At 36.7% G+C, this 72,089-nt stretch overlaps 4 protein-coding genes and 3 pseudogenes across 5 annotated transcripts; 4 read left to right on the top strand and 3 right to left on the bottom strand.

Annotated features, from left to right (window-relative positions):
• Nucleotides 1–7,412, bottom strand: part of LOC126727310 (RNA-dependent RNA polymerase 2-like) — a 7,480-nt pseudogene extending 68 nt beyond the window's left edge.
• Nucleotides 7,413–18,446: 11,034 nt separating this feature from the next.
• LOC126727312 (G-type lectin S-receptor-like serine/threonine-protein kinase RKS1) lies at nt 18,447–25,874 on the top strand (annotated as a pseudogene).
• Nucleotides 25,875–35,456: 9,582 nt separating this feature from the next.
• On the bottom strand, nt 35,457–36,290 carry LOC126728797 (RING-H2 finger protein ATL47-like; annotated as a pseudogene).
• An 8,815-nt stretch (nt 36,291–45,105) lies between these two features.
• LOC126728796 (G-type lectin S-receptor-like serine/threonine-protein kinase At1g11410) lies at nt 45,106–46,476 on the top strand. Its single transcript, XM_050434573.1, has one exon. It carries the CDS (start codon nt 45,106–45,108, stop codon nt 46,474–46,476), a length of 1,371 nt encoding a protein of 456 aa, XP_050290530.1.
• A 1,377-nt stretch (nt 46,477–47,853) lies between these two features.
• LOC126728795 (G-type lectin S-receptor-like serine/threonine-protein kinase RKS1) lies at nt 47,854–49,963 on the top strand. Its single transcript, XM_050434572.1, has 4 exons — nt 47,854–47,941; nt 48,922–49,124; nt 49,351–49,561; nt 49,710–49,963. Exons 1-4 carry the CDS (start codon nt 47,854–47,856, stop codon nt 49,949–49,951), a joined length of 744 nt encoding a protein of 247 aa, XP_050290529.1. The 3' UTR covers nt 49,952–49,963.
• Nucleotides 49,964–50,365: 402 nt separating this feature from the next.
• LOC126728794 (receptor-like serine/threonine-protein kinase SD1-7) lies at nt 50,366–50,893 on the top strand. The gene is made up of 2 exons (XM_050434570.1): nt 50,366–50,509; nt 50,591–50,893. The coding sequence occupies exons 1-2, from the start codon at nt 50,366–50,368 to the stop codon at nt 50,891–50,893; spliced, it is 447 nt and encodes a 148-aa protein (XP_050290527.1).
• A 648-nt stretch (nt 50,894–51,541) lies between these two features.
• On the bottom strand, nt 51,542–55,618 carry LOC126727313 (RNA-dependent RNA polymerase 2-like). 2 transcript variants are annotated; one of them, XM_050432899.1, is made up of 4 exons: nt 55,170–55,607; nt 53,581–54,069; nt 52,492–52,642; nt 51,542–52,385 (listed from the first exon to the last, which is right to left on the bottom strand). In XM_050432899.1, the coding sequence occupies exons 2-4, from the start codon at nt 54,060–54,062 to the stop codon at nt 52,362–52,364; spliced, it is 657 nt and encodes a 218-aa protein (XP_050288856.1). In that variant the 5' UTR covers nt 54,063–54,069; nt 55,170–55,607; the 3' UTR covers nt 51,542–52,361. The 2 variants fall into 2 exon arrangements, with proteins under 2 accessions (XP_050288856.1, XP_050288855.1); XM_050432898.1 differs by lacking the exon at nt 52,492–52,642 and having other exon boundaries at nt 55,170–55,618.
• Between the last annotated feature and the right edge of the window lie 16,471 nt (nt 55,619–72,089).

Genomic DNA, 72,089 nt, shown 5'->3' with positions numbered 1-72,089 from the left:
CTTGCTTTTATGCGAACTTTTCCGGTATTCAATTTTTTAATGTTAACAAATAGTCACCTTCAATCCATGGAAAGCTCAAGCAATTAAAGTCTTCCCGGTAATAAGTAGGGTGATAAGTAACATGATACCATGCTGAGGCCATCTGCTGACGTTCATGCGGTTTGCAACTCATTTCAAACCATTCTTTGGTTTCATTTTGCAGCCTCTTCATTGAGAGCAAAATCTGATCCCTAAATTCACCATATCTCCTGTTATCACGAAGCAAATATGCAGCACGTTTCCGCAGATTACCTGTTAGCATTTCATCCTCAGTCTCAGCTTCATCAAGCTAGTCATTTTCTCTATATATTGGTCTTTGTGTTTTTCTGCAATTTCAAGGAAGGCCTCAAAACCATCCACTTCAAGATCATTATCGTAAGTTTTTTTAGAAAACTTCTCCAACAGGACCAAGTTTGGCCTTTCTTGCACGGTTGATTCAACAGTGGCACGGTAGAGCTTGCCCAATACATTGTTGGAGGTATACATGGGTTTGTCTACCCTCTCCATGAAATCTGGAAACTCCTTTGGTTTCCAAACCCTGGGCATTTCAGCTGGTGCACCAGTCTTTGCAAAGTCGACGGCCATTGAGTGAAGGTTTGCCAACTCTAGACATTTTTTACTTAGGGCATTATCTGGCTCACGGTCAGCATGAACCAAATGTGCAGTTGAGATGGCACCCAAAGTATCATTGATCATGTAATCAACAAAAAAACTTTTGGATTTCCTGCAAGTTCACCCAGACTATTGAGAAGAGCAAATAATAAATAACAAAAATATACTGGAACTTCTATTTCAACTCTATAGGGTAAAACTAAGTTTAGAAAATATACCTCTAATGTCACATCATGATCCATTATACGAGGTCTTCTCCCTGTGTAGTCCACTGGGGCCTCAGTTTGATGGGGGATGAGATCTTTATCCCAGCTAATGAAGTACAGGTCTCCATCAAGATCACCACCAGAGCATTCATTTGGATGTGGTCTGTGGACACAAATTCTTGATAAAATTATTATCTGTTTAAGAACTAACCATTCCTTCATGCCCTGTTATGTGTTGTTATAATAATACATGGCTCAAGACATTGTTGAAGGAAATGACTGCCCAGTGCAGGTAAATGACTAAAAAGAATGAGAGGTTAAATGCAGGCAGGTGTTTAGACAGAATGAAATGAAAATTTTCTTTTCCTGGTAATGGAAAGTGGGTTTCATAAGTAGTTGCAAATCAAGATGCTAAGTAAAACTGCTCCTGTGAGAGGCAAGAGATTATCACAATCACTAATGAAATGAAAATTTCCTTTTCCTGGCAAGGGAAAGTGGGTTTCAAGAGTAGTTGCTAACCAGGATACTAGGTAAAATTGCCCCTGTGAGAAAGGCATTAGATTGTCGCAATCACTAATGACATCAAATGTAAATGCATTGCCTAGGAAAACATGAAGGATGTAGTAAAAATGGTAGTAAACTCCGCTCAACCCAGCAAAGCCTTCCAACAAATAACTTTCTTTAATAAAAATAATAAACAAAGAAGAACTCCACGAGGAAAGGAATACAGAGTTCCCAATAAAACCAAGTGAATATTAACATATCCATAATATGAAATTAACTAACTTCACTACACAGGGACATGCCCAAGTTTAAACTCTACAGTTCATATGCCAGAACTATATGTCACCCTGATCCTTGTGATATATAACAATCTGAGGACCTAAATACTTTAGGAAGGTAAACTGAAATGGTCAAAGTAGGAAGATGAGTTTTTCATGATCTTGTCAAATCGTTGTGGTAAAATAAAGGTTGAGCAACGCAATGGTTCTAATAATTGCACTTCACTAACATACCATATCTGGTGCAGCCATGATAATTGCCGACTCTAATCCAAAAATGTAAATTAAAAAACAATTAATCTAGAGATGTGATGTATACCGTTGTCCATTCTGAGGGAAGATAAGGCAATCCACCAGACCCTTTTCCTCTAATTCCACTACATAGATAGCCTCAAGAACTCTGATGTCTCCTGGGTGAAGACAAGGGTTTTTGGTCACAACAACCTTCCCTACTATTATACATGTTGTCTCATCCACCTTCCGGAAGAAACTCTGATCCCCAGATTGCAGTTCTGCTTTTGACATGGTAATGCGGACATACACTTGGCCATAATTTAAAATACCGGTTTCGTCCAAGCAACCAACCAGGATCCGACCCTTTGGGACAAATATTCGACATCTACTTTTCAAATCAGACAAGAGGTTATCATAATGTGCTTGAAGCATCATTGAGAGATAAGGTTCCTGATTTGGCTCATAACCTTGAAGCAGCATTTTTACCAGAATGTTTCTAGAATCTGATCCATTCAATATCTCTAAGACCTTTAAAGATGCATCTCTATTGGTCAACATTTTTCCCAGCAGACACAGTTGTTCCTTTTGCATTGCCTCAAATACTTCGTCCTTTACTCCCAAGGTAGATAACAGGGTGATAATCTCTCGATTCAAATAGCAAGGCATGGAATCACTCCATTTAGTGACATTAAGCATCCTGTTTTGTGATTCAAATTTTTCCATACTTTTACGCAGAGATAGCTTCCGGTAGGAATTACGGTCAACAGCGACAACACCTTTATATCCACCATATCGAATTTGAAACGCTGAAGGGGTTCGATTTAATCCACACTTCTGAGCAACTACCCAACCAAAAGACTCAGAAATTTTTCCAATGCCATCTGAGAAGCAGTAGTCAATATCGTCAGAGATCACTTTGATATCAGGAATAATCTCTACATCTTGCCCATGGACCTCAAGAGTTTGCTTAGAGGAACTGAACAACTGACCCATCCTTGCTGCACATTTAGATACACTGCGAATCTTGTTGAAACACCCCATCCATTCTCTGATATCTTCTGCTTTTACTTTGTCATTAGAAGCAAACATCCAAACAGAATTTGATCACAGTTGACTAGCTGAAAAAGCTAAAAACTGAAATCTTTTAGCTCCAATCACAATCCCATCTCGAAGAACAGACAATATGCGACGATATATTCCAGTTCTAAAAGGTTTGGCAAAAACACCTCGCTGGATACTTGTGGAAATGGCATTTGCAGGAAGCTTACTCCAATCCTCCTCAACAAAAGTAACTCTCATAAAGTCTGAAGTATATGATGCAAAATGCTTCACCACATAATTAGAAGTTTCAAGCTCAGGACCCAAGCAATAAATCTTTGACGGGGTGATTAGGGCCCTATGACAATTCATTACATTTTGATCTTTTAACCTATTGAAGGAAGAGGGGGGAACACTCTTACGGTTCCTTTCTAGGACATGTAATTGAGTCTTTACAAATGAGTCAGGCTCATAACAAGTGGAACTTAGCTTGTGCATCTTCTGAAGAACCATAAGAGCAGTTTCAACATCTTTCTTGCCAAGTATCTCAATCAGATCAGTACCTGCACCAAGGCTAATTTTCTGGGTATGGACAAGGGAATTGATTTGGAAAAGGATCTCATATGCTAAGTTAGAGGCAGGATTGCATTTCACAAGTGGAACTGTCTCAGATGTTGAAGAGAATTCCTCTCCATCCTCTAAGATTAGATCATTCACATCTTCTCTATAACGGGGGAAACTTGTAAAAATATCTGAAGCCAGTAATCCTTCAATTTGCCAACAAAATGAAGTTGACTGTCCAATTGACTTGATAGTAGAAAAGTCTATTGTTCGAACCCAACGAAATTCAAAATCTTCCTTGCAGAAATTGTACCGATCAGCACTAAATTTTGAATCTATATCAGGTCCAGAAATTTTCTGATAGATCTTTGGTCCATACTTGAGCTGAGAGAGAAGATTAGTACACTTTGAGTCAAAGTATTCTAAAGCCAGAAACCAATCAACAAGAGAAAGTAATGTCAGAAAAGAGATAAAGTTATTGAAAAATGATAATTTCATCCAAGAGTTGTATGCTACAAACGCCCAATCTCACACTTATTCCCTCTTTAACAACCCCAAGCAAATGATATTACAAAGTTGAGTACAACATACTTCATTATACAGCTGCCATTGTTCATGCATCATATCAGATACTTTACCAACTTAAAGGCCTAAGAGGGAATTTAATCATTATTAAGAGCATTATGACTTTACTAATTCATACGTGATGCTATCTGCAATAGAGTCAAAACATATTCTATTTATAAAAAGCTCTAAATATTCATTAATAAAAACCTATCCTTGAATCCTAATCAACAAGATAAATTTAGTTAAACTCACTATCGTCTCCACCTCTATGGAACTATAAAGTTAACCTAATAAAGAATCTTGACAATAGGTTGTCAGTTACAGCATTCAGGTAATTTACTGATGCATTCATTATTTAGTAGAATAATAAAGGGGGAAAAAAAAATCCAGAAGTTCCTATCACAAAGGAAAGAAATAACTTCAATTATAACTTCACTTTCAAATAAATATAAATTACAATTTATTAATAAAATTAATTAAAGTCATCTCAAATAAATAAATCTAATTCAAATCTTTGAGGTTGGCTAAACACGTCATTTATTGCCATTCCCCTTTAGATGGGGCTGCATCATTAGCTAGTTAATATGCAATCATGTCTTCTCTTGCAACCTTGTTTCATAAATATTTTGAAACAAAGGTGGCAGGGAATTACCAGAAGGAATAGGCTGCATTATTATGCAAAAGTCTACATTTTGCTTAGCACTAAAATGTGACACAAGATTTTGGCAGCAACTGCAATCATCTATATTGGGTTCACATTCAACCGAATCAACCCAATAATCCTTTATTCCATAACATAAATCAACTCTCAATCTCTATTGATCATACATTCTCAATCTAACAAGGTTAGACAATACATCTTTCAGAAAACTCAATAAAAGGATAATAATGGAAATTGAAATGAAGGTGTACTTATAGCACCTCTTTCTGATTCACCTACAATGTCCCAAATTAAAAACTTTCTTCTCGCCTACATTGCACACCAAGATAGCAGCAAACACAATCAGACAAAGTCAGAACATCAACAAAACCCAAAACAAAAGAAATATCTCAGCATACATATCAGAGACTACCACTCAACAGATTTGAGACAAACCACTTTTATTGAATGAAAGGAGAACATTGACAGATAAATTGGCCCAATTTTTTTTTTTTTTTTTTTTTTTTTTTCCTGATAAGTAAATGAAAAGGAAAAATGGAAATGTTCCCCATGTAAACAGGAAGTGTAGTAGGGAGGCTATAAACATCATTGAAAGTTACATACAACTAGAAAAAGAGCGACCACTTAAAGCATCCATCCAATCATACAAAGAATGTACATACAATGATTTTATCTCCAACAACGAACTTTCAACCCTTTTGAATATACGTTGACTGTGTTTTCTCCAGACAGTCCACATAATGAATAATGAAACTGCCACCCCCCCCCCCCCCCCCCCCCCCTCTCTCCTCTCCAATTCAGCACTATGATGCCTACCAGAAACCATAACCCATTTCAGCATAACTCAATGTAGTCCAAACAAACAAAAACACCAAAGACCATAGATTATAAGCAAAATCACAATGAAGGAGCAGTTGATCTAAGGACTCCCCACTTCTCTTACAAATGCAACACTACTCTACAACGCAAATATATCTATTTGATATGTACACTGCAGATATTTCTCTTCTGAAGATTATTATCCATACTGAGAATCTTCCCTCTAAATTCTAATAGTTGTCCATGTGAAAGAAAGCTATTCTTATGGGGCCCTTCTCCTCCAAATGCTTTTCCATGTAAAGAAGTGGGGAAATCTGTTATAAAGGACCTTAAAATAGTATTTTACCTCAAAAACACCGCTCATAGTAGGAAATCAACAGTCATTCTTCTCCATCCCTTTTAACTTTGGAGGAATAAAGAAGGCCCAGGAACAAGCATAACATCTCCAGCCCTCAATCCGGGACAAATCTAGTAAAACAGGACATCCCAACACATTATGCAATTATTCAATCTAATATAGTTCACCATTGATGCTTCTTTGTCACAAGCAAAAATAGTTCAGAAAAGCTTCCCTTATTGATCTAATGAACTCCTGGTAGCATTTATCAACCAAAAAAAAAAAAAAAAATCCAAGTATCATTCCAGTGTTATTAGCTCCTATAGACGTTTCAGGAGCCGCAATGCTCCATCTCTGCCCAAGAAAATAGAATGAAGATGGAATCTTCCTCTTTTGTAAATTGTCAGGTTGAAAACAGGCCCCCATCCTCCATCAAAATCTCAAATCCTTTCAATTCAACTTTAAACAGGCTTTTAACCACCCGTGTTTGAGAAAAATTAGCAACTCTGTGAGATTACCGCCTCTCCACCCAATTTTGCCATTTGACAACGAGGGTGATCCGGTAGAGGTGCTAGTAACAATAACATAATTCTATCAAAAATATATATGCTATATATCAGAAACCATAAACCACATATCTAGTATCTAGCTCAGTAACTAATCAAGAGAATGATAAAAGGCATACATTGTTCCCTACTCCCTCATTCTTATTCCTATAAACAATCCAAGAGAGATCAAACAAAGGAACAATCAAAACTTGTTTCTTCTCCTATTAAAGCTGCAACACATTCATCATAAAATAACAAAGCCATAAAAAATAAAAATAAAAAGCTAAGAAAAAAAAAAATACAAAGTAAAAATCAAACCTTTAAGACCAAGGCATCGGCATCCCCATCAGCAAGACTACACCGAACAGTCTCCAAAACATCATGAAACATAATCTCGAGTCTATAACACTCCGAACCTTGCCACACCCAGAACTCGACCCTTTGTCTCTCGGGCATAACCCAGACCCTAACACCCTCCCAAGACTCCAACACACTCATGCAACACTCTCGAACGAAAAAACCCGCGTGCAAAACACAGTTATCGAGTCGGTGCTTGGGTTCCACGGGGCGTACGACGATGTCGTCGTAGGTTGTCTCGGAGAGTCGGAGAGTGTGGGATTCGAAACTAAGAGGCACGGCCATGGCCTTGAGCTTGGCTTCGAGTGTGGTGAACTGGATTCGACCGAAGCTTCGGGGCTTCCATTGCTTGCGCTCGGTGGAGATTTCGAGGGCGAAGATTGAGTCATTGCCGAGTTGGGATTCGAGGAAGTGACGGAGGTCGAGGACTGTGATTGTTTGTGGAAGGTTTGACACCGCGACTGTGGATTTCTCCGATGCCACACTCATTGCTTAGTAGTTACTTTGGGAATGAGAGAGAATCGAAGCACTGTGAGGTCAAAGAGAGAGTGATATGCATCAAGAGCAACTGAAGAGGCATAGGCAAAATCATGGGATCGTGCTGGATTGTTTCTCCGAGAGTTAAGGAAGTCAGTTCAGTTTGGAGTGTTGGGACTTGGGAGTCTTTTTCCACTTCTGTTTTTAAGTACTAGTGGGTCAGTTATTACTTATTAGTTTTTTTCTTTTCCTGTTTTTAAGTACTAGTGGGTCAGTTATTACTTATTAGTTTTTTTCATTTTTTTTTATGTATGCTATTATTTAAGTAACTTCCCCTATTTAAATTCCTCATTTTTTATGCCTAAAATACCTTCATCATACCCACTTACAAGTTTTAACTACCAAGGATAAACATATAAATTAAAACTCTTATACTTTAAGACCCACAAACTCACATACGCTTTGCAATTTTTATCTCACTTTCTATTTCTCATTCTTCTTCGGATTGAAGAAATTTAGTTTAGCTTTACATCCTTCTTTTTTTTTCTTTAGATTAAAGACATTTACTGTCAAAGGCTCCAATAAATTTTTAGGTTCTATTTTTTCAAGTTCTTCTTTGTTTTCTTTTCTTTTGTTTATAATTGACTTTCTTTGAGTTCCACTCTTTCTTTTTTCTTTTTAATGGGTATCACATTAACTCTCTCTTTTTTTTTCCCCCTTTTTTTTAAATGTAATTTTGAAATAAATGGTTCCTTCACATACTCTACCACTGTACTTTTTAATGAATTGTAATTTCATTTTGTAAGTATTATAATCCAAAGACAAGACTGCTTTATGCTACAAAAGAAACATTCAAAAGTACCCAACTTTGAAAACAAGGAAAAAGAAAATAAAAAGCAACCATATATTCTGGTACGTTCTGGATTACTTTCATTTTTTGGCTCATGGTTTTTGGGTTTCTTGCTACAACTGAACAATGTCAATTTTCGTTTTCTTTAATTTCCTTCATCACTTATTTCTTCTTTTTTTTCCCCCTTCCTTCTTCGTATTTTTTTTCTTTTTAAGAAAGTTTTTTTTTTTTTTTTTTACCATCATTGTATATGTTTTTGGCGTTAAATTTTTTTATTTTTTTTTTACCATCATTGTATATGTTTTTGGCATTAAATTTTTTTATTTAGGTATGTAGCAACCTTGAGTTCTACTTTTTTTTTTTTTTTTTTTTTTTTTTTTTTTTATGTATCACATTAACTCCCTTTTTTTTCCTTTTTCTTTTTTTTTAGATCTCCATTAGTTATTTATTTAAATAGTTGATGATGTGGTGATAAGATTTTAAAGAGTCTATGATAGAGTTAAATTCTAAAGAATCTTTATCGTTATTCTAAACAATTTTAATAGGATTTTCAAGAAAAATAATCTCATCAAAATTTAAATCAAACACAAACTCTAACAAACTTATGCTATTATCTTTGATAACATGTAAGAGGATTGTGTTTTTTATTTTCAATTTCATTTAGGAGGAGAAGAGAGAGTAAGTATGGATGATATAGAAATTAGTGATTTCTTTGGGAAAGGATAAAGCAATAGAAACCGGTTAAACACTTAAAACTGTTTGAGGTGGTTACTACTTAGTGGTTAGACATGGAGAGCATTTTGGAGATGTCCAGATGAGTGCTAAAAATTTGTAGCCTAATTTTAAGGAGTTGATAGAACGTGAGGATCTAAGAGATGCGTGATTTTTTTAAAAATTATCTATTTAAAAATTATGAATTTTTTTAAAAAGGTTTAAAATTTAAACATGGATAGAAGAAACAGTTTTTTCAAATTTATCTCAATTTAGGAGTTCTAAATTATTAATTTTACATGTTTAACCATGTTTACACTTCCTAAACAATTGAATTTGAGGGTACTTTGTACAAATTTAGCAGTTTTAAATTAGTAATTTTACATGTATAACCCTATTAGCACTTAATACCTAAACTGCTCTTAATCTCTATTTAGTCATGTGTGTGTGTGTTTTTTTTTCTCAATGTGAGTTTTTTTTTTTTTAGAATAAAATATTAGAAACATGTGTTAGAATAAGTGGGTTAGTGAGACGGTTCCTATTTTGTAGGCAATATTTTTTCAAACTTATCTAAAATTTAGGACTTTTTAAATTAGTACGTTTACATGTCTAACCCTCTTATTTAAGCTTTACAATTGTCCTTTTTTTTTTAATGTGAAAAGTTTGTGTCTTAGCATAATGATAAAGAATAACTAGCCTCTGAGCATGCGCGTGAGGCTCTTCAATTTTTTGGTATAAATTAATAATTTGCATTCATTATAATTTAGAGCATTTATTATAATTAGGGATTACTACATTTTCCAATCACAAAAAAAACCTAGGGTTGTGATGAAAAAATTATTTCACCACACATAATACTCATCACACCCTTAGGTTTTTTTTTTTTTTTTTTTTTTGTGATTGAAAAATGTAGTAATCCCTAATTATAATAAATGCTCTAAATTATAATGAATGCAAATTATTAACTTATACCAAAAAATTGAAGAGCCTCTGAGCACGCACGTGAGCGCGTGCTCAGAGGCTAGTCTATATGAGTCTAAATCTTCTGTTCCACTTTTCCTACTCCACCCTATACTCCACCAATAAAAACATGCCATGTGTTCACCTAATTAATTAAATACTATCATTATTGAATTATTAATACTACCGTTATTAATTAATAGTAGTATTTAATTAATTAGGTGAACATGTGGCATATTTTTATTGGTGGAGTATAAAGTGGAGCAGGAAAAGTGGGACAGAAGATTTGAATTCAGTCTATATTACTATTTAAGGAGTTTTATTTATCTATACTACTATTTGAGAGGTTTCCCTGTTTGGGATCCTCATTTTTTAGTTCAAAAATACTTCTACACCCTTATATTTAAATAAAGATAATAGAAATAAAACTAAAGGACAATTTGGTAAAAATACAAATCTAACTTCCACTAAAACATGGGCTAAAAAATAAGACAACTTTTTTTGAAAGCAAAAAAAAAAAAAAAAAAAAAAAGACAACTTTTTTGTTAATTTTCAAATTGTTTTCTCCACTTATAAATAACATTCTCAAAATAAAAATTATATGTATAAAAAAAATACTTTTTTTTGCTAATAAAGAAAGCCTCATTGTACGCGCGAAGCACGTGTGATGAATCTAGTTATTATTACTATTATTATTATTCTATATCTTCTGCTACTATTTAAGAGATTTTTCCTGTTTGGACCGGATTTTTTTTGGTTCCAAAATACCCCTACACCCCTAGGTTTAAGTAAAAACAAAACTAAAGGATAGTCCTGTAAAAATACATATCTAATTTGCATTAAAATATTGCCTACAAAATATCCCTACAGCCTATGTTTAAGTAGGGGCAAAACTCAGTAAAAATGCTTCTTTAACTTCCACACAAAACACTATCTACAAAATAAGACCACACTCCCAGTACACTCACGTTGGTTTTCAAACTCAAATTGCTTCTTCTTCAGTTCTCCAATTCTCTCAATTCTATGTTTTCAAACTCCTTTCACCCACCTCTTTGCTTCAGATTTCACTGCAAACAACAACAACATCAGATAGATTTGAGGTAAGCTCTTTCTTAGATCAAATCCCAGCCCTCTCTCTCTAATCTCACTTTTTTATTTCTACATTTCTCACTTCAATTTCTCTCTCTATTTGGCCATGTTTTTCTTATTGTTACATATATGATTTGTTGAGATGTTACGTAATAATTGATGCAAAATATGAATGATATTTGTGGTGGTCAAGTTAAAAAATATTGCAATAATTATAATAATTTATCAGTTCCATAACTTAAGATACGAAAAAAAAAAATGGTTTCTTTAGCATTACAGGGGAAAAAAATGATATTACACGTGAAAAAAGTTACTTCATTACTTGACTTGGCGAAGACGTTGAAGATGAATTGTACTTCTTGATCACTAGGTATGGACTATACACTTCTTTTTTTTTTTTTTTAATAGAGGTAGACAGTAGACACTATTGTAACGCGGACCGGTACATTGCCATGCTTATTGGATAAATCAAATTCAAAACCAAATAAATATTTTTGTCTCTTAGTTCTTATTCAGATAGAGTTCGTCATAATTTAAGTTGAATTTCAAATCCAAATCTACTATGGAAATGTTAATTTCATCCTTAGGAAAAATTCTAATGTCATAGTCTCTTAAGAGTTAAGATACAGATAATTTTTGCTATTCTAGACTCTTCCAGAATATCCTATTGGTGAAGTGTCCTTAGGGCTGGTATCATAAGAATCTATTAGCCTCTGAGCATGCACCTGAGATCAGAGAGAGAGAGGGCTGAGATTTGATCTAAGAAAGAGCTTACCTCAAATCTATTTGATGTTGTTGTTGTTTGTATTGAAATCTGAAGCAAAGAAGTGGGTGAAAGGAGTTTGAAAACACAAAATTGAGAGAATTGGAGGTGCATGCTCAAAGACTATTCTATTTTTTAAATAAGGGTTAATTTAGAACATCCATTATAATTTCGGATTGCTATATTTTTCAATAACAAAAAAAAAAACTAGGGGTGTGATGAGTATCACACTGTTGGAGGCGTGATGTTATCATATCTAGTTTCCATAGGGAGGATGCTAAAACTATTTGCAAAATTCATTTGAGCCATAGACAATTATCTAATTCTGTGGTGTGGCTGAACAATAGGAAGGGAGTGTATTCAGTCAGGTCCGGATATTATATAGCAAGGAGGGTGATGCGAAAAAAGGATTGGGCAGAGAGTTCAAGGGGTCCTGGTGGTTTGCAGATTTGGAAGAAGTTATGGAAGCTACGGGTACCTAATAAAATTAAGGTTTTTGGATGGAAGGCCTACCATGAAATTCTACCAACTCTTGTCAACCTTGCTTGAAGAAAAATCATATCAGATTCGGTGTGTCATTGCTACAAATCTCTTCTGGAATCTACTCTTCACACTATATGGGAGTGTGGTGCTGCTCAAGATGTGTGGGCAGGAAGTTCAATCAATCTGCAAGTGTTCAACTAACCAATGTGATATTATTCAACTATTTGAATTTCTTTTTGATAGGTTATTTGATGCAAATTTTGAGTTGTTTCTTGTTCAATCATGGCTTATATGGAATCAAAGAAACAAGATGGTGCATGGAGGAAAGATGATGGATCCAAGGTGGTTGAATAAAAGAGCACTAGACTACCTTGATGAGTACAAAAAATCACAGGTTCAGCTTGTTGCTATACCAATCACGGCACCTACTAGAATTTCTTGGCAACCACCACCTTCATCAGTCTATAAGCTGAACTTCGATGTAGCAATCTTTTCTAATCTGTACTACTCTAGATTTGGGGCAATTATCCGCAATGAAGAGGGCGAGGTGATGGCTTGGATGTCGGTTAAAGGTACTTTGGTTCATAGTAGTGCAGAAGCTGAAGTTTTGGCGTGTAGGAGAGCTATTGAGTTCTCCATTGAAGCTCAAGATTGGTCATTGAAGGGGATAATACATTGGTGATGAATGCAATCTTTATATATTAAATGGATTCAGAAAATTATTTATTACATTTTTCACTTTTAAAAATTGGCAAAATTTAAGTACAGTACAGTGGTCTGTTTGAATTGAGGGAGAGAAAAGGGGAGTAGAGTAGATTTAGCACAAAATTAGCTTATTTTTAGCCGACTCTACTATATTCCCCTCCACTCCCCCTCCTTCCCCCCTCCATCCAAATAGATGTGTTATTCTTTAAGTTTTCCTTTTAAGATTTTACCATGTAGATTTTTCTTCATGGGATTGAAATGTATTTTTTAGTTAAGTAGCCACATGACTCAATTTTAAGTGAGGAACTTGAGGAACAATACCTAAAATATTATACCTAAATTTTGTCCTTTTAAAATACTCTTAATTTATCATTCTTCTTACAAATAAGAATTAAGGCTATAACAATAAATAGATAAAAATTAAAAGAGAAAGGCTTCCTTGAGCGAGATGGGTTATGTGAGAAGAAAGTGAGAGAGGGGTAGAAATTGAGAATAAGAGTCCGTTTGGTTGGGAGGATAGAAAATAGAGGGAGGATGGAAAAGTGGGAGGATAGAAAAGTTTTTAGTTTTCCTCATTTGTGTTTGGTTAAGAGGGAAGGAAAACTTTTTGGTTTGATTGAAAATAAGGTTTGTATAAATTTACTATCATGTCCCTCTTAAATAAAACAAAAAGTAATACAATATACTTTTTTTTTAAATTGTGTATAGATGAAAGTGGACATTTTAAAAAATAGTATAAGAAATCATCCAAAAATGTTTTCTTAAAAAAATAAATAAATAAATAAATAAATAAATAAATAAAAGGAAGGAGAAGAAGAACCCACCACCTAACAAAACCAAAGAAAGAAAGAAAATAAAAACACCACAAAAGAAAAAAAAAACAAAAACAAAAACAAAAAGCCAACATTACAAAGGAAAAGTCAAAAAAAAAAAAAAAAAAAAAAAAGCCAGAAACATTAATTAGAGGTGGGGGCAATTTTGTCCAAATATTTTTTCCACTTTTTACTCCAATTTTCTCCCCAATTTGGAGAGATTGTATTTTGAAGGGGGAGGAGAGAAAAATTGTGGGCCCCACCACTTTTCTCTCCCCTTCCCCCTCTCAACCAAATAGTAGAAAATGTCATTTTTCTCCCTATTTTCATCCCAACCAAACATACCCTAAGTGTCGGGGAGTGCGGGTGAGAAGAAAGTGTAAAATATTTTACCAATTTTTTAAGTGCAAAATATTTTATAGTTTTTGCCTTTAGTTTTTCTTTTGACTGAAAATATTTTACCTTTGACCAATAATTTTATTGCAAAACAAACATGGTAAATTATGAAAATATTTTCCTTAAAAAATTTTTCATCAAAATAAACAGCGCTAGGGGAAGACTCGACTAGAATGTAGAAAGTAGAACTAGTCGAGTTCATGTAGGTTATCCTCTGACATTTCCCAATTGCTATTTGAATATTTTTGTGCTTTTCCTATTTTTAGATTTGTTTGTTTATGAAAGTTGGAGATTGAAATTTCTCCTTGAAAAATTTCTATGAAACTGGATTTGTGTGTTTATGAAACCAAAATGGTTAAGTGGAACTAGCATCATCACACGTGCTTCGCAAGTGCAATGAAGTTTTTTTTTTTTAGTGGTCTATTTTGTAACCAAGAAAAAAAAATCTATGTTTTTATTTTATATATATAATTTTTATTTTGAGAATATAATTTATAAGTAGATAAAGAATTTGAAAATCAATAAGAGAGTGGCTTTATTTTTTAGGCAATGTTTTAGTGGGAGTTGGAGTTGTATTTTTAGCAGATTTTCCTTTAATTTTGTCTCTACTTAAACATGCGAATGTAGGGGCATTTTTAAACCAAAAAATAAGAATCCCAAACAAAATAAACTCCTTAAATAGTAGTATAGATATACGTGGATTAACATACAAAATGGTTTTGATGATCATCCCCTATATGGAAGGAATGGAAATAGTTCACATTGTGAGTTATAGACATATATGAGTCCATTTGATTGAGATGAAATAAAGAGGATAGAAAATAGATAAGAGAATAGTAGAGAAATAACTAATTTTATAGGCGATTAGTTGCAAATAATGACTGAACTATTTCTCCTCCTCCTCTAACGTGCTAGAACTGTTAAGGGTTTTTTTTTTTTTTTTTTTTTTTTTTTTTTTTTTTTTTCTAGCTAAAAGGTCTCCCCATGTCATGTCACTCACGTGTAGCTTAATAGATTTGACCTCTATTGACCAATTGTGCTTAGTGAAAGATACCTAATGTAATGTCTATTTGATTGAGGTGGAACAGAGCTAGACCTGCTAAGTTTTTTCTCTTTTTTTTTTTTTTTTTCCTTACGTGCTAGACGGGCTAAAAGGACTCCCCATGTCACGTGAGTCACGACACTCACGTGTGCTGTGCCAAGTGAAACATACACGTTGAAAGGCTAAGTCAATAAAGCAAGCCGACACTCACATGACTATCAATATGCCCGAGGGGTTTCACAATCAGGATGGCAATCCAAACCTCTTCACAGAGTCAAAAGTAATTATTCGAACTACTTGCGAACCTACGTGTTGTTGGTGATATATTTTGTTTTAAGATTGTCTAATTAATTTTTTTTTTACACTAATTTAATAAAAAATAATGTATTTCATAATCAAATTTTTATTTATTAAAGAAAAAATCATAAATCATAAATAAATATAAATTTTGTCATACCAAAATAAAAACAATAAAATTTTTCTCAGCAATTCAAAATGTAAGTTAATAAAATTATTCATTTTTTAATAAAACTTATTTATAATATTTTGTGAATCACTAAAAAAAACATAAAATTTAGAACTTAGTCTTTTAGTTTGAAACAAACTTCTCAAACCCTATTTTCTTTACCCTATAATCCAAAATACCAAAAATGTAACTAAAAATTAATAAAGCTTAATAATGATTAATTGGACAAATTAAGAAAAAAATTTATTGCTAATAACTTATTAAGGTTATTTTCTTTGCAAAAATTGCAATTTCGTCCACCCAAAAAATATTATCAAATAAACAATTCTTAGCAAAATCTAAGAATTTAATTTCTATATATGCATTGTTATAAAATAATGATAATAATTAAAATATAATTGCAAAAGCTAAAATATGTCACCCATCCAATTATTTTCGTTTGACTAACTTTTGCTTTTCTCTGAATTAATGGCATTATAAAATGCTTCTAATACAACTATTAAGAGTATTTTGTCCACCCCCAAAGAATTAAAAAAATAAACAAAAATTAGTAAAGTCTCATAGTTTAGCATCTAGATTGATCACTATAAAATAAAAAAATAAAAAAAATCAAATTCTAACTTGCAAAACAACTATTTATTAATCCAAATCAAATCAATAAAGAAAAAGAACTTGTGATCGAAAATTGGAATGCCAAACTACCTAAATATGCATAAAAGTCTGTATAAATTTACCAAAAAGATAACAGATGTGATGTGAAAATTAAATCAACAATAACAAAAAGAACCATTAGTAGAAAAAAGTGGTTGAAACAATTAAAACAAAAGAGAAACAAAATTGGATAAAGAGAGAGGGTATTGACCTTTTTGTTGTGGACAACTTGGAAGGAACAGGGGAGAGAGGTGGAAATGAAGAAAAATAAATTTATATGAAAATTAAGATGGAAGTAAATGAAAGGTTGAACAAAGTGAAACTGTAGAATTTAAGAAGATATAAAGGAAAAAAAATTAAAAAACTAAAAGGAATCAAATGAGAATTTAAAAAAAAAAATATTGGAGGGGATGAAAGATTGAACTAATAAGACAATGGTTGAAGAAGATGAAAAGTTGAACAAAGTAAGAATTGCAACCAAAAAAAAAAAAAAGATGCTAAAGATGTAGTGCATAAAGAGTTTTATAAAATTTATTACATAACTTCCATTATTATATATGGTATAGATATGTATAGATATTGTTTTGCTTTTGGTTTTTTAGTTACAAAACTTTCATTATTTAGTTATAAACATCTAAATTAAAGTAGATGGATATGTAAAAGCAAAATTATATTTAATATTAAAAACCACCCAATATGAATGTGTGAAGTCAATAATCTATTTATATTTTTTTTGTAAAAAAAAGTATAAAAACGAAATTCTAAATCAAAATAGATGAATACGTAAAGACAAAATTATAAGTAATGATAAAGTCGCTTAAAATGAATGTGTAAAATCAATACTCTATATATATATATATATATATATTTTAATATATGAATAAAAAAATAAATAAGAAAAATAATAATTATGTGGCCAATGATATAGTGATGAAGTGGCGCAAAACTTAGCAATAATAAATGTTACACCTCAGCCTTTTGATATATATAAATGAAGGAGTGGATCTCGATGGCGTGCCAGAATTCCATTAAACTAATAAATTGAAGTCACTCACACGAATAATTCATGACATGCCCCTTCTTTTGGACTTTCATGCAAGGAAATCAATACTGTACCGGAGGCTGCATCGGTTTGACTAGCGGTACGATATATTTCGGATACCGGTCAATACCGGTATACCGTTTTGGGTTGACTGCTATTTTTTACTTCTTTATACAGTATACAAAGTTATATTTCTAATAACTCAATATATCACTTTGACAACTTTTTATATTTTTTTGGTGGAGTTAGAGCATTAGCAGGAGTGAAGCTAAATAGCTATATAGCTATTTTAGCTTCACCAAAATACAAAAATGCATGTTACAATAGTAGAATCATAGCTAAAATTTTTAAAAATTTTATTTTAAAAATTATAATAAGTTGCTAAAACAAATATTAATATTTTTTTTACGCACTATTCTCTCTCCTTTAATAATTGATATATTAAAAGCTCATAAATATTTAAAGACTAACCGGTAGAATTGATAGATTGAAATACTTTTCGGACAAAAAAAAAAAATCGAACCTTTAAAAAAATTGAAATGATTTACGTTAACCAATAAATTTTTTTTTTTTTTAAATGCTTAGAGTTTCCAACTTTCCAAGTCCTACACCTAGCCAGTCAACTACTAGAAGTCCTAACACATTAGGAATTTTTATTTATTTATTTATTTTTTCATTCCTTTTTTCAGGAAAAAATTGCCAAACAGACTATTCCTGGGAAAAAATTAGGTGCGTGGCACATGTTCAAAGTTATATAGTAAGTTAGACTGTTTTTGAAAGTCGAGTTTGGCAAACTTGACTTTGGGCTAGAAAACAGACACTATAGTGGCGTTTTTTTGTGGCTATAGCAGCGTTTATAGAAAACGCCACTAAAAAAAACGCCACTATTGTGTCTGTGTTCCAGCCCAAAGTCGAGTTTGCCAAACTCGACTTTCAAAAACAGTCTAACTAACTAAATAAGTTTGAACGCGTGCTGTCCGGCTAAAATTTTTCAGAATTTTCACTGTTTGGCAAATTTTGCCCTTTTTTCACCTCCACACATCTTGCTTACAGTGGTAGCCCATTAGTCTTTCATTTTAAGTTTATTTGTTTATTTTTTTTTCATTCTTTTTTTCACCTCCACACGTTTTGCTTTGAAGTGACTTGTCATTTTCTTTGAAGTCTAGTAGTTAGTCTTTCAAGTGAGTGTACCAAAACTAAAAACAGAGACAGACAAACGTTGAGAAGTAAATGAAGAAGATGAAGAGGCTGTAGAAACAGAGGCCGGGGAAACAAAGGAAAAGAAGAAGAAATGCGTAGTAGAGACAAATACGAAGAAGAGGAGGAAAAACCAAGGTAAGAGTGAGGAGGTGGATCTTGAAATTTGTGGAGTTTTCTGAGTTTTTTATTTTATTTTGCTCGGTATCTATTTTCCAGCCGAAACCCGGTACTTATCCCAGTATGTCTGAAACGACTCCGGTACAGCCGGTATTTAAACCGAAACGAAACAAGAGCATTTCTGTACCGGCCTAAGCACCGGTACGGTGCGAAATTAACTTCCTTGCTTTCATGTCTGTAGTCTTCATTGGAAAAACCACATGAATCCTGCTAAACCGTTCTTGAATATAGTATTACTTTTACTTTTCTCACTTGTTTTCCCAATTTGCATTTCCTTTGAAACCATTACACAAAACCAGCCCCTCAAGGATGATGGTCAAACTCTTGTCTCATACCAAAAAACCTTTGCACTTGGGTTTTTCACTCCTGAAAATTCCAATCGCTGCTACGTTGGGATTTGGTATAACCAAATTACTGAACAAACCGTTGTGTGGGTTGCAAATAGAGACAATCCTCTTTATGATAAATCCGGGGTCCTCTCCATCAATGGTCAGGGAAACCTCGTACTCCACACTCAAAACCAATCCATTCCAATTTGGTCCACTAATGTTTCTACTTCAGCCTTACCAACAAACAATTCCATGGCTAAGCTCTTAGAAGTAGGAAATCTTGTTTTGCTCCAACAAGACAGTCAAACGGTAATATGGCAAAGCTTTGATTATCCCACAGATACTATGCTTCCATTTATGAAGCTCGGGCTGGACTTGCGGACCGGGTTGAACCGGTACCTAACATCTTGGAAGTCTAAAGATGACCCGGGAACCGGCAACTACTCATATAGAATTGTTACAACTGGGTATCCACAGTTGATCTTATACATGGGTCAGACTCCATTATGGCGTGCTGGATCTTGGACCGGCCTAAGATGGAGTGGTGTACCCAAAATGACACCAAATTACATCTTCAATGCTAGTTATGTGAGTAATCAAGATGAAATCACCATTGTATATGGTTTAATTGACCCCAAAGTATTCTCTAAAATGGTGGTGGATGAATCAGGAACCATGCGGCGATCTACATGGCATGAGACAAGATGGGTTGAATTATGGTCTGCCCCACAAGAGTTATGTGATAAATATTTGAGTTGTGGTCCAAATAGTTATTGTGACCCGTATAATGGGGAAAAGTTTGAGTGCACATGCTTACCCGGGTTAGAACCCAAGTCGCCCCGCGATTGGTACTTGAGAGACGCATCGGGTGGGTGTGTGAGTAAGTAAGGAATGTCCACATGCAATAATGGAGAAGGGTTTGTGAAATTGGCACGTGTGAAGGTACCAGATACTTCAATAGCACGTGTAGATATGAGTTTGAGTCTGATAGAGTGTGAGCAACAATGTTTGAGGAATTGTTCTTGTATGGCTTATGCTAGTGCCAATGAGAGTGAGGGAGGGATTGGATGCTTGATATGGCATGGTAACTTGGTGGACACAAGAACGTATTCTGATACAGGGCAAGATTTATACATACGTGTGGATGCAGTTGTACTAGGTACCCCCTTTGTCTTTTACAAAGTTTTAACTCATACTATGCAATGAAAATTTCATCTACTTGTCTTTTTAACATATTATGTAATGTCTAATGCATAAGACAAAATATTTGTCCTTTGGAAATCAATTGTATATATGTTTCCCTCTTTTGTCACCAAAAACTCATATGTAATGAAGAATACATACAACCCAAATTGTAAGTTATATTATTTGTGCTACAGAAATAGTTGAAACCCAAACCTATTGTGTTATCTTGGTCAAAGCTCAACCTGTTGTTTTATTCTACTCCAAATTGTATTTGGAATCCTATTCCTAAATCAACATGTTATTTTTGTTATACTACTAATTTTAATTTTGGTTTAGAGTCATATATTGTTAGAGAAATAATTCTTTGCATTTGAAATACATTAATATAGTTCAAATTAAATATTATAAACTTAAAGAAATATTTCATTCCATACATTTAAAATTTTAAATTATCTGGTCACTATAGACACTAGAAATAAAATATTAATCATGTCACTGTATACACTAGAAATAAAATATTAATCATAAAATCTCTCTCTCTCTCTCTCTCTCTCTCTCATATTATCTTATTCTAACATGGTACCAAAATTATGTATCAATATCTTTACTGAAATGGAATAAAATTACACCCTCATGACCTTTAATAGTCCAGAGAGTAATCCTTACCAATAGTAGCGGAGCAAGAAGTTGTCATTGGGGGCTGAATAAAAATAATAATTTCCTTGAAGAACCCAAGCCTATTATATTATCCCGCACAAAACCCAAGTCCATTGTGTTATCATAGACCAAATGTTATTGTGAATTCTAATCATAATTGTAATAGAAATCTTAACTTAATTGGGGTTAGTCTAACATATATACCATTTAATGGGTTATTGTAATACACAAAGTTCTATGGTAAAGATATAGACATTTAGGGTATGTTTGGTAGACTGTAATAGGCATTGTAATGTAATAATTATTCTTTTAGTTTAGCTATTCAGTAGTTTGGTTATATTTTTATTACAAAGAATAGTCATTCTTTATGAATAGTCGTTCTTTAAAATAAAAAATAACTATTCATCTCTAAAAAGGTTATAATAATTATTACTTGCTAGGTGTATAAATTTATAAAATTAGTACATTTCCAAATAAACAAACTTTCCATATGCTCATAACAATTATCAAAATAAAAAAATTATTAAAAAATAATTAATCTCTCTTTCAAATTTGAAAAATATTATTATTTAGGAAATATAATTTTATGAGTAAGATATTTCCTAAAATATATTTTAAGTTTGATTTAAAATGTTTTCATTCAATTGTCTTTAGGGTTCTATTATTGTGTTACCACCAAACAAATGAATAGTAATAAGTATTACATTATAACGTCATGTATTCCTTGTAATACCTATTTTTATTCATATATAATTACCATTACAGTCTACCAAATATGTCCTAAAGTTTTTCAATTGCGAACATAAGATGTGCTAAGTTTCAACCACATCTCTCTCTCTCTTAATATGTTTTTCTTTTTCAAATGTGATATCATAGATATGTCTCGTATTCTCTAAACTTAGTAATAGTTTAGCACATAACTTAGTAATGCTTCTTTTTTACCTTAGCTCAATATGCTCAGAAAAATGGTCTTACTCGGAAAAAGAGGATGTTGACAATTCTGGGAGTTTTTGTTGTGGTAATGTTTCTTCTTGTGGTCTTGGTTGTACATTGGTTGGTAAGGAGAAAGAAAAAAGGTAAGCAAATATTTACTCACTCTTTTGTTTAAAGCAACTTCTTTTTAACTTATTTCTTTATTTCTAAGGCTGGTGAACAAATGCCCCTAAGATAACTCTAACGATATGTTTGAGAGTTGTTAACTTGTTCGAGGTATGAGAAATACCAACTTCAATTATGGTATTAATTTAGACCCCAAATTTTAAATACAGCTTAAATAATTTCAGGCTAGTCTAACATTTAAGTCCAAATTTAAGTGATAAACCAATTAACATGAGCATGGATGATCAATAAGCATGGATAAACATATAAAATGAACAACCCACAAAAAATCGAAAGGAGAATAACACAACCATAACACATGAATGTGTTATTGAAGAAGAAAACTCAAGTGTCAGGCATAAAAACCTCTTTGCAACCTCATCGATGAAAACGATCAACTAGAGTAGATAGTTGCAATACATAATAAATACAAAACCCTCCAAGTATAGTAGTATCTATGTACTCAATCATGTTGCATTATAGATTGACCTCAGTTAATTAATTCAATTACCCAAGTTGATTAAGTTGGTCAAATTACATGAAAATCATGGAGGCACACACAAATCACCAAATAAACTAAAGTGCAGTGGAAATTAAATTGACATGGTGATTTGTTGACTAATGGAGAAAACCTTTCGCAAGGCAAAAACCTCACCAGGTGATTTTCAGGTTATCAATAATTAAGTGGTTACAAGTATAAGAAATTTTATCACTATCCTAACCTATACCAAAATATCAACCTATATTTGAACCTTCACTCTAATACTCAATTGGAATTAATCTTGCAGAGACTTCTTCCTTTTTGCATGGATCTTAGTGTTTGACTTCTCAGCTACTGATGTTTGTTGTTGGATGCAAAGTTCTTCACTTCAGAACACTTTAAGAATCTAGAAGCACTTAGTTACAAAACTCTATAAGACGCATAAGAACGCAATTGCTTTTCTAAGAATATATGAGGTCTCTAATCTAAGTCTCTATGTCATTGATGACTTTAAAATAAAGTTTTTATATCCTCTAGAAGTTTAGTGAATGAAACCCTAGCAATCTAAGTTATCATGGCCAAAATTCTAACTGGGAATTCTACATTTGCATAACTTGATAGATCGAGAGGTGTCGAGCTAGTGTTAAGATTTCTTCATTAAGTCTCGATAGATGCTAGTGTCCAGCTTATGTCAAGACTAGGGTCGAGCTTCACTATTCCAACTTTTTTTTACTTGTTTCTTGGTTCAATCTTCATGTCTTCATTGATATCACTTGTCTGTACTTATCAACACACTTCTTGATATCATAAACACATCTTAGATTTACTCAATTACAAGTAAAATGCATTTTGTCAAAGGATATGCCAACACATAACAAATATGACCCTAATAAATCCCTCCAAATTCCAACTAGCAACCGACTCCATGAGTCCTATGTCCACGCTAACTCCGATCTACAATTGTCCTCCAATAGCAACCTTCAAGTTGGATGTACTGTGGTGGCTCCAATGCTTCCCAAATTTTCAAACAACACAAATTCTTTGAAGGATACTTATGTATGAAGGATTCAATCTCCTCTCATAGTGTTTGAATTTGTAGAGAGGGAGAAGGTAGAGAGAAATGGGTATATGAACTTGGGCTTTTCTTGGCTCACTAACACTTCAATTTGGAATTTCTGGTTGTCAAATTTCGCGGAAAATGAAGCTTAAATAAATGGACAAAAGGTTGGCACAGTAAATAAAAAATTAAAAAAATTAAAAAAAAAAAAAAAGAAGAAGAAGAAAGAGAAAGAAAAAAAAAGAAAAAAGAAAAGAGAGAGAGAGTAATAAATTTCTCTCATGTTTTGGCATTTTTGCTTGACAAAGTGTCAAGTTGTAGCATGCACTTTCAAGTTCAGCTTGAAGCCTCCTGATCCTAATACAAAATACATCCCATTTCAGGTATTGACATACAAAACAAATGTTCAAAAAATACAAGGAAAATTGGCATAGAATCAGCCAACTATCTAAAGATCTTGACAAGGTCAATAAAAGAAACCCAATGGGATTTTCTGTCAATAATAAGTTGAAAATTATAAACTCAATTTTTCCTCCTATTTTCCTTTGTTTCTTTCTTTTATATTAGTGTATTTTCCCAGTTTTATTAAGTTGGACTTTTGTGTGAGAATTCTTGAATCTTGATTGGACAAATAAGTTAACTAGCATTATTTGTTACTTGCTTTATGACAGATAAGAGGCAAAACGTATACTTAAATAGTGTTGCCTCCAATTTACCATACTTTGAAGACTGCCCAGGTAGAAGGGACCTTGATGGAACTACAAGAAATTCAAATTCACCATTATTTGATCTAAGAACAATTATTGCAGCCACAGATAACTTCTCTATTACTAACAAGCTTGGTAAAGGTGGTTTTGGCTCAGTTTATAAGGTAGTCTCCTTGAACAAGCCTCAAAATTTGCATAAAAAATTCCGTCACGAATGGTTAAGAAAAGAAAATTCATTGAGCATAACTTTGTTAGATGAAATTGAGCTTGTTCAAATAATTCTCTAAGTTGACTCTCTCAATAGTTGTGCACTATGACAAAATGAAATTTGGACTATAATTGCAGGGTTTGCTACAAAATGGAATGGAAATCGCTGTAAAAAGACTATCCAAATGCTCTGGACAAGGAATAGAACAGTTTAAAAATGAAGTTGCATTAATTGCTAAACTCCAGCATAGGAATCTTGTCAAAATTTTAGGTTGTTGCATTCATGGAGAAGAGAAGATGTTGATCTATGAGTACTTGCCAAATAAAAGCTTGGACTCTTTCATTTTTGGTATGTCTTCTTTTCACATCCTCCAATTACAAACATATCATATTCTAGAAGTGAGATTATATTATATACGTAGTGCAAGTAAGCAGAAATGCAATCTAATCCAAGTTCTCATTTCTTTTTAGATGAAACAAAAAGGTTAAGTTTAGATTGGGGAAAGTGATTTGAGATTATTTGTGGAATTGCTCGAGGACTCTTATATCTTCATCAAGACTCAAGATTAAGAATTATTCATAGAGATTTAAAGGCCAGCAATGTTCTACTTGACAATACATTAAATCCAAAAATTTTCGATTTTGGTATGGCTAGAATTGTTGGAGAGGACCAAATTGAAGCAAATACAAATTGCGTTGTTGGAACATAGTAAGTGTGCTAAAAAAAAAGAAAGGATATATTTATACTTTTCAACTGATTACTTGACTACCATTTTTTTTATCTAAGAAGAGGGTACAAGCTTCAAACTTTTGTAAGAAAAAATATTAAGGATATTTTCGTAATTTTCTCCCTATTGTGCTAATTCAAATGTTACATGCTATGTTAGTGCCCTAAGGCTCTCTTTGATCATTTTTTTTTAATAATGAAAGGCTTATTAGTTTCTTTTTCATTGTGTTACGACAGTGGTTATATGTCACCAGAGTATGCAATGCAAGGACTATTTTCAATAAAGTCTGATGTATATAGCTTCGGGGTCTTGCTACTAGAGATAATTATTGGTAAAAAGAACAGTGCTTATCTTCATGATGGTCCTTCCTCAAATTTGATTGGACACGTAAGTACATGTGCAAACAATGACTACAAAATTAGGCCTATATTGCTAGGCCTGCTATGATGAATATGTTGTTTGCAGGTTTGGGACCTATGGAGAGAAGGCAATGCCACGAAAATAGTCGACTTGTTACTAGGTGAGACATACCCTGCTAGTGAAGTTTCAAGATGCATTCAAATTGGGCTTTTGTGCGTGCAAGAACATGCAATGGACCGACCTACCATGTCAACAATTGTTTTCATGTTGGGTAATGACACACTTCTTCCTTCTCCAAAACAACCTGCATTTATTTTGAAGGGTACTTACATTAGTACAAATAGATCAACTAGCGAAGCATCTGATTCTGTAAATGAAATAACAATTTCTAAACTTGATGGTCGTTAAAACCCCAGACTATTTTCAGTGGTGTATTAATATTTGTTATAGACCATTACAACATTGGAATGAGTTCCTCAAGTCTACTGTACACAATTATTTTTCTTGTATAACATAGTATGTATAATGTAAAGTTGTTTTTAAAAAATAAAAATTGCGTAATACCACTGCTATTAAAATGGTAAAGTACAAAACTTGTAATGAAATCACCAGTCTCAATAATGCTTAATGTGTGCTTTCATAAAATTTTGTACACCAAGAGTTAAGTGCTTATGGTCAGTGATGATAACTTCATTGGTTTGCCAACTGAGATGTCCAAGTTTGAGTGCAACCAAGGAATCTGAAAAAAAGTAAAGGAATCTATAAATCTAATACACTGCTCGTATCTTTTAGTATCATTTTATAATGTCTGGGTATTATTTCCAAATGGAAAGTACACTTGAACATAAACAAGAGTAATAAATAAGGTGGGAGATAAATATATAACTTCAGGGTAGATATTATCTTCCTATAGCAAGGGAAAGTGAGACAGAACTCTGTCATAAAAACTAACAAAATTTTCTCCCTTTTGCCTGAAAGGTTGACAAACATCGTTCTTGTTTCTTATGCATGGTGAACAATGCTAATGCATTACATTACAACAACATGGCGTAGTCTGGCTTTTATGCTGCTTCTTATACACATGAACAAAATCTGCTTATTAGACCAGTTCTCTTGTCATAAAAATGTGATTTTGGCAGACCCTATTGATTTTTATCAAGTTTTGGCGATCATAATTTCTGTCCTCAGCCTTGTCATACAGGGACTCTATTGTTTTGGTGGCCATAACTTGTAACATTTTGTTGTAAAATAGCATCCTTTGTTGTTCACAGATCTTTCCATTTCCAACAAAACTGCTATAGGTTGAATTTCTCTGATCTTTTCTGTAATATTTGCAAGAAATGTAAATAAGAGGAGGGGGAATTAGGATTTCTGGACTTTCTTGCTTGCTAGATGTAACAACTCCTGTTTATCAAAAAAAAAAAAAAAAGAACACCTACACTCGGACACTCATTGTGATATAGTTGAACAAAGAGAACCAAGGATGAGAAATAGAAGAATACTGGAAAAACCTCCTATAGTTACTGTTTGAAGCAGAGGCCCAGCATGAGAGAGAGAACAAAGCTATCATGACCATAAATCTTTCTTACCACTTTCAAGATCTCCCCCTCCCATATCTAGTACTAAAAGGAGGACTTTAGTTCAAAGGATGAGTTTTTTAGTCATAACGAAAAGGGAAAGAACTCCAAGCCTCAAAACCATGATGGAAAAACAATGGTCAATCATGATTTTTTTCTTTAGCACTTTAACCAAAAGGAAAAACTTTATACACACAACACAACAATACAAACATAATTCTGGCCTCCGTAAATGATTAACCATTCCCAAATTTCAACCAATTTTTATCTTCATGTTGCATTAGATTTTTATCATAAACATATGAAAAAAGAAAACATTTTGGCAGTGCATAGAAAGTTGTAGGTGCCAATAGTAAATAAGCCTGTTTTCAAAGGACTTCCTTGACTTTTCATTCTCGAAAAGTGAAAGTCTATGTTTAATTAATTGACAGGTTGCAATTAACACCATCTTAGCTAATCTGATTCATAGAATTGTCTTCGACTGAATGCTGCCTAACAAGAAAAGACCATGGTAGAGTGGAGAGAAGTAATTATTCAGGTGAAGATCCAAAATGCTAGTCTCGTTTTGGGGGGCCAAAGACAATTCTAGCTTTAAGAAGGTCCAACGACATCCGAAATGTTAGTCCCCAGTTCTTACCAACCAACCTCCTGTGTGTAATTGACATGTTGTTAGTCTTTAATAAAAGAAGGTCATATCTTTCGCAAACTCATTTTTTTACATGGCCCAAAAACATTTACAGGGAAAAAAATCTGTCTTGTGTGGGTCAAAAATGTTTTTAAGGAAGTATTACTTAAATTACCGACACAATTAATACAGAAAGTATGGGTCAAGTGCTTAATCAAGTAAAAGATCCCAAAAGGATTGAGACAACGCACATAATAGAATGAAGAACTTGATTAAGACCTGATTAACGAATATGTCCTTTGGATCCCAAGGATTGGTATGATAAATACAGCTTTTCACTCTCAATTGCTCTTGCACTTTTATCACTTGAATTTTTCTGGATCCCTTCACATAGGGGATTAGTCCCTATTTATATTGGAGGTTCTTCCTTCACTGTCCACTTGTAGGGTGGATGGTGAGTAGAGGACATACTTGTCCCATCCCCTATTTCCCCCTTCTCTTGAAGTGAAAGTGGGTGGAAAAAATGATGTTTTTTTTTTTTTTTTTTTTTTTTTTTTTTGAGAAAGAACAGCTTTCATAATATTAAACCGAAGTGGCTAAATCAGCCAGAGCTACATGGAATACGTCTGGTGGCATATTGTCCATCCAGACATTTTGATTGGGCGAGTTGATTGCCCTCCTAGCCAAAAAGTGGGCGACACCATTCCCTTGCCTACGTGTATGGGAGAAGCTAATACATGAAAAAGAAGAAGCTAAGACTTTAACGTCCTGTACAATATGCCCATGGGGCGCAAGGGAAGTTTCAGTATTTGACAAGTCCTTAAATACAATATCAGAGTCACCCTCCAAAACAACCGAGGAGAGGCCAAGATCAACAGCAAAAACGGCAGCCCTCCTAGCAGCCAGAGCTTCGACAAGAGGAATGGTCGCTGGTAACGGAATCTGCTCAGAAAGAGAGGCAATGACAGCACCCTTCGAGTTGCGGCATACAACTCCCAGGCCGGCGCGTCCTTCCTCTGGGAAAATTGCACCGTCATAGTTAATCTTCACCGAGTCGCCCACAGGTGGTCTCCAGCGAACATGGTTATGGTGAACCATTTTTTGGATGAGTGTTCTAGTGCCCCTGAATTCAGCAAGCCGACCTTCCGACAGCCTGAGAATTTGGTCCAGAGGGCATGCATCAACCCTGAGCCGGACCTGGTTACGACAATTCCAGATTGCCCATCCCGTGAAGGCCAGAAGCTCTACCGCTTTCTTCTCCGAGATGGCATAATTGAATATGTCTTTCATTGGATGATCGACCAACGTACGGAGCCAAAGCCATCGAGGATCGGACCGCCACACTACCTGCACCAAAGGACAAAAGAAAATAGAGTGTGAGCCATCTTCATTTCGCCCCTTGCAACTGTCACAGAGAGCGTCCTGGGCAATCTTCCTACGATACAAGTTAGCTTTAGTTGGGAGAGCTTCCCTGCACGCACGCCAGAAAAAGTTTTTCACTTTGTTAGGAACTTCAAGACCCCAAATCTTTTTCCAAAACAGAGGGTCATCAGCTGAAGCATGGTTTGTTGAAGTGCCTTCATACAAGAATCGGTAACCCGATTTCACAGTATATTGGCCATTAGGGGTGAAAGGCCAAATGAGCTTATCTCTTTGGTTGGAGGAAGGCAGAGGGATACTCATAATGGCAGCAGCTTCAGCTGGAACAAAAACATGCTCAATAACCTCGGTGCGCCAGCATCTAGTGGACTCATTGATCAGTACTGCCACTGAAGAGTTTACCTGCCCCTGCACCTGAGGAGAAGAGACTTTGGCTAAGCCCCTTAAAGGCAGCCAATTATCCTTCCAGATTCTAATTTGCTGCCCATCACCCACCCTCCAAAGTGCCCCTTTTTGGATGACATCGCGGCCCTTTAGAATACTCCTTTATGCATAAGAGGCCGAAACAGAATCCTTGGCATCAAGAATGGTTCCCGAGGGGAAAAAACGAGCCTTAAAGACCCTAAAGAAGAGGGAGTTGTCATCATGAAGGAGTCTCCAAGCAAGTTTAGCAAGCATGGCCTCGTTGAACATAGTGAGGTCCTTAAACCCCATTCCCCCGTCATTTTTTTGGCGACAAAGGTCATCCCATCTTACCCAATGGATTTTCCGTCTCTCACCTCTTTGACCCCACCAAAACTTCCTAACCATTATCTCAATCTCATGGCACAAAGTGGAAGGGAGTTTGAAACAGCCCATCGTGTACGTGGGTATAGCTTGAATCACCGATTTGATTAGAACTTCACGACCCGCTTGTGTCAAAAGTTTCCCTTCCCAACCTTGCATTCTCTTCCAGACCCTTTGTTTTATTTTGCCAAAGCTAGCTTTTTTATTTCTACCCACCAAAGCTGGAAGACCCAAGTAGTCTTCATACTGTTTCAATTCTGACACCCCGAGTTCCTCCATAATCTGAGCTTGATGGTCTAGGGTCGTGGACTTGCTAAAGAAAAGGGCCGTCTTCTCTCTATTCAATCTTTGCCCCGAAACCTCCTCATATGCAGCAAGGATACCCATAATCTTTCGACATTCTTGGATGGTAGCCCTACAAAATAAGAGGCTATCGTCGGCGAAAAATAAATGAGTCAACTTTGGTCCATTGCGACAAATAGATACACCTTTGATAACCCCATTGCAAGCCGCTCTTTGAATCATCCTGTGGAGACCCTCGGAACACAACAAGAAAAGATAAGGTGATAATGGGTCACCTTGTCGAATACCTCTACTCGGCTTGATGTCACCCATGGGTTCACCGTTAATTAAAATGGAGTATGTCACCGTAGTAACACATTCCATAACAAGAGCCACCCAACGCTCATCGAACCCCATAACCAGCATAACATTTCTCAGGAAAGACCACTCGACCCTATCGTAGGCTTTGCTCATATCTAATTTGAGAGCCATAAAGCCCGAACTCCCTGAATTATGGTTCTTCATGTAATGCAATGTTTCATAGGCCACAAGAATATTGTCTGTGATCAACCGGCCTTTAATAAATGCACTCTGATGCTCAGAAATGATATGAGGAAGCACTTTTTTCAATCTATTGGCTAAAACTTTAGAGAAGATTTTATATAGCACATTGCACAGGCTAATGGGTCTGAATTCGGAAACCCGCTCAGGATTTTTTGTTTTTGGAATCAATGTAATAAATGTATGATTTAAAGGATGAGGCAGAGAACCAGAATTCAAGAAATGCAGAACAGATTGGGTAACATCACCTTTAACCAGATGCCAGAAGTTCTGGAAAAACAGGGGAGGCATTCCGTCGGGTCCTGGGGCTTTGAGAGGGGCCATTTGGTTCAGAGCTGCATCAACCTCCCAAGCTTGAAATTCACCCACCAGAATCTCATTCATCTCTCCAGTCACAACCTGCGGGATACAGTCAAGATCTTCTGGGTTAACATTTGAAGTTGAGGAAGTGAACAACTTTTTATAGAATTCCACAAAGGTAACAGCAATCTCCTCCTGGCCGGTGCACCACACATCCTCTTGGTTACGGATATTTTTTATGTAATTTCTTCGCTTTCTCATTGTGGCACGGCTGTGGAAAAAACGGGTGTTCCGATCACCCTCTTTGATGTAGGTGAATCTCGATCTCTGTCTCCACATCCTTTCTTCTTTCCCCATTAGAGAATTTATTTCTTTCTTTAAGAGCACAACCCGAAACGAGTTCCCAGTCCTCACAGCTTGTTGCTCCGCCCGGTTTAATTCTTTTCTTTTTTTAACCAACTCCCTCCGGACGTTGCCAAAATTATTGCGGCTCCAAAGAGTCAACTTTTCCCCACAATTCTCAATTTTCTGGATCACCTTCAAATTCACAGTCCCCTCAAAACTGGCTTGCCACACCCCTTCAACTGTTTCGCCACAACCTTTATCCGCTAACCACATTTCTTCAAACCTGAAGATCTTCTTTTTTAACTGAAAATCCAGGAATGAAGGATCAATCCACAGAAATTTATGGTCCGATGTTGAGCTGTCCACGTGGTGGACACGAGAGCCTGGAAATCTAATAAACCAATCATGAGATGCCACTGCCCTGTCCAGCCTTTCCCATATTGACGCTCCACTCCTGAAATGTTTGCTCCACGTAAATGGAGAACCTATGTAGCCCAAATCCATTAACCCACATTCGTCCAAAGTCTCCTTGAAATTCTGCATTTGCGAGAAGGGCCTCAATCTACCACCCACTTTTTCCGACTGTTTAGTTATCTCATTAAAATCGCCAGCACAAAGCCACGGCATGGGACTCTGTCTGTGGAGGTGCTTAAGAAGATCCCACGACTCATGTCTCAAGTGAGTTTCTGGTTCACCATAGAACCCAGTGAGACGCCAAGCTGCCACAGAGTGATTGTTGATTGTGACGTCAATGTGGTTCACCGAGGATGATTCAACTTCGACATCAATGTCAGATTTCCACAGTAAAGCTAAACCACCGCCTCTGCTCACTCTTTCCACCGTGAATAATTTGTCAAACCGTATCCTATCCTTAACATATTCCAGCCTTGCCTCGTCTGCCAGTGTTTCGGCTAAGAACACAACAGAGGGAGCTTTCGCCTGCACCACTTCCACAAGCTCCTGAACTGCCAGTTAGTTCCCAAGCCCCCTACAGTTCCACATTATGCAACTCATTGCATCTGGCGAGGCTGGGAGCCAGCCTTCGCCATTACAATATGATTTTCTTTATCCGAATGAGAAACCAGAATTTTTTTGCTTGGTAACTCATTAAGATCCGAAACCATTTCCGTGGGACGTTTAGAACCAGCAATACCAGCACAGAGAGAGGGTGTGCCCGTCTCCATGCGAGGAATACGCTTCCATTTAGCTTGCACCGTGCCATTTTTGTTCTCAGGGAGAAGAGCTAAAATGGAGGAGTCGTGGGGGACTTGTATGTTGGTGTCCACGACTTGTAGTGGGGTTGGGCCCTCTTTTTTGACTTCCAGGGGGCATTTTCCATCATTATTGGGCTTGGACTTTTCATCCCTTGCTGGCCTGCTTCCTTCTTTTTTGGGTGGGCTTGGAGTCTCCACAATCTCATTTTGCCCCACCGAGTGACTATAAGTAGATAGGCCCAAATCTTGGCCCACGGGATTTTGGCCCATCACCTTTTCATCCAGGATTTTTGTTGGCGCCAAAGCACCCACGTGACTTTCATCCAAAACCACCGGGTGAGCTGTCTCCCATTGCATTTCAGCTAAAGGGGAAGCTTGGACTGAGGTATGCACCTTTTTCTGACAGCCCAAAGAGGTTTCCGATCCCCCTAGCTTTCCTTCCCTCTCAGTGAGATTGCCCTTCTCACTTAGATCTTCTGACAGAGGAGTATAGGGACCAGAAACATCTCCATCACTCCTCGGGTTGCTGTCCTGCATCGAGTTACTACCCTTCAGAGCTGTCAACTCAGATCCGTGATTTCCGCCACTCACAGGATCTTTGCTTGGTTCCTGTGTCACCGTCGCACTCCTCCCCTTGCTACCTTCTGTTTTACCGGAGCCACCGACACCTTCAGTTCTAGACCCCATTTTGAAGCTCTCATATCCACTCCGTCGTAATGGTTCACCCCTCAGCCAAGACCCGTACTGGAGTAAGTTCGTCTCCGCTCCTCTGGTAGTGTCAAACTCCTCACTACAATCTTTCAGAGCATGATCAAGGAGGCCGCATCTATAGCAGAAGTTTGGTAGCCTCTCAAATTTGAAGCTCACCCACCTGCTCTCGCCACCCTCAATGGTTACTTTCTTTCCTCTCAGCAATCGTTTTGTCGTATCAATCCGCACCCGAACTCGAAGACATTTGCCCCATTGAACACCGGATTCTGGAACATCAACATCCAACACCGTCCCTAAGCTTGAGCCAATAGCCCATCCGGTTTCCTTGGTTCTGCATTTCAATGGGAGGTTGTAAATTTGAATCCAGAACGGGGCCCATTTGATGTCGATCTCCTTTGGGGTAAGTTCACCTTCAAAGTCTTGAATAAGAATTAGTTGTTTTTCATAGTTCCAAGGACACATCTCAATCACCCTCTTTTTGTCTTTCCCATCCCCAAACTCCACTAAAAAGAGTTCTTCATCAATCTCAGAAATCTGGACCCCTTTGTTCGGCTTCCACAACATTCGCAGGTTTTTCCTCAGTGCATCCAAACTTATGCATCTTTGAGTCAGTATCTTCATCAAAACGCAGCATTTTCCTATTTCTTTCGCTGCTCTTGTGCTACTACTATCTAATATTATTCCTACGTCTTCCTCTTCAGTGAAAGTAAGTTTTTTCCAAAGCACTTCTAGTTCCTCCGCCATCGACACTACTTCCGTTGGGGGTCAGCCCAGCAGCGGACGAGGTGAAAGAGGGGAACGAGCCACGGCCTCACTCCGGGAGCCACCACACTTCTTGCAAGCGGAGCTGCAAGACTGAACCTGCTCTACGTGCCTAAGCCCGAGAGCATCTCTACGAACTTGACTTTATTCGGAAAAAATGATGTTAAGTATTGTCTTAATGGGTCATTTAGCAATAAATGTGACACTGTTAGTGAGTGGATGTCATTTAACGTGAAAAGGATGGTTGCTTAGTTAAGACGTTTCCTCCGTTGGGCAGTTGGATTTGTTTGTTTTTTGTCTCACTTCAATTGTAGCCGAGAAAACTTGACGAGGAGGTGTTGGCCCTCACATGGTATACCTTCAGGATTTTTCAAGGTTGGGCTAGCTTTGCCTGAGTGGGCCATACTTTCTTTCTCTGACTCTTCCTTTGGATCTTTGGACTTACTATCACAGGCCCATTTTTTACAATTGGGCCTTTCCCCCCACACTTCTCTAACAATCTTGAATTCCATTACTGCAACAAAATGCATGCTATGGACCTATCAAAAATAAAATAAAATGCACGCGAGGGAACTTGCCCTTGAAACTTTGGCCAAATGGCTATAAAATCCTAAGTATATAGTTAGTAGTTCTAGTTACCAAACTATATTATTTACTAACATCTCGAGTCTAAAAGACTCGATTTTAGTCTATAAATTGAGTCTCAAAGACTTGATTTCCATGGTGTGATGTGGCATTTTTTCCCTATTTGGAAATCGAGTCTCTAAGACTCGATTTATAAACCAAAAAAATTTTAAAAAATTTCAACTCTCAAGTCTCTCGTACAAGCCAAAATAAACAATTTTTTTTTTTTTTAAGAAATCCAGAAACACAACAATCAAATCAAAGGAGAAAGAATTAGATCAGATGAGAGAGGCGAATTGCCCAGAACATATCAGAGAAGAATCCAGAGAAAAAAAAAAAAAAAAAAAAAAAAAAACCCAGAAACAGAAAGAGAGAAGAACCCAGAACAGAAGAACCTGGATCGATTGGCCTAGGTCGCGCGGCCTGGCCGTGTGCAACCCAGGCCAGGTCGCAGGCCTGGGTCGTGCGCAGCACACGTGGCCTGGCCGTGCGTGACCCAGGCCAGGCAGTGTGGTTCGCCGTGCAGCCTGGGTTCTTCTCCATCTGTTTTGTTTTTTTTTTTTTTTTTTTTTTTTTTTTTTTTTTTTTTTTTTTTTTTTTTTTTCTGAGTCTGGGTTCTTCTAGGTGCTGCTTTGACCTTTATAAGGTTTACAAATCGAGTCTTAGAGACTCGATTTTCATGTGTCCACGTGGAAAAATATGCCACGTCGGAAATGATTAGACCATGAAAATCGAGTCCCTGAGACTCGATTTATAGGGTAAAATCGAGTCTTTTAAACTCGAGATGCTAGTAAGTAATATAGTTTGGTAACTAGAACTACTAACTATATACTTAGAATTTTATAGCCATTTGGCCATTTTGGCCTGAAACTTTTGGCAAAACATGAGAAATTTTTTAAATAAGAGGTATATCTTTCCAATATAACTAAAAATAAGAAAAACAGGACACAGCATTACTAGCTTATATGTCTGTGATTGATTAATCAAGAGAGCACACAAAAAAATTTAGTCATACACCTTTTACAAAGCATGAGTTTCATTGTTATTAATTGGGATACTTGCATTAAGGAAGGCAGCAAATCCATACGATTGTTTAAAGAACTTGGAAATCTGCTCTTCTTTGACCAAAGCCAGATCTTCGATACGGAGAAGCTCTCGCCTTTTGTGTGGCCACTGATTTTTTTTCCCTCCACATCCCCGTTATCTGAAAATTTTGCAAGGTATCCTCTTTCATTGACATGCTTCACATTACCACCTCCATCACCAACACCACTACCATCAGACAATGCCATTTGTAGATTTGAATCATCAACCACTTACTGAAAAGTCTGAAATGTACCATTAAGATTGAATAACACCTTCTAGCATCCAAATTACAGCTACTTGTTTCCCCTTCTCTCCTTCTACAACCTACTCCATCATGTAAGCTTCTGAACTTCCCAAGTCTCACAGAAAATCAAAATACTCTCTTTTCGCCAACAGCTTCCTTTATATTTATTGGCTTCTAACTACTAGAAGACCTATTCTCTCCATCATTAGGAAGCCTACTTGATTGCTCCCTGGAAACAGCAAAATTAAGTGCTGGAATTTCCATAGGATTGCCAAAGCCCAATAGAGTCCCTCTACCTAGAGGGCATGTTGAGTTTGAAAAAAGCCATATATTTATTCACTCTATGAAAAGCAAAGCATGACTACACGTAGGAAGCATCCCATCTTTTTGAAAGACCATAAATGAAGAAGAGTACTGCTAGAATTACTATTAGCACAAGTACTGGACTTATTCTCTTGAAAGATGATGTAGGAGTTGCTTCGGTCTCGTAGTTAAAACTAAAATATGGAGCACAGAGACAGGGCGGCTCTAGTATGAAAGCAAGTGAGGCGGTTGCCTAAGGCCCCCGAGTAGAAAAAGGCCCCCAAATTTTGGCCAATAAAGTAATTTTTTATATTATAAACTTATTCATTAAGCCCAAAAATATTAGCCAATAAATAAAATAGCTTTTTTTTATCAAATAAAAAACAAGAAAAAAGAGAGAAAAATGCCACGTTCATAACATTTTTCACAATAAATCCTAAGTGGCAAGTTGTTACTGGCTGTTATTGGTGGGAAAAAAAGTAATTCAGTGGTGAGTTTAAATTAGAACTAGTAACAACTTAATATTTAGGATTTATTGTGAAAATATTGTAAATATAGCACTTTTCACAAAAAAAAAAAAAAAAAAATAGAGCAATACACAAAGAATTTCACAAATTTTTCATAACAGTTGAGTTGTCAACTTTCACTAATTTTCATCTAGGTCTACCACTAATATCACATTTTTACTTACCATTGCCAATTTGCCACATCAACAACTGCGAAAAGTTTTGTCAATTTTTTTATGTCTATAGATTTTCTAAAGAAAAAACGATTCTACATGGTTAATTAATAATTTTGCATTTAAAACAAGATAATAGAATTTAAGTAATGTTAATTTTCTTTTATAAAAAAAAAAAAGTCATATTTAAATATATGAAAAGTCTCGAGTCAATTTTCGCCTAAGGCCTCTAAATGCATCAAACCGCCCCTGCACAGAGAGATGATTGAGGAGGTGGGTATACCAAATTACTATCTTTTTGCTTGGTTTCATATGATATTCTAGACATGTTTTTTTACAGATGGGTATGTCAAAATCAATTCTTTGTCATAAGTTTCTTGATCTTAGTCACTTAATATTTGAAAAGCGCATTGTTTTCAACTCCAAGAGACATTCTTTCCAGCATTGAGATCATGGAAGAAAAAAGTGTGTGCAAGCTAGAAGAGAAGAAGAGAAAATGTTAATCTATGAGTACATGCCAAACAAGAGCTTGGACTTTGTCCTTTTTGGTATGTCTTCTTTTTTATATGAACTTCTTGCATCATCATTAGAATAGGTCCATAACGAATAAACACTTAAGCATCCATGCCGTCTGATCTATGTTCTTGTCCCTTATTTTAGATGACACAAAACGGTCATGTTTAAATTGGGGAAAATGGTTGGAGATTATTTGTGGGATTGCTTGAGGAATTTTATATCTTCATTAAGACTTGAGATTAAGAGTTATCCATAGAGATTTAAAGTCTAGCGATGTCCTACTTGATACTGCACTAAATCCAAAATTTTCAGACTTTGGTATGGCTAGAATCTTTGGAGGGGACCAAATTGAAGCAAAGATAAATTGCATCGTTGGAACATAGTAAGTCTATCCCAAGATAAAAACTTATTAATAGTTTCCACTTTTTGCATAGTTGGTGCACAAAGCTAGAGCTTTTTTTCTTAATTTTTGTTGAATAATAAGCAAGGCTCAGTAGTTCTTTTTTCATTGTTTTGCTACAGTGGTTATATGTCACCAGAATACACAATGCAAAGACTATTTTCAATAAAGTCTAATGTATTTAGATTTGGGGTGTTGCTACTAGAGATCATAACTAGTAAAAGGAATAGTAATTATTATCGTGACAATCCCTCTTCAAATTTAATTGGACATATAAGTACATATGCAAAGAGTGAATTACAATATTAGCCTCATTTTATTTTGCCTAATATAATGAATATGTTGTTTGTAGGTTTGGGACCTATGGAGAGAAGGCAAAGCTATGGAAATAGTTGATTCATCACTAGGTGAGACATGCCCTGCTACTGAAGTTATCAAATGCATTCAAATTGGGCTTTTATGGGTGCAAGAATATCCAATAGATCGACCAACCATGGCAGCAGTTGTTTTCATGTTGGGTAATGACACACCCCTTCCTTCTCCAAAACAACTTGCATTTATTTTGAAGAGTTCTTATAATAGTAAATACAGATCAACTAGTAAAAAGATCAATTCTGTAAATGAAGTAACAATTTCTTTAATTGATGGTCACTAAAGCCCCAGGCCGTTTCAGCATTGTACTAAGATGTCCTTTCGGCATCAAGATTAACTTCCTCTAAATCTACTCTGCCCTATTTATTTTTCTTGTACGAATATAGTATGTATTATATAAAAAAATATTTTTTTTAAAATCAATGTGTAATACTCCTGCTAATAAAATGGTATAGTCCAAGACTTGTAATGAAATCATTACCAAGAGTCAAGTGCTTATGGGCAGTGATGATAAATTCATTGATTTGCCCACTGAGATGTCCAAGTTTAATTGCAACCATAGAATCGAAAAAAGTAAAGGAACCAATAAATGTAATACAATGAAAATAAGTTTTAGTATCATCTTAATTATAATGTCAGGGAAGAGTCACCTTATGGATTGTGCTAAAAATGTTGATCTGATCTCATATGGCTAATATCTAAATGTAAAGAACACTTGAACCTAAAAAAGAGTAACAAATAGGGTGGAAGATAAATACAACTAGAATGTAGATTATCTCCCTATAAGCAAAGGAAAGTGAGACAGGAATCTGTCATAAAAACTAACAATAAGTTTCTCCCCTTTTTCCTGAAAGGTTAAAAGACATCCTTCATGTTTCTTATTCATTCTATGACTGGCTGCAAAAAAAACATCTTTAGTATGTAATAATATGTATATTAGGCTATACATGGCCATCTAGTTGCAAACCATAAATGATATCCAACTCTCTCCAGGCCCATACCACATGAAGACGGTATTGACACTTTCGCTGTGGGCACTATACCTATTCTAGCAACCCAAAAGTGTAATATTTGAAGCCCAAGGTTGCTCTGATTGCCAATTTGTTGTCCCTTAAGTTGCAGCGTGAAGCTATATTACTACATTAATACACATAAATGAATTCTAAAAAGATTTTTTCAGCCAGTTCTTAGCATTGATATAACTACCATTTGTCTCAAAAAAACATAACTTATTAAGAAAGTGCGAATTTAATTATTCAACCACTATTCTAACTTTATTTCCTCTACAGTCCCCTCAACAAACCCTTTTTTTTATTTCCTATCAAGAACTCAACAAGTGAGGGAAATTTTAATGCTTTGCAAGCAACTCCAAAGTAATAATAAAATTAATTTCATTCTTAACAATTATCAAAAATTTCAACATCAAAAATTGAGAGTGAAAACAAATTATGATTTTTTTTTTGGTTTCCCATTATTCATATTCAGAATTGGATGTAAGGTCCATATCTGTCCAGCACAAAACCTTGACAATCAAAGATTGGCCACATCCAATGATTATAAATTATATTTTCACCTAGCCAAATGTACCTGTATAAACGGCCCCAACGGCCATACACATGGCAATCCTCATGGATCACGTTTCATCTTTATGACAAAGAAACTACCCCACCTCTTGTTTTTATAATTTAGAGCAGGTCATTTCAACTCTTTTCTTTTCTTATTTTTACTCTCATGGCTGAACCAGAGGTTGAGAATTTTGAACCAGTCTCGTCAACCCCTTCATTTTCTTTCACTTCTCTTTCTCACAAATAAATCTAAGCCATCTCTTTCTGCACAGCTGTCATTTGATGACCTTAATTACAGGGTCCTCGTTATCATCTGAGGAAGGTTTTCTCTTCTTTATGCTGTCACTTTCCTCCTCCTTTGTAATTTAAAGACCAAGTCTATAATGACTTCTAACATTTTATGGACATGACACGCATTAGTATTCGCCTATATATTTAAGTTTATAATATTTCTCTTAACTTTCTATGGACACATATGAATATCCATATGTACTATTAATTACATAATTAAAATTATATCACTTATTTAAATGATTTAATGTGAATAATTTTATGAACAGTCATGTAATAACTTTCGGAAGATTCCTCCAATCCGAATTGAAGGAATACTTTGCCTCGTATAATAAACTCTTACCAATTTCAAATGAAATAATGGTCTCAAATTTATGATTTTATGTTAATTCAAAAACAAAATAAAACAAACAAACAAAAATTCATTGTATATCTTTGTTGAGTTAGATGTATACCCGGAGACCAATGAACCTCAATCCTAGTTTTAAAACCAAGATCATTCATAAATACAATCTTTAGGTAGGCAAAAACCTTTTAAAAGCATGATTTGGAAATAAAAATGTGTTGTGTGCATAATTTCTTCACTTTGTGGGCCAATCAAATTGATGGGTTTCGCTTTCTTTCAATGTTAAGGAAGTTGTTGTTTTAGGTTGCCAAAAATCCTTAGTGGTTAAAAACCATTCAAAAGTGTGATTGAAATTGAAAGAAGTTTGAATGCTATATATATATATCTTATTTTCTTTGACAAACCTACTTTCTGATTAACCCGTCGTATTTTTGGGTTTCGTTTATTTTAATCTTTAATGTGGCAATGTTAATGTGATAATCAAATTTATCAATTTGACAATAGGGAGAAAAGAGTAATAAAAATCAACCAATCTTTGTTAATTTTACAAAAGTAATGTTGATAATGCCTAACCTACGCAACCAATCTTTGTTAATTTTATAATTTTCCTAATGGCGGTCAAACTAAATTATAGGTACCTACGTTGGAGGTTTGTTCAACTAGACAAGGCCAATTTTCCGCTCTAGTCTTCTTAGCTTGATGGCTCAGGCATTAGACATAGACGGTTACAGGCCCTCTCTTATTTTGTAATTCTATCTTTATTTCATTAAAATGGTTATTTAGCACACAAAAAAATTTATAGGTACCTAATATTTAACAATAACGAAGGAGGAGGAAAGAAGGTTGGGAAAATTTATTCATCATCCGAACTTAGATTGTACTGAACTAGTGATTATAGTACACAAGTCCAATCTTGTTTCGGCTAAATTAGTGATATTATGGAAAGAAAGATACACCAGTCCAATCAGGTATTATTGCCAAAAATGTAAATTTGCATTATTGGAGCCTCTCTATAGTTCTCAGACAGCTATGCAATTAAAATTTGTACATTTTTTTTTTTGGGGGGGGGCGGGGGGGGGGGGGGGGGGGGGGGTAAAATATTTGTACATTTTCAATTATATCCATCCATCTCTGTTAGAAATGTATCTTTTGTACAACATTTTTTTCATCATCAATGTCATGGGCTTTCCCAATTCTGTAACTTAACACAAATAGAAATGTTTAGAGTTCTATTACTAAGAGTCTATTTGGATATCACTTATTATTAAAAGTTGAAAACTGAAAATTGAAAATATTGTAACAAAATAATTTTCAAATATGTGAATAGTACCGTGGAACTCAATTTTAATGAAAATTTTGTTGAACAAAGTACTTGTGGGTCCCGTAAACAATGCACAGGACCCACTAAGTTGGATGCAAACGCAGTTGAAACCAAACTATCCAAACTGATGCTAAAGGGGCTCCAAAAATTTATAATGACAATATAGAGATTGTTGCCCACATTGGACAAGCTACTGAAGGTTTTATAACCTTTAATTTTTACTTGTTCTATACATGACTTAAATTGTTAGGCAAATTATAGATTGAATCCCACTTCATATTTATTGTAAGGAAACATGGAAAGATCTGTTTCAAAATTAGAAAATTCGGTTAAATATAAGAGTGGCTCTTATGCATGAAAATATGAGAAAGTCGTTTGAGATGTGTTTAAGATAATTTTAATTTTGCCTGCTTGATCTGATTACATGTGGATCAATGACCTTTATTAGGCTGCGATATTGTTTGTGATAGACTTGATTTGATTATTTGACTTTGTTTTAAAAAAGGGTGTGTTTTCTTGATGCCTTAATTAAGAAGATTTTTTTAAGGTCAATGAAGATAATGCTAGTTACATTAAGGAAATTAAATAACTAAAAGTCTAGTTTCTCAAAAAAAAAAAAAAAAATAAATAAATAAAAGTCTAAAGTTATTAGGGTGTGGCATATCTAGAGTACTTTTTTTAATTGGACATGTCCTTTTATTTTAAATATACAATGATAAGTAATAGTGAGTTTTAATTTTTACATTTTATTTAATTAGTAGATAATGTGACAATTTCTTATTAAAATAAAAAAAAAATTCTAATTTAAAAAGTATTAAAAATAAGTCAATCTTAAGTTATCAAGTAATATAATTTTATTCGAAGTAAGATTCAATTCAATTAACTATTAAGTATCATGAACAATTCAAAGTTATGATAGGTTTCATTTGATTGATGGATTTGGAAACTTCAAGTTTACCATCAATGAACTCACAGTCCGAGCACTCTTATTGGGTTTTATTTTTAAATATATATGGAAGTGATGTATCAAGTCTTTGACTACACTGTTACACATGTGTCAACTAAGAACCTTGATTTTTTTTTTTTTTTTTTTTTTTTTTGAGAAGCAAGAACCTTGTCATTAAAATTGCACTTCTTGACATTTTCATTGAAAATGTTCATAATTCAAACCCTCAATCTCCCAATTATCAAATTATTTATTTATTTGCATTTTAGTCATTTATTTGCATTCTCCCCATTGATAAATCCTCATAATTTTCATTTATTTGCATTTAAGACAAAGGAAAATTGTTTTCTTTATTTATTTATTCCGTGGAACGTCACACCAAGGAAAGTCTATAGAGCAATGCAAACACGTGTCAACATTTAAGTTCTCTTAAACAGTGTTAAGTTAGCACATAAATTTGGACTTTTGGTACAATTTCCATATTTGAAGGGCAATTTAGTCATTATAAACCTTAGAAAAAAACAAAGCTCGTGATTCCAGATCTTCGGTAACTGTAGACTTTTTCCCGTGACTGCAACGTCTCCGTTCTTTCCCTTTTCCTCTCAACCATTTAATGCCAAAAGAATCGTTTTAAATACTTAGGAAAAAAATTATGAAATTCCCAAAATGCCCATACCACGGCATAGTGCTGAAAACATAGCTTTTTTCTTTGTCATTAATGAAAAAGTTAAGGGAATGATAACTTTCCTCCCTTTGAAAAAGGAACCCTCCCTCCCCCATTCCCTTTGTTTCAGGCAAAGTAACCGACAAAACCTTACAAGATTGCAAAAGAACATTACTCCATCCATCCAAATTATCTACATTACCCTTCTTAATTTCCAAAGACTTAGTCAAGAACATTTTAGTCAATTACTTGGGTATTATTGTCAAATTGTAAAAAGACTCGACAAATTCACCATAGAAATCATTAAATATAAACCAATTCATTTCATGCTTCACGCGTTTTGAGAACTATGATATAGAGGCAAAAGTACATATTAAAAACAAAATAATAATAATAATAATAATAAAAACAGAAAATTTGTAAATTGAGAGTAAGTTCCTTATAGCTCAATGTCGTAGGCATCACTTCACTTAGATCTTAACAAATTTGAAATAAACTAATGGAAAATTCATAGTTTACATTATACTATCAATATAAGATTTACATTGTTTTAAAACAAATGTGTACAATATTGTATATTTTTTGCTAATGTGTACAGTATAATTATTTATAATATAAACTTTACATTGATTCTAAACAAACTTGTACAATATAATTTTCTACAATGTAAATCTTACATTGATAGTTCAGTATAAACATATAGTTAACCTAAACTAATAGATAAAAGTATTTTAAGCAGTAATAATAAAATTAGCTTAGCAAAAAAATTAATATGCTTGTTGCATTAAGAAAAAAATGTCAAATGAACTTATACTTTATTTTTTTTTATTCTATTGCTAGTGCATACAATAGACAAATTTATAATAAGGAAACAATGTTGACTGCAAGATAAATTTATTACCCAAAATGCATCTTCTTATCAACTCCTCTAAAAAAATCCTAAAGCTACCACTAACTCTAACATAGCAAACTATAAATAGTAAATAAAGAAAATGGTGTAACAAACTATAAGTGGTAAAAAAAAAGAAAATAACCTGTTTATGTAAAAATGACAAACAATATATATATATATATATATATAGGGTGTGACAAATGTTGTGATTTTAATATAACCCGTTAGGTATAGGAATCAGGTATTATTATAATATTACTCGACCGTCCGTCGTCTTCCCTGAAATGATTATTCCATTTCCCGTAACCATTGACGGATGGAAGCAAAGTCAATTTCTATGTCAACTCTCGTCGAAACTTCATTCACGCCAGTTTTCTTAGCCGTGTGGGACGTGCAATCCAATAATCTATATAACGTAGTGCCCATTTGGTTAATTCAAGGCAGTAATCTTATTCTGGGGGCAGGTAATCTTATTCCGTGGGCATGTCATAAAAAATAAATAAATAATAAATAAATAAAAAGGTGTTTGGTTCTTGAGTATTAAAGGTGTTTGGTTCTTGAATAATAAATAAAAAAAAAGTGTTTTGTAGATGATAAACAATCAATTTCAAATAATTCTTTTAATTCTGGAATATTAACAGGTGTTTCGTCTTCTTCTTTTGAACCCCTGGACTGTACATGATCCCACCCCTGTCGGCAGTTTGGTTTTCCTGCACCATATCTCAATCTGTTTCATTCTAGAAGGCTTAATAAAGCAAATAAGAAATGACGCAATTACTTGAAGGTCAACACGCTAAAAACAAATGTGGATATATGTGAATAGTGAGCTTCGGCTTGAGGTATTAATATGAATTAACACACATGCATTCAGATGCTCTTCTTACGCACTCTCATGTCCTACAATCTTCATTGGAAAACGATGAATACTGCTAAATCCTTATTGAAATCAGTATTGCTATTACTTCTCTCCCTTCTTTTCCCAATTTGTGTTTCCCTTGATACCATAACACTGGACCAGCCCATCAAGGATGGTCAAACTCTAGTCTCAAACCAAAAAACCTTTGTACTTGGATTTTTCAGCCCTGGCAATTCCAACCGCCGCTACGTTGGAATTTGGTATTACCAAATTACCGAACAAACCATTGTGTGGGTTGCAAATAGACACAATCCCCTCAATGATAGCTCGGGAATCCTATCCATCAACAGTCACGGAAACCTTGTCCTCCACACCCAAAATCAAACCCTTCCTATTTGGTCCACGAATATTGCTTCAGTCTCATCAACAAACTATTCTATCTCTATGGTTCAGCTCTTAGATGTCGGAAATCTTGTTTTGGTTCAACAACATAGCCAAAGGGTCTTATGGCAAAGCTTTGATTATCCCACCAATACTATTCTTCCTTTTATGAAAGTTGGGCTGGATCGGCAAACTGGGTTAAGCCGATACTTAACATCTTGGAAGTCCCAAGATGACCCGAAAATAGGTAAGTACTCATTTAAACTCGATCCAATTGGGTACCCCCAATTGTTGTTATACAAGGGTCGGACTCCATTGTGGCGGGGCGGAACTTGGAGCAACCAAGGATTGGCCGGTGTACCAGAAATGAAATCGAAATTATATATTTCCCTCATGAATGTTAGTTTTGTGAATAATCAAGATGAAATCACCATTATGTATAGTATAATTGAGCCCAATGATTACTCTAAAATTATATTTGTCTTAGGTGAATCAGGTACATTTGGGATGTACATTTGGGACAATGGTAAATGGGTCAAGTTATGTTACCCAAAAGAGTCATGCGATATATATTTAAAGTGTGGTCCAAATAGTTACTGTGACCCATACAATGGGGATGAGTTCGATTGCGTGTGCTTACCCGGGTTCGAACCCAAGTCACCTCTTGATTGGCGCATTAGAGATGGGTCAAGTGGGTGTGTAAGGAACCAAGGGGTGTCCACATGTAAGAGCGGAGAAGGGTTCGTCAAGTTGGCAAGTGTGAAGGTGCCTGATACTTCAATAGCACATGTAGACATGAGTTTAAGTTTGAAAGAGTGTGAGCAGGAATGCTTAAGGAATTGTTCTTGTACAGCTTACACAAGTGCAGATGAGAGTGAGGAAGGGATTGGATGCTTGACATGGCATGGGGACTTGGTCGACATAAGAACATTTTCTAATGAAGGACAAGATTTATACATACGCGTGGATTCGGTTGTACTAGGTAATACTTTAAGTAATACTTGCCAATGTCTTTTTAATTATTGCTACCACATTAATTGCTTGTGTGCTTAGGTTAATTATAGTAAAAAGGTACTATAGACATGTAACCAAAAAAAATTGATAGAAGAAAATGGTAGGCTGCTTAGGTGAAATCACAATAATTGCACATTTGGTACACTGAATGAGGATTAGGAAAAAAAAGTAATAGTAATCTTTATTACTAGGAATAAAACTTGGTTAAGTTGTATTTTAGGAAACAACTTACTTATACAATTATATTTCATAATAAATAATATTTTTTAAATTGAGAGAGAAATTAGTTATTTTTTGATATTTTTATTTTCATAATTGGTAGGTATATATGGAAAGTTTGTTTATTTGAAAATATATTAATTTTAAAAATTATTATACCTAGTAAGGAATAACTATTACAGCTATTTTAGAGGAGAATACTTATTTCTCATTTTAAAAAATAGGCATTCACAAAGAATGGCAATTCCTTGTATTAAAAAGGAGTCCAAATCTTCTATTCCACTCCTCCTGCTCCACTATATACTCTATAAATAAAAACATGCCACGTGTCCATCTACTTTATTAAATACTAAATTTATGCCTTCTATTATTTCAATTACCTAAATAGGATGGGTTATTTATTTATTTATTTTAGGAAATTGAAATAATAGAAGGCATAAATTTAGCATTTAATAAAATAGATGGACACGTGACATGTTTTTATTTGTGGAGTATATAGTGAAGCAGGAAGAGTGAAATAGAAGATTTGGACTCATTAAAAGATAACCAAACTACTGAATAGCTAAACTATTGGAATAACTATTACATAACAGTTCTTATTACATTCTACCAAACATACCATTTCTTATTCTAACATGATATAATAGCTGTCTCACATTTCCTATAACTTTCTAATATTTAGCAGAATCCAGATTTTATGCATGTTGCAAAGAATTTAACATAGTTTTGTTAAACCGTCCAAAAACAATATCAAAATATTTCTATCTTCTCTGTCTTAAATTTTTTCAAACTCTTAAGAAACGATTTGACAAGTGAAATTGTTTACATTTTGTAAATTCCTAGCATCGTAAGAATTTCTGCAGTTATATTCATTACTTTTGTCCCGCTGCTATATATGTAACACTTGTTCCATCTGAGGTTGATGTTTTGAAAACCGGTTTGCGCATTTTTTTTTTTCCACGAGTGAATTTTGACCTCAATTAGGGAATCACATATTCTCCTTAAGCACATAGTTTCCTCCTTAGTCCTTACTCTTGTTTCCCTATAAAATTGCTTCAATACTAACCATTTATGTTCAATTACCTTCTCAAATTTATGAGGTCACTATGAATAATATATATATATATATATATATATTTTTTTTTTTCTACCTTAGCTCAATATGCCAAGAAAAATGGTCTTGCTCGAAAAACAAGGATGTTGGCAATTCTGGGAGTTCCTGTTGCAGTAATGGTTCTTTTTGTGGTCTCCATTGTGTATTGGTTGGTAATGAAGAAGAAAAGAGGTAAGCAAGTCTTTCCTCAGTCTTTTGTTTGAATTGTAGTTTCTTTTCACTTATTTTTTATCGCTAAGTCTAGTGAAAAAAATGCTAGTAAGGTGACTCAGGAGTGCATTTGGCTTTTACTTATTTTTGGTAGATTATCTACATAGTATTTATTAAAAGATATAGGCTTTGGTAAATTTAAAATTAAAGGGTAACAAAAAATTAAAAACTACCTTATTTCTAAAATAAAAAAAAATAATTAAAAAAATTAAAAAAAAAACCTACAAATGTATGAAAAGTTATAAAAGAATGGAATAACATGAAATAGAATATGATTTTTTTTTCCTAGTGCTTTTAGGAGTTTATAGAAGAATGAATGGAAAGTAAAGAAATATAAAACTTTATTAATATACTATTTAACTTTTATTTTTCCTTTATCAAAGATAGGGATGAAAGCAATATTTACCTCCATTTCATCAAAGGAATGAGGTTTATTAGAAAATAAACATTCCTCCTCACTTATCAAAGGAATGAGAAGGAATGTTCATTCACATGGGAGACATTAAAGAGAGAGAGAGAGAGAGAGAGAGAGATAGATAAAAGAAAAAAGAATAAAAAAAAAATCCTCAACTTAGACGATTTTCAAATTTGTAGAAGTTAAAGGAAAATGTATTCCTAAAATCTTCTACAAAATAGAGTTAACAAACAGGACAAAGAAACTATAAAATGCATTTAATATAGAGATGAAAAGGGCTTTCTTTTCTTTTCTTTTTTTTTTTTTTTTTTTTTCCTTTTTTTTTTTTTGTACTTTCGAATGAGTGATTTTCATTGCATAGATGGTATATTGAAGCAAGCCAGACAATTTCGTAAATGCTTGTCCTTTAATTTCTTGCCTCTCAGCCTATCTATATCCCAATGCATTGGCTCCTTCCATTTGCACATTCTCTTATCAATCAAATATGAACATATTAACTAATTATTTGTTAGTTGTTTTATAACAGGGAAGAGGCAAAGCACAGATTCATATGAATCTAGTGCCTGTCGTGTACCAAGCTTAGAAGACTCTACAAGTAGAAGGAACCATGATGGAACTGGAAGAGATTCAAATTTGCCAGTATTTGATCTAAAAAACATTATTGCAGCCACAAATAATTTCTCTGTTGCTAACCTACTTGGTAAAGGTGGCTTTGGCTTAGTTTATAAGGTATTCTCCTTATACAAGTGGTTGTGGCAACACCCAAAAAAATAGCTTAATCTTAGTTCATGTGTGTTAATGCATCGGAAAATCCATCATGAATGTTTAGTTGCATTAATGATTTTACTTGTACGACTTCATTAGGTGAAATTAGGTTTGCCAAATAATTAACTGAATTGAATTTCTGTCAACAATTGTGTACAATGATAAAATGACCTATGGATTTTTATTTCAGGGTTTGCTAAAAAATGGAATGGAAATAGCTGTGAAAAAACTATCAAAAAACTCAAGACAAGGAATAGAACAGTTCAAAAATGAAGTTGTGCTAATTGCTAAACTCCAACACAGGAACTTGGTGAGAATTTTAGGTTGTTGTGATCAAGGAGAAGAGAAGATGTTAATTTATGAGTATTTGCCAAACAATAGTTTGGACTCTTATATTTTTGGTACGTATTCCTTTCACATAAACTTCAAGCATCATGATTCAGGACCACGAAAATGGTCCTCCAAATTCAAACATCTTAATTCCTAGCATTGAGATTTTATATGTAATCACAAATGCCGACTAATCTAAGTTCAAATATCTTCATTCAGATGAAACAAAAAGGTCATGGTTAGATTGGGGAAAAAGAATTGAGATTATTTGTGGAATTGCTCGAGGGATCTTATATCTTCATCAAGACTCAAGATTAAGAATTATCCATAGAGATTTAAAGGCTAGCAATGTTTTACTTGACATTGCATTGAATCCAAAAATTTCAGATTTTGGTATGGCTAGAATCTTTAGTGGGGACCAAATTGAAGCCAATACAAATTGTGTTGTTGGAACATTGTAAGTGGGTTAAAGAAAAAAATATATATGTTTATAGTTTTCAACTGATTACTCTACTAACATTATTATATCTGATAGGAGTACAAATTGCTACCCCTTTTTGCAAAAATGACTGACTTCTTTCAAATAATTTTTCATTTTATTTTTTTGATAACTTAATAGTTGGGAGAGAGGGGATTTGAACTTGGATCACTCCTTTGAAAAAATCAAGAGGTTTTCCAATTAAATTACCAGGCTCTTGAAAAATTACTTTTATCTTTTATTAGTTCAAATGTTATGTGTAATGTTATTGAACAAAGGATTTTCTTGGATAATTTTTGTTTAATCATGAACTATGCTCAATAGTTTTCTTTAATTTTTGTTTAATAATATGCAATGCTCAATAGTTTTCTTTTCATTATATTACAACAGGGGTTATATGTCACCCGAGTATGCAATGCAAGGATTATTTTCAATAAAATCCGATGTATTTAGTTTTGGGGTGTTGCTATTGGAGATCATTACTGGCAAAAGAAACACCAACTATAATCATAATGGTCCCTCCTCAAATTTGATTGGACATGTAAGTACATGTGGAAATAACGATATGCAATAATAGCCCTGTTTCATTGTATTTAGCCTAATATGAATATGTTGTTAATAGATTTGGGACCAATGGAAAGAAGGCAAAGCCATGGAAATAGTCGATCCATCACTAGGTGAGACATATCCTGCTAATGAAGTATTGAGATGCATTCAAATTGGGCTTCTGTGCGTGCAAGATCATGCAACAAATCGACCAGCCATGTCGGCAATTGTTTTCATGTTGAGTAGTGACACAACCCTTCCTTCACCAAAGCAACCTGCATTCATTTTCAAGAGTACCTGCAATACTAAAGGCCAAACAACCATTGAAGGAGCTAATTCTATAAATGAAATAACAATTACTAAAATAGATGGTCGCTAAAGCTAAAGCTAAAGCCCCATACTATTTGGAGCAATGTACTAATATGCCATTGCATCATAAGATTGACTTCCTCTAAATCTACTTTACATTCTACACTGTTATTTTATTACAGAAACCTAATATGTATAATGTAAATTATGACAAAAAAGAAGATAATATATGATGATACAACATGAAATGATATTATCTAGAACTTATGATGAAATCTACTACTATCTCCTTAAACAGAAAAAACAAAAACAAAAAAAACAAATTGATAGTTACAATTGGTGAGAGAAGGATTTAAACCCTGAATGTCTTGAAAACATCAAGAGTTGCTAACTAGTTTAGCTTTAACAACAAGGCTCTTGGCCACTACCATCTCCTTAAACTACTTAATTTCCTATCAAGTGCTTTCTAAAAATTAATACACCAAGAGATAAATTTTGTGTGGACAACTTCATCTGTATTCCAAATAAGATGTCCAAATTGAGTAACCTGAATTTAAACACCTACAGGAATATATTTTTACCTGTATCAACTAAAAACTTGATGAATGACTTAGTCAATTTCCTAACATTTATGATTTTTCTCTAGTCCCATCACTTCTTATATCTTAGAAAAGTGCTTTTTTAACTAGTTAGAACTTAGTAAAAAGTGAACCAAACGAAATTCTTGTCAATGATAAACTGAAAATAATAAACTTAAATTCTTCCTGAACACAAATTGGCTACTTGTGACTTGTTTTTATGCGAACTTTTCCGGTATTCAATTTTTTAATGTTAACAAATAGTCACCTTCAATCCATGGAAAGCTCAAGCAATTAAAGTCTTCCCGGTAATAAGTAGGGTGATAAGTAACATGATACCATGCTGAGGCCATCTGCTGACGTTCATGCGGTTTGCAACTCATTTCAAACCATTCTTTGGTTTCATTTTGCAGCCTCTTCATTGAGAGCAAAATCCGATCCCTAAAATCACCATATCTCCTGTTATCACGAAGCAAATATGCAGCACGTTTCCGCAGATTACCTGTTAGCATTTCATCCTCAGTCTCAGCTTAATAATATTTCATTAAGCTAGTCATTTTCTCTATATATTGGTCTTTGTGTTTTTCTGCAATTTCAAGGAAGGCCTCAAAACCATCCACTTCAAGATCATTATCGTAAGTTTCTTTAGAAAACTTCTCCAACTGGACCAAGTTTGGCCTTTCTTGCACGGTTGATTCAACAGTGGCACGGTAGAGCTTGCCCAATACATTGTTGGAGGTATACATGGGTTTGTCTACCCTCTCCATGAAATCTGGAAACTCCTTTGGTTTCCAAACCCTGGGCATTTCAGCTGGTGCACCAGTCTTTGCAAAGTTGACGGCCATTGAGTGAAGGTTTGCCAACTCTAGACATTTTTTACTTAGGGCATTATCTGGCTCACGGTCAGCATGAACCAAATGTGCAGTTGAGATGGCACCCAAAGTATCATTGATCATGTAATCAACAAAAAAACTTTTGGATTTCCTGCAAGTTCACCCAGACTAATGAGAAGAGCAAATAATAAATAACAAAAATATACTGGAACTTCTATTTCAACTCTATAGGGTAAAACTAAGTTTAGAAAATATACCTCTAATGTCACATCATGATCCATTATACGAGGTCGTCTCCCTGTGTAGTCCATTGGGGCCTCAGTTTGATGGGGGATGAGATCTTTATCCCAGCTAATGAAGTACAGGTCTCCATCAAGATCACCACCAGAGCATTCATTTGGATGTGGTCTGTGGACACAAATTCTTGATAAAATTATTATCTGTTTAAGAACTAACCATTCCTTCATGCCCTGTTATGTGTTGTTATAATAATACATGGCTCAAGATATTGTTGTAGGAAATGACTGCCCAGTGCAGGTAAGTGACTAAAAAGAATGAGAGGTTAAATGCAGGCAGGTGTTTAGACAGAATGAAATGAAAATTTTCTTTTCCTGGTAATGGAAAGTGGGTTTCATAAGTAGTTGCAAATCAAGATGCTAAGTAAAACTGCTCCTGTGAGAGGCAAGAGATTGTCACAATCACTAATGAAATGAAAATTTCCTTTTCCTGGCAAGGGAAAGTGGGTTTCAAGAGTAGTTGCTAACCAGGATACTAGGTAAAATTGCCCCTGTGAGAAAGGCATTAGATTGTCGCAATCACTAATGACATCAAATGTAAATGCATTGCCTAGGAAAACATGAAGGATGTAGTAAAAATGGTAGTAAACTCCGCTCAACCCAGCAAAGCCTTCCAACAAATAACTTTCTTTAATAAAAATAATAAACAAAGAAGAACTCCACGAGGAAAGGAATACAGAGTTCCCAATAAAACCAAGTGAATATTAACATATCCATAATATGAAATTAACTAACTTCACTACACAGGGACATGCCCAAGTTTAAACTCTACAGTTCATATGCCAGAACTATATGTCACCCTGATCCTTGTGATATATAACAATCTGAGGACCTAAATACTTTAGGAAGGTAAACTGAAATGGTCAAAGTAGGAAGATGAGTTTTTCATGATCTTGTCAAATCGTTGTGGTAAAATAAAGGTTGAGCAACGCAATGGTTCTAATAATTGCACTTCACTAACATACCATATCTGGTGCAGCCATGATAATTGCCGACTCTAATCCAAAAATGTAAATTAAAAAACAATTAATCTAGAGATGTGATGTATACCGTTGTCCATTCTGAGGGAAGATAAGGCAATCCACCAGACCCTTTTCCTCTAATTCCACTACATAGATAGCCTCAAGAACTCTGATGTCTCCTGGGTGAAGACAAGGGTTTTTGGTCACAACAACCTTCCCTACTATTATACATGTTGTCTCATCCACCTTCCGGAAGAAACTCTGATCCCCAGATTGCAGTTCTGCTTTTGACATGGTAATGCGGACATACACTTGGCCATAATTTAAAATACCGGTTTCGTCCAAGCAACCAACCAGGATCCGACCCTTTGGGACAAATATTCGACATCTACTTTTCAAATCAGACAAGAGGTTATCATAATGTGCTTGAAGCATCATTGAGAGATAAGGTTCCTGATTTGGCTCATAACCTTGAAGCAGCATTTTTACCAGAATGTTTCTAGAATCTGATCCATTCAATATCTCTAAGACCTTTAAAGATGCATCTCTATTGGTCAACATTTTTCCCATACTTGAGCTGAGAGAGAAGATTAGTACACTTTGAGTCAAAGCATTCTAAAGCCAGAAACCAATCAACAAGAGAAAGTAATGTCAGAAAAGAGATAAAGTTATTGAAAAACGATAATTTCATCCAAGAGTTGTATGCTACAAACGCCCAATCTCCCACTTATTCCCTCTTTAACAACCCCAAGCAAATGATATTACAAAGTTGAGTACAACATACTTCGTTATACAGCTGCCATTGTTCATGCATCATATCAGATACTTTACCAACTTAAAGGCCTAAGAGGGAATTTAATCATTATTAAGAGCATTATGACTTTACTAATTCATATGTGATGCTATCTGTAATAGAGTCAAAACATATTCTATTTATAAAAAGCTCTAAATATTCATTAATAAAAACCTATCCTTGAATCCTAATCAACTAGATAAATTTAGTTAAACTCACTATCGTCTCCACCCCTATGGAACTATAAAGTTAACCTAATAGAGAATCTTGACAATAGGTTGTCAGTTACAGCATTCAGGTAATTTACTGATGCATTCATTATTTAGTAGAATAATAAAGGGAAAAAAATCCAGAAGTTCCTATCACAAAGGAAAGAAATAACTTCAATTATAACTTCACTTTCAAATAAATATAAATTACAATTTATTAATAAAATTAATTAAAGTCGTCTCAAATTAATAAATCTAATTCAACTCTTTGAGGTTGGCTAAACACGTCATTTATTGCCATTCCCCTTTATATGGGGCTGCATCATTAGCTAGTTAATATGCAATCATGTCTTCTCTAGCAACCTTGTTTCATAAATCTTTTGAAACAAAGGTGGCAGGGAATTACCAGAAGGAATAGGCTGCATTATTATGCAAAAGTCTACATTTTGCTTAGCACTAAAATGTGACACAAGATTTTGGCAGCAACTGCAATCATCTATATTGGGTTCACATTCAACCGAATCAACCCAATAATCCTTTATTCCATAACATAAATAAACTCTCAATCTCTATTGATCATACATTCTCAATCTAGCAAGGTTAGACAATACATCTTTCAGAAAACTCAATAAAAGGAAAATAATGGAAATTGAAATGAAGGTGTACTTATAGCACCTCTTTCTGATTCACCTACAATATCCCAAATTAAAAACTTCTTCTCTCCTACATTGCACACCAAGACAGCAGCAAACACAATCAGACAAAGTCAGAACATCAACAAAACCCAAAACAAAAGAAATATCTCAGCATACATATCAGAGACTACCACCCAACAGATTTGAGACAAACCACAATACTTTTATTGAATGCAAGGAGAACATTGACAGATAAATTGGCCCAATTTTCTTTTTTTTCTTTTTTTTTTTTTTTGATAAGTAATTGAAAAGGAAAAATGGAAATGTTCCCCATGTAAACAGGAAGTGTAGTAGGGAGGCTACAAACATCATTGAAAGTTACATACAACTAGAAAAAGAGCGACCACTTAAAGCAGCCATCCAATCATACAAAGGATGTACATACAATGATTTTATCTCCAACAACGAACTTTCAACCCTTTTGAATATACGTTGACTGTGTTTTCTCCAGACAGTCCACATAATGAATAAGGAAACTGCCACCCCCCCCCCCCCCCCCACCCTCCCCTCTCTCCTCTACAATTCAGCACTATGATGCCTACCAGAACCCGTTTCCAATAAGCTAGCAGACCATAACCCATTTCAGCATAACTCAATGGAGTCCAAACAAACAAAACACCAAAGACCATAGATTATAAGCAAAATCACAATGTAGGAGCAGTTGATCTAAGGACTCCCCACTTCTCTTACACATGCAACACTACTCTACAACGCAAATATATCTATTTGATATGTACACTGCAGATATTTCTCTTCTGAAGATTATTATCCATACTGAGAGTCTTCCCTCTAATAGTTGTCCATGTGAAAGAAATCTACTCTTATGGGGCCCTTCTCCTCCAAATGCTTTTCCATGGAAAGAAGTGGGGAAATCTGTTATAAAGGACCTTAAAATACTCCCTCCGTCCCACTTTGTTTGTCCTGTTTGAAAAGTCAAACTTTTTAAGGAGACATCATTTATTGTCTTGTCTACCTTTTAAAAATATAAAAATTTCCAAAACTACCCTTAAATAAATTTATCAAAAAATTGAATTATTAATAAAATAGGGGTATAATAGGAACATTAGTAAATTAATGATTTTTATTTTTAGAAACAGGACAATATTTTGGGACATCCCAAAATAGAATAGAGGACAAACAAAGTGGGACGGAGGGAGTAGTATTTTACCTCAAAAACACCGCTCTTAGTAGGAAATCAACAGTCATTCTACTTCATCCCTTTTAACTTTGGAGGAATAAAGAAGGCCCAGGAACAAGCATAACATCTCCAACCCTCAATCCTGGACAAGTCTAGTAAAACATGACATCCCAACACATTATGCAATTATTCAATCTCATATAGTTCTCCATTAAAGCTTCTTTGTCACAAGCAAAAAAAGTGCAGAAAAGCTTCCCTTTTGATCTAATGAACCCCAGGTAGCATTTATCAACAAACAAACAAACCAAAAAAAAAAAAAAAAATCCAAGTATCATTCCAGTGTTATTAGCTCCTATAGACGTTTCAGGAGCCACCATGCTCCATCTCTGCCCAAGAAAATAGAATGAAGATGGAATCTTCCTCTTTTGTAAATTCTCAGGTTAGGCCCCCTTCCTCCATCAAAATCTCAAATCCTTTCAATTCAACTTTAAACAGGCTTTTAACCACCCATGTTTGAGGAAAATCAGCAACTTTGTGAAACTACCGCCTCTCCACCCAAAGATCTCCCAATTTTGCCATTTGACAACGAGGGTGATCCGGTAGAGGACCTAGTAACAATAACATAATTCTATCAAAAATATATATACTATCAGAAACCATTTACCCCTATCTAGCTCAGTAACTAAACCAGAGAATGATAGCATACATTGTTCCCTATTATCTCATACTTATAGGAATAAAGGGTCCAAGAGAGATAATTATAATAAAAAAAAAAAAAAAATAAATAAATAAATAAAAAAAGAACAATAAAATCTTGTTTTTTCTTGATGATGCCGGAAATAATACCACCAGTGAGTCACACGTTCCTCGTACGATCGCAAATGGCACCTGCACAACGAAAAGGAATAACCTAGCGGGGAGTACCGGTGTGGTACCGGCCAAACACCCTCCGAAGGTCAAGTTAGAAATATTCTCACTGCTCTAGAGTGCTAGAGAGGGTAAATTATGCGTACCTTGGTTTGTGAGGGTGCTTGGGTTTTTATAGTAGCGAGGGCTGCCCCTCTTTTCCTTGGAGTAGAAGTCTTTTCCTTATAGGAGTCTTCTTGGGCGTATTTTACGGGATTCTTTCCATATAGGAGTCCTTAGGTTTCATGAAACGTAGGGAGCAAGTTATTTACTTGTACACGTAAACGTGCAGAACAAACATTCCATAGACTGACGCCGTCAGCTTATGTTATCCCGTCAGTCTACGCTTATCCCGTCAACTTCAGGATGTTCGGCCCTATGTGGAGTTCTTTTAGTTCAGGTCACCGTCAGCCTTGAAGGAATGCTGACGGCAAAACCATCTCGTCACCCTTGTCAAGTATGTCCCGTCACCCTTGTCAGGTCTGTACCGTCACCTTTGTCAAGTTTGTCCCGTCACCTTTGTCAGCATAATTTTATCCTCATCACTTGCCCCCTACTCCATACCTCCGTCAGACTCTGTACTGACGGGTTATGGAGTTTGTTTTCAAAAGAGGCAGGAATATCGTTTGCGTGGATTTGTGCATTTAATGCCTTGGACAGGTGGCTCGTTCCTATTGGCTTCACTTCTGACGAGACGTCGCTTCGTCTTCCGCGCCATTTTTTCCATATATAAACAGCGCTTTCCAGTCATTTTTCACTATTTCAACCTTGCTGATCTTGTGGAGAGAAAGATCGTCGCCCACCTTTCGTCAGCTTCACTTCCGTCGGCTTATCCGTTGCTGTCTCTAGAGCCATCCAGAAGGCCTCCATACCGGTAAGTTTTCATCTTCTCTCTCCTTCCTTCTTTTTCTTTTTTATTTTTGCCTCATTAGTAAGGCCGTCAGCCTAGGTACTTAGTTTGAGCCCGTCACTTGTAGGTAGTCAGATGTCGAGTGACGCGTCTTGTGATGAGTCGTCAGTCTGCGAAGGAGCGGGCTACGACGAAACCTTTGGTTCTGGAAACGAGTCAGACTTCTCCCTCCCGTCAGAGAGAGAGTCGTTAGCCCAATCTCCTGACGGCGATGAGAGTTTTGCCGAGGGAGATGAGGATGAGGGAAGAGGGGATGAAAATGACGGGGATGGAATGGATGTTGACGGGGAGGATAGTGACGGGGATGAGAGATCTAGTGAAGGAACCTCGGAGGGTCCTGGAGATAACCGTCCCTTCATTCTTCCTGAGGATTGGGCCGTCAACAAATTTTTGCCTGGGATGAGTGGTAAAGTTTTTAGGGAGTTGTGGGTTCGTTACCAAATCCCAGACCACATCCCCATCCGTCTCCCTAGAGAGGGTGAGAGGTGTTACTCCGGGAGGACAGCTGACGTCGGCATGTATGATGCCATGTTTGCTGCGGGCTTGAGGTTACCGTTGACGGCTCTGCACCGTCAACTAGCTGACTTCCTTGGAATATCCGTCACCCAGGTTGCCCCAAACGCCTGGAGGACTTTTATAGGAGCTGAAATCCTATGGGGCAGTCTTAGTGGAGGACACCGTCAGCTTACCCTAGGAGAATTCTTTTATTGTTATAGGCCTCACCACATCGCCTCGTCTAAGGGGACGTATCACTTTAATGCCCGGGAGAAAGGGCTACTGCTAGTGTCAGATATGCCAGACTCAAATAGGAACTGAAAGAGTAGGTATTTTTTTGTTGAAGGGACGGACTGGGTCTGCCGTCAGGAGGAGTGGGCGACGATGGCCCGCGGTTACTTTGACAACACCTGGGCCTTTGTCAGGGATTCAAGTTAATCCCGTCAACCATGAGGCTTGTGCGTTTTTTGAGGTGATGGTACTAACACTTCTTATTTATTTCAGCTTATACCCGTCCGCATATAACTGACGAGCAGAAGGAGTTCATCCAACGGATTCTCGAAATCCCTTTGGAAGACCGTAAGTGCAGGGATTTGATCACCCTTGACACCCTCCACTTATACTGTGGGGGTCCAGATCCGTCAGCGGAAGCTCGTAGGTTGGAAGAGTTTGCGCACCGTCGTGAGTAGACTTTTATTTTCCGTCAGTTTAATTTTTTCCGTCACTTTTCCTAACAGTCTTTCTTTGTGTTGTAGAGATGGAATCCGCAAAGCAAAGGATACGGGCCGCCGCAGCCCGTCAGAAGGAAGAGAGGAAGGCCAAGGAAGCAGGGGGGGAAGCCTCGTCAACCCCCAAGGCCGTCGCCAAAGTGGCGAAGAGGAAACCTGACGGGAGTGACGGCCGTCCATCAAAAAAGACTGCCGTCACTCCTGCAGACGAACCATTGACGGAAAAGTCCCCTCCGAAGTCTGGCCATGGCGCGGGAAAGGGGGTGATGACTTCCACTGGTCCCGTCAACGAGGGTCCGTGCCGTCTCCTAACCCACAAGGAATATGCCGTCGGGGAGGTTGAATCTCTGATAAAGCCGACGAACATGGAGCCCTGTGACCAAGTGGGGACGGAGGATTTAGGGGCGTCGACCCTCTTTGATCTCTCCAGGGTAGGTTTCTCACATTTTTGGGTTGAACATGCCGTATCTTGTTTTGGTGTACTTTTTAACTGACGGATACGTTCTTTTAGGCCTTGGTTCGTGTCAAGGCCCTTCGTGACCGTTGTGTGGCGAAGGAGGGGGTCGTCAACCGAGTTCGTAGCCACAACAGGAACCTGTTGAATCAGCAGGCTCAGTACAAGGAAGCCGTCCGTCTCCTTAACCAAGAGCTGCAGGAGGTTAAGGAAAAACTGACGGCGATCAGTGGCCAGAACGACAAGCTCCAAGGAGAAGTGACGGTTCTGGAGGAGAAGTTACAGACGGCGGGGACTGACGCGATTAGAGACTTCAAAGCGTCGCAGTCTTTTATCAACTCATGTGGTCAGTATTACGGCACTAGGTTCGATGATTGCCTTCGACAGGTCGCGTCAGCCTTCCCGGAGCTGGACTTGTCTGGGATCACAATGGATGATGGAGACGACGGCTCTCCTCAGCCTGGCCCTACTCCGGAGCATGACGGCAGTGTAGTCCTGGCACAGCCTGCCGCTAACCCTACAGCTTCTGATTCTCCAGCCGTGATCGTGGATGTTGAAGATCATCAGGCTGACGGCAACCCTACTGACGTTCCTGCTGCTTAATTGTAGCCATGTATAAAACTGTTGCTTTTAAATTTTTTTTTGGAAAACAGTTGTAATTTTTAAACAGTTGTAGTTTTAAACCATGTTTAAGTGCCTTTGTCGTTTATGTACATTTGCACATGTATTTCATTTCGAACCATGTTTAAGTGCCTTTGTCGTTTATGTACAGTTGCACATGTATTTCATTTCGGTAGCTTTTATCTCTTTAAAAATTCCCGTCTGCTTGGAATACGTCAGTTCTTTCAACTGTTGAAAACCCCGTCAGCTTTATGACCGTTGGTTTTCAGGCGTTCGATGTCTTTTGACATCTTTTTTCTCGGTCCGTCAGTTTTGAGGACCTTGTCCATATGATGGTTGTTCCATCTTATTGGACCGTCAGCATTTTAGCTTTTGGCCTTTTCGGACCGTCAGCTTCTTGGCCTTGGCCTTGATGTCATTTGACATTTTTTTTGGTCCGTCAGTTTTTAGGCGTTGATGTCTTTTGACATATTTTTTCTCGGTCCGTCAGTTTTGAGGACCTTGTCCATATGATGGTTGTTCCATCTTATTGAACCGTCAGCCTTTTAGCTTTTGGCCTTTTCGGACCGTCAGCTTCTTGGCCTTGGCCTTGATGTCATTTGACATCTTTCTGGTCCGTCAGTTTTTAGGACCTTGTGTTGTGGACTTAGTCGTCCTAGAATATGAGATTAGTGAACTGTAGAAAGAATAAATACTCCAGCAATTTCTGAATAAACTCCTCTTATTGGCATGCATTTAAATAAAAGTAATTAAAACCGAATCCTACCCTTCGGGCTAAAAAGTATTTGTTGCAAGAAAAGAAAAAACTGAAGTAAATGATAAATCCGAGGAGTAAAACTAAAGTTTGCTGGAATAACAAAAATAGGTCGGTCTTCATGCTGTCGCTCCTATTGGTAATACTTCCGTAGGTGTTCGGCGTTCCATGGGTGTGGTAGCTTCTGTCCTTCCAATGTCTCTAGGTGGTAAGTACCTTTTCTCTGCCACGATGTAACTCGGTAAGGTCCTTCCCAATTGGGGCCGAGTTTCCCTTGAGTAGGGTCCCTAGCGGCACCCATGACCTTTCTAAGAACAAGGTCTCCAACTTGGAAGTCTCTATGTCGGACTCGAGAGTTGTAGTGTTTGGCCATGCGGTCCTGGTACCTGGCGAGCCTTTGTTCTGCTGCTGCTCTGATCTCGTCCACTAGGTCGAGCTGTAGTCGCATAGCCTCGTCGTTTTTGTTCTCATCATGGTTGTGCACCCTGTAGCTTGTGAGTCCAACTTCGGCTGGGATAACTGCTTCGCTTCCGTACGTCAGTCGGAACGGTGTCTCTCCCGTGGGTGTTCTTGCCGTCGTCCTGTATGCCCATAGTATACTTGGCAATTCTTCGGGCTATATACCCTTTGCCCCCTCGAGCCGAGTCTTGATAATCTTGAGCAAGGATCGGTTCGTGACTTCGACCTGTCCATTAGCTTGAGGGTGGGCGGGGGAGGAGTAGTGGTTCTTTATTCCTAACTGTGAGCAAAAATCCCGGAAGGGGTCGTTGTCGAATTGTCTCCCGTTGTCCGAGACAAAGACTCTAGGAATGCCAAACCTGCATATGATACATCTCCAGACAAAGCTCCGCACGTTCTTTTCTGTAATCGTTGCCAAAGCTTCAGCTTCCACCCATTTTGTGAAATAGTCGATGCCTACTACCAGGAATTTTAGCTGTCGTACGGCTGTAGGGAATGGTCCCATAATATCTAATCCCCACTGTGCGAACGGCCATGGGGCTGTCATCGGGGTCAGCTCTTCGGTTGGTTGTCTAATAATATTGCTGAACCTTTGGCATTTGTCGCAGGCCCTGACATAGGCTTCGGCATCCTTCTGCATGGTAGGCCAATAATATCCTGCTCACACAAGCTTGTGTACCAACGATCTAGACCCTGAGTGGTTTCCGCAGATTCCTTCATGTACTTCTCTCATGACGTAGTCTGTCTCTTCCGTACCCAAGCATCTCAGATATGGTCGGGAGAAACCTCTTTTATACAGGTCGTCTTTTATCAGGACGAACCTCGCCGCCTGGATTTTAAGTTTCCTTGCGGCTTCCTTCTCGTCTGGTAAGACCCCGTTTTTTAGGTACGAAACTAACGGCGCTGTCCAGCTACTATCGGAGCATACTTCCTGCATGTTGCTGAGATCTATTAGCGGGGAAAGCTGTACGAAAGAGAGTACATTACCAGGGATGACCATTTGTTCAGCTGAAGCGGCCTTTGCGAGACGGTCGGCCCTTTCGTTTCCTTCTCTGGGAATCTGGACGACTTTGGCTTCTAGGTCACCCACCCTCGTCCTTACTTCATCAAGGTACCTTTTCATCTTTTCGCCCTTGCAATCGTAGTCTCCGTTTATTTGGTTAGTGATGACCTGTGAATCGCAGTGGATGACTACCCTCGCGGCCCCTGCTGCTTTGGCGAGGTCAAGTCCCGCTATCAGAGCCTCATACTCCGATTCATTATTGGTGGCAGGGAAGTCGAGACGGACCATACATTCGATGGTGTCTCCTTCGGGCGATAGTAGCAAAATGCTGGCCCCTGCAGCTTGCCTGTTGGACGATCCGTCCGTATATATGCTCCATTGAGGGGACTCTGCTGCCCCCTTGTCTTCGTCATGAGTGAACTCAGCTATAAAGTCGGCGACGATCTGTCCCTTGATGGCGGTCCGCGGGCGGTACTGAATGTCAAATTCGCTCAGCTCTATAGCCCATAGCGCCAATCGTCCCGCAGCCTCGGGGCTGCTCATTGCCCGTCGTAAGGGCTTGTCAGTCAGGACGTTTACAGTATGAGCTTGGAAGTATGGTTTGAGTTTACGGGCTGCCGTAACTAATGCGAAGGCAAGTTTCTCCATGGGCGGGTATCTTTCTTCGGCACCGTGAAGCGCTCGGCTTGCGTAGTACACGGGTTTTTGCACTTTCTCTTCTTCTCTGACCAGGGCCGCGCTAACGGCTGCGGGGGAGACGGCAAGATAGAGGAAAAGTTCTTCTCCCGGCTGCGACGGGCTTAGCAATGGTGGGGAGGAGAGGTAAGCCTTTAATTCTTCGAAGGCTTGCTGGCATTTGTCAGTCCACTCGAAGGATTTCTTTAATGTTCGGAAGAAGGGCAAGCATTTGTCCGTCGCCCTTGACACGAACCTGTTCAGCGCCGCTATCTTTCCATTGAGGCTTTGCACCTCCTTCACATTTCTTGGTGGTGCCATATCCATAATGGCCCGAATCTTGTCCGGGTTCGCCTCGATTCCCCTTTGAGATACCATGAATCCCAAGAATTTTCCTGCCGTCACTCCAAAGGCACATTTCCCCGGATTGAGCTTCATGTTGTATGAGCGAAGTGTGTCGAATGTTTCTTTGAGATCTCCTAGATGATCTTCCTCCCTTCGGCTTTTGACTAGCATGTCGTCTACGTAGACCTGGACATTCCTCCCAATCTGTTGCGCGAACATTTTGTTCATGAGCCTTTGGTATGTTGCGCTCGCATTCTTCAGGCCGAAGGGCATGACCTTGTAACAGAAGAGGCCTTGGCTGGTCACGAACGACGTTTTCTCCTGGTCGGCTTCATGCATTCGGATTTGGTTGTACCCCGAGAAAGCGTCCATGAAGCTCAGCAACTGGTGTCGGGCTGTAGAGTCTACTAGGACATCAACCCTCGGGAGGGGGTAGCTATCCTTGGGGCAGGCCTTGTTAAGGTCAGTGAAGTCCACACACATCCGCCATTTCCCGCTCGCTTTTTTGACCATTAATACATTTGCTAACCAGTCGGGATAGTATACTTCCCTAATGAAGCTCGCTTCCTGTAGCTTTCTGACTTCCTCTGCTATGGCTCGGTCTCGCTCGGGGGCAAACACCCTCTTCTTTTGTCTGATAGGTGGAAAGGCGGGCGACACATTCAACCTGTGCACCATGACTGAAGGGTCTATTCCCGGCATATCTTCATGACCCCATGCGAATACGTCTTGATTGCATCTGAGGAAGGTTATGAGCTCCTGACGGACCGTGGGGTTAGCGAGTGTTCCAATTTTGGTCGTCCGGCCGGGATCGGAACTGTCAAGGGGTATCTCTTCTAACTTCTCAACCGGCTCTGTTACCGTCCGGTGCTCTTCTATGCTTAAAGCCTGAACCTGATCCTCCATTTCCATCATGGCTATGTAGCAATCGCGTGCGGCCATCTGACTCCCGCGCAGCTCCCCTACTCCGTAGTCAGTTGGGAACTTTATCATCAGGTGGTAAGTGGAGGTTACCGCCTTCCACGAGTTGAGCGTGGGTCTCCCGAGAATAGCGTTGTAGGCTGACGAACAATCAACTACCAAGAATGTCACGTCCTTGGCTATCTGTTGAGGGTAATCTCCTACAATCACGGATAATGTGACCGCGCCTAGTGGGAATACTCGGCTCCCGCTGAAGTCAACAAGCGATGCATTTGTTGGAATCAGTCGCTCCTTGTCGATCCTCATCTGCTGGAATGCTGTGTAGTACAAGATATCTGCTGAACTGCCATTGTCGACCAGCACCCGGTGCATATTGTAATCTCCTACACGCAAGCTGATGACGAGTGCGTCGTCATGTGGATGGTGAAGGCGTCGCGCGTCTTCTTCCGAGAATCCGATTATGGGACCCTCTCTCCGTGCTATCTTTGGTACGACTCCCGTCAGCTAAACATTTTGTACCATCCGAAGATAGGTCTTGCGGGCCTTCTTGGACGATCCGGCGGCAGCCGTTCCTCCTACGATCATCCTTATATCTCCGATTGGGGGCCTCGGACGCTCATTATCCCATCGGGGACGTTGGTCTTGTTCGGGGGGATCCGTTTTCTCCTTGCTAACGAATCTCTACAGCTTTCCTTGTCTGATGAGGGCTTCAATCTGTTGCTTGAGGTCATAGCAATCAGCTGTGTCGTGGCTGTGGTCGCGGTGGAATCGACAATACTTATCCCGGGAACGTTTGTTGGGGTCGCTTTTCAGTTTTCCCCGGAACGTCAGAGCCTCTTCGTCCTTAATTTGCATAAGGACTTGATCTATCGGGGCTGTTAGCGGAGTGAAGCTCGTGAACCTTCCCCCTAGGGGTTTGGTGCGCCTTTCGTCCCTTCGGTCTCCTGTTCTTGCCTTCTTCCGGCCTTGGTCCTGCCGATTGTCTTCCTGCCTTTCTCTTTTCCTGGGCCTCTCTTCCCGAGCTAATAGCGCATCTTCAGCGTTCATATACTTTGTGGCACGATAAAGTACTTCCGACATGGTTTTTGGGTCGTTTTTGTATAGGGAAAACAAAAACTTACCCTTCTTCAAGCCATTCGTGAATGTCGCAACAAGTATTTTATCGTCGGCTTCGTCGATCGAGAGTGCCTCTTTGTTGAAGCGGGAGATGTAGGTTCTTAAAGTTTCATCTTCTCGCTGCTTCATACTCATCAAGCAAGCCGTAGACTTCTTGTATCGATGGCCTCCAATGAAGTGTGCGGTAAACTGAGCGTTGAGCTCTTTGAAGGTGCTGATGGAGTTCGACGTCAGTCAGCTGAACCAAATTCTTGCTGCGCCCTTCAGCATTGTAGGGAAGGCCCTACACATGATGGCGTCCGCAACTCCTTGAAGGTGCATTAGGGTCTTGAAGGTTTCCAGGTGGTCCAGTGGGTCCTTGACCCCGTCATAACTGTCTATCTGTGGCATGCGGAACTTACTTGGTAAAGGGTAGGTGTTGACGGTGGCGGTGAACGGCGAGTCAGTTCGGTTGACAAGGTCGTCAAGGTCGCTGGATACTCGTCCCTTGAGAGCATTCATCATAACCTCCATTTGTTCTTTCATGGCTTGCATCTCTGCGATAACAAGTGGCAGAGTGGTTTCTGCAAGGGAGGGGATGCTCGTGTTTTGCCGTTCTGGTTTGCTCGGGGCATTGCTGGCCTGGGGTCCTTCCTGGTTTCTTCTGTCGGCGCTAGTTCCTTCTTGATCTGCTCCATGGTTGTTGGGAGCTGCATTTTTTTGTCTCAGTTGTTCTTCTAGGTCGTGGTTTTGTTTGGTGAGGCGCTCCACGGCGGCGGCGAGTGTCCTCACCTTTCTTTCAAGCGCGGTCGTAGGGGCTTCTTCTTCTTGAATGTCGTTGGTGGTCGCCATTGAGCGAGTGAGTACCATGTAACTCTTCTGTCTGGGAAGCGAAAATGTGCTAAAACGATTCCCACAGACGGCTCCAACTGATGATGCCGGAAATAATACCACCAGTGAGTCACACATTCCTCGTACGATCGCAAATGGCACCTGCACAACGAAAAGGAATAACCTAGCGGGGAGTACCGGTGTGGTACCGGCCAAACACCCTCCGAAGGTCAAGTTAGAAATATTCTCACTGCTCTAAAGTGCTAGAGAGGGTAAATTATGCGTACCTTGGTTTGTGAGGGTGCTTGGGTTTTTATAGTAGCGAGGGCTGCCCCTCTTTTCCTTGGAGTAGAAGTCTTTTCCTTATAAGAGTCTTCTTGGGCGTATTTTACGGGATTCTTTCCATATAGGAGTCCTTAGGTTTCATGAAACGTGGGGAGCAAGTTATTTACTTGTACACGTAAACGTGTAGAACAAACATTCCATAGACTGACGCCGTCAGCTTATGTTATCCCGTCAGTCTACGCTTATCCCGTCAACTTCAGGATGTTCGGCCCTATGTGGAGTTCTTTTAGTTCAGGTCACCGTCAGCCTTGAAGGAATGCTGACGGCAAAACCATCTCGTCACCCTTGTCAAGTATGTCCCGTCACCCTTGTCAGGTCTGTACCGTCACCTTTGTCAAGTTTGTCCCGTCACCTTTGTCAGCATAATTTTATCCTCATCACTTCTCCTATTAAAGCTGCAACACATTCATCATAAAATAACAAAACCATAAAGAAAAAGCTAAGAAAAAAAATACAAAGTAAAAATCAAACCTTTAAGACCAAGGCATCAGCATCCCCATCAGCAAGACTACACCGAACAGTCTCCAACATCATGAAACATAATCTCGAGTCTATAACACTCCGAACCTTGCCACACCCAAAACTCGACCCTTTGTCTCTCGGGCATAACCCAGACCCTAACACCCTCCCAAGACTCCAACACACTCATGCAACACTCTCGAACGAAAAACCCCGCGTGCAAAACACAGTTATCGAGTCGGTGGTTGGGTTCCACGGGGCGTACGACGATGTCATCGTAGGTTGTCTCGGAGATTCGGAGAGTGTGGGATTCGAAATTAAGAGGCACAGCCATGGCCTTGAGCTTGGCTTCGAGTGTGGTGAACTGAATTCGACCGAAGCTTCGGGGCTTCCATTGCTTGCGCTCAGTGAAGATTTCGAGGGCGAAGATTGAGTCATTGCCGAGTTGGGATTCGAGGAAGTGACGGAGGTCGAGGACTGTGATTGTTTGTGGAAGGTTTGACACCGCAACTGTGGATTTCTCTGATGCCACACTCATTGCTTAGTAGTTACTTTGGGAATGAGAGAGAATCAAAGCACTGTGAGGTCAAAGAGAGAGTGATATGCATCAAGAGCAACGGAAGAGGCATAGGCAAAATCATGGGATCGTGCTGGATCGTTTATCCGAGAGTTAAGGAAGTCAGTTCACTTTGGAGTGTTGGGAGTCTTTTTCCACTTCTGTTTTCTAGTGCTAGTGGGTCAGTTATTTCTTATTAGTTTTTTTTTTCTTTTTCTTATCTATACTACTATTTAAAAGTTTTTTTTGTCTTCTATCCAACCATTTATCTATACTACTATTTAAAAAAATTTCTTATTTGGGATCCTCATTTTTTTAATTTAAAAATACTCTTACACTCTTATGTTTAAATAAAGATAATAGAAATAAAACTAAAAAACAATCTGGTAAAAATACAAATCTAACTTCCACTAAAACATTACCTGAAAAATAAGACAACTTTCCTGTTAATTTTCAAATTGTTTTTTCCACTTATAAATAAAATTCTCAAAATAAAAATAATATATATAAAATAAAAATACTTTTTTTTGCTAAAAAAAAAAAAAAATCTAGTTATTATTACTATTATTATTATTCTATTTCTTCTACTACTATTTAAGGGGCTTCTCCTATTTGGACCGAATTTTTTTTTCATTTCAAAATACTCCTACACCCCTAGGTTTAAGTAAAGACAAAACTAAAGGATAGTTCTGTAAAAATACATATCTAATTTGCACTAAAACATTGCCTACAAAATACTCCTACAGCCTATGTTTAAGTAGGGGCAAAACTTAGTAAAAATGCTTCTTTAACTTCCACGCAAAATACTATCTACAAAATAGGACCACACTCCCAGTACACTCACGTCGGTTTTCAAACTCAAATTGCTTCTTCTTCAGTTCTCCAATTCTCTCAATTCTGTGTTTTCAAACTCCTTTCACCCACCTCTTTGCTTCAGATTTCACTGCAAACAACAACAATAGCAGATAGATTTGAGGTAAGCTCTCAGCCCTCTCTCTCTAATCTCACTTTTTTATTTCTACATTTCTCACTTCAATTTCTCTCTCTATTTGGCCATGTTTTGCTTATTGTTACATATATGATTTATTGAGATGTTACATAATAATTGATGCAAAATACGAATGATATTTGTGGTGGTCAAGTTAAAAAACATTGCAATAATTATAATAATTTATCAGTTCCATAACTTAAGATAAGAAAAAAAAAATGCTTTCTTTAGCATTACAGGGGGAAAAATGACATTACACGGGAAAAAAGTTACTTCATTACTTGACTTGGCGAAGACGTTGAAGATGAATTGTACTTCTTGATCACTAGGTATGGACTATACACTTTTTTTTTTTTTTTTTAATAGAGGTAGACACTATTGTAACGCGGACCGGTACATTGCCATGCTTATTGGATAAATCAAATTCAAAACCAAATAAATATTTGTCTCTTAGTTATTATTCAGATAGAGTTCTTCATAATTTAAGTTGAATTTCAAATCCAAATCTACTATGGAAATGTTAATTTCATCCTTAGGAAAAATTATAATGTCATAGTCTCTTAAGAGTTAAGATACAGATAATTTTCGCTATTCTGGACTCTTCCAGAATATCCTATTGGTGAAGTGTCCTAAGGGCTAGTATCATAAGAATCTATTAGCCTCTGAGCACGCACATGAGATCAGAGAGAGAGAGGGCTGAGATTTGATCTAAGAAAAAACTTACCTCAAATTCATCTGCTGTTGTTGTTATTTGTAGTGAAATCTAAAGCAAAGCAGTGGGTGAAAGAGTTTGAAAACACAGAATTGAGAGAATTGGAGACGCATGTTCAGAGGCTCTTCTATTTTTTGGGTAAATGTTAATTTAAAACATCCATTATAATTTCGGATCACTACATTTTCCAATAACAAAAAAAACCTAGAGGTGTGTGATGAGTATCACACTGTTGGAGGCGTGATGTTATCATATCTAGTTTCCATAGGGACGATGCTGAAGCTATTTGCAAAATTCATTTGAGCCATAGACAAGTATCTAATTCTGTGGTGTGGCTACACAATAGGAAGGAAGTGTATTCAGTCAGGTCCGAATATTATATAGCAAGAAGGGTGATGCGAAAAGAGGATTGGGCAGAAAGTTCAAGGGGTCCTCGTGGTTTGCAGATTTGGAAGAAGTTATGGAAGTTACGGGTGCCTAATAAAATTAAGGTTTTTGGATGGAAGGCCTGCCATGAAATTCTACCAACTCTTGTCAACCTTGCTTGAAGAAAAATCATATCAGATCCGGTGTGTCATTGCTTCAAATCTCTTCTAGAATCTACTATTCACGCTATATGGGAGTGTGGTACTGCTCAAGATGTGTGGGCAGGAAGTTCAATCAATCTACAGAAGTGTTAAACTAACCAATGTGATATTATTCAGCTATTTGAATTTCTTTTTGACAAGTTATCTAATGCAGATTTTGAGTTGTTTCTTGTTCAATCGTTGAATAAAAGAGCACTGGACTACCTTGATGAGTACAAAAAATCACAAGTTCAGCTTGTTGCTATACCAGTCACAACACCTGCTAGAATTTCCTAGCAACCACCACCTCCATCAGTCTATAAGCTGAACTTTGATGCAGCAATCTTTTCTGATCTAAACTGCTCTGGATTTGGGGCAATTATCCGCAATGAAGAGGGTGAGGTGATGGCTTGAATGTCGGTTAAGGGTCCTTTGGTTCATAACAGTGCAGAAGTTGAAGCTTTGGCGTGTAGGAAAGCTGTTGAGTTCTCCATTGAAGCTAGTTTCTCAAGATTGGTCATTGAAGGGGATAATACATTGGTGATGAATGCAATCTCTATATATTAAAATAATTCAGAAAATTAATTATTACATTTTTTCACTTTTAAAAATTGGCAAGATTTAAGTACAGTACAGTGGTCCGTTTGGATTGAGAGAGAGGGAGAGAGAGTAGAGTAGAGTGGAGTCGATTCAGCACAAAATTAGCTTATTTTTAGCTGACTCTACTCTACTCCCCTCCACTCCCCCTCCTTCCTCCCTCCATCCAAACAGGCGTGTTGTTCTTTAGATTTTCCTCTTAAGATTCTGTCATGTGGATTTTTCTTCATGGGATTGAAATGTATTTTTTAGTTAAGTAGCCACATGACTCAATCTTAAGTGAGGAACTTATGGAATAATACCTAAAATATTATACCTAAATTTTGTCTTTTAAAAATACCCTTAATTTATCATTATTCGTACAAATAAGAATTGAGGCTAAAACAATAAATAGATAAAAATTAAAAGAAAAAAATCTACTGGTTATTAACTCTCTACTAAATAGTCAACATTGATCACAAAATATATATATATATATATATATATATATATATATTCTAATTGAAATAAGAATCCTATTCTCTTCGAAAAAAATTCTATTTATTTTTTCAAATTGTGATGAATGAAAAATTATAATACTAAATCCAAAAAAAAAAAAAAGAGCCTTATATATGAGAAATTATAGAGTCCTCTGGTGGACCACGTCACTTGTTCACCATTTCACTAAAAAACTTCCACTTATTTAAAACTGTTGAGTCAATAATTAATTTCTGTTTAAAAAAATTTTCTAACTAACAATTTTAAACAGATAGAAGTTTTTTAGTGGAATGATGAATCACGTCACTTGTCCACCATGTAGATTTTATAATTTCTCCTTATGTATGGTGCACCCAAACCACGTGTGATAAGTGTAGTTATTATTAGTTTTAATGATAAACTTGAAATGAATTTTATTCATGAGCTAAGGGGAACGGGACACAAATTTGGGAGCCTCAGAGTCAAATGGGAAAATATGACGGTTTCGTTTTGAAACCCAACACGACACATGTTGGTGGGTTCTTTTTTTTTTTTTTTTTTAATTAATTTATTGGTTAGTACAAAACTATCGTACTAATTAAATTTTAGTTTATTTCTCCCTTCTTGGAATAAGGGTACAAAATTATAGTACTAATAATTAAATTTTAATTTATTTCTCCTTTATTAGAACTAGCATTTAACCCGCGCAATGCGCGGGGTACATTTTACACATTTAAAATACCATCAATTTGACATAACTATACAATAAATACAATAGTCAATATGTTTATTAAAGGCTTTGTTTTAATAATGCCAATCAATTCAAAAAACAAAAATGACAATTGTGGGATATAGAGTTAGGTTTAATAACATTGTCAAAAGTCCA

This window comes from Quercus robur, chromosome 5 (assembly GCF_932294415.1).
Source record: "Quercus robur chromosome 5, dhQueRobu3.1, whole genome shotgun sequence".
NCBI classification, from domain to species: Eukaryota; Viridiplantae; Streptophyta; class Magnoliopsida; order Fagales; family Fagaceae; genus Quercus; species Quercus robur.
Note: the sequence above shows the minus strand (reverse complement) of the source record. Positions and strands in the feature narration are given on the sequence as shown.

What these genes read in the sequence shown, in the direction of transcription:
- LOC126728796 (XM_050434573.1), top strand. Translation starts at nt 45,106, where the DNA reads ATGAATACTGCTAAATCCTTATTGAAATCAGTATTGCTATTACTTCTC.
- LOC126728795 (XM_050434572.1), top strand. Translation starts at nt 47,854, where the DNA reads ATGTTGGCAATTCTGGGAGTTCCTGTTGCAGTAATGGTTCTTTTTGTG. An exon ending in GGTAATGAAGAAGAAAAGAG is followed by an intron (nt 47,942 to 48,921) that starts GTAAGCAAGTCT and finishes GTTTTATAACAG; the next exon opens with GGAAGAGGCAAAGCACAGAT. An exon ending in TTTGGACTCTTATATTTTTG is followed by an intron (nt 49,562 to 49,709) that starts GTACGTATTCCT and finishes ATCTTCATTCAG; the next exon opens with ATGAAACAAAAAGGTCATGG.
- LOC126728794 (XM_050434570.1), top strand. Translation starts at nt 50,366, where the DNA reads ATGTCACCCGAGTATGCAATGCAAGGATTATTTTCAATAAAATCCGAT. An exon ending in CCTCAAATTTGATTGGACAT is followed by an intron (nt 50,510 to 50,590) that starts GTAAGTACATGT and finishes TGTTGTTAATAG; the next exon opens with ATTTGGGACCAATGGAAAGA.
- LOC126727313 (XM_050432898.1), bottom strand. Translation starts at nt 54,062, where the DNA reads ATGGGAAAAATGTTGACCAATAGAGATGCATCTTTAAAGGTCTTAGAG. An exon ending in TTCCCTCAGAATGGACAACG is followed by an intron (nt 52,386 to 53,580) that starts GTATACATCACA and finishes GTGAACTTGCAG; the next exon opens with GAAATCCAAAAGTTTTTTTG.